Here is a 72089-nt window from a genome sequence, read left to right as displayed (position 1 = left end):
ACATTCTCAAGATCTGAAGTATTCTTGTCCTTATAGAGAACTCGCTCATTGAATATCACATCCTTACTTATGATGACCTTCTGGTTCTGCGCATCCCAGAACTTGTAACCAAAATCATCTGTACCGTATCCAATGAAGAAACATTTTATGGACTTTGCATCTAGCTTGTCCCTTTTCTCTGCATTGATGTGCACAAAGGAGACACACCCAAAGATCCTCAAGTGTGACAAATTTACTATTTTTCCTGTCCACTCTTCTTCAGGCAATTTGCAATCTAGGGGAACCGACGGGCCTCTGTTTATCAGATACGCTGCGGTGTTGACTGCCTCAGCCTTGGGCAAACCAGCATGGATCCTCATACTATTGGCTCTCTCGTTCAGGGTTCTGTTCATTCGCTCAGCCACCCCATTTTGCTGCGGTGTGCTCGGTATTGTCTTCTCCATTCGGATTCCATTCTCTGCGCAGAATTTCGAACTCGCTGCTGTCATACTCACCGCCATTATCAGACCTTAGTCGTTTTATCTTTACACCAGATTCATTCTCCACTAGACTTTTCCACTTCTTAAAGGTGACAAATACCTCTGATTTGTGCTTCATGAAATAAATCCAAACCTTTCTGGTAGAGTCGTCGATGAACGTGACATAATAGTGTGAGCCTCCAAGAGATGCAACCGGTGAAGGCCCCCACACATCTGTGTGTACAAGCTCTAGCTTTTTTGTCTTCGGTGTTCTTCCACCCTTTGAGAAACTAACTCTTTTCTGCTTCCCAAATATGCAGTCTTCACAGAGACCTACATCAACAGTTTTCAGATCTGCTAGCTTGTTCTTTTTCACCATCATCTTCATACCTTTCTCACTCATATGTCCGAGTCTGCGATGCCAAAGACAACTATCTGCACCTCTTTCTGCTAATGCCACCGTATCCTTGGTGTCATTGGTCATGTAGAGAGTTTCCAACTTGTTCCCACGTGCTATCACCATAGCTCCTTTGGTAATTTCCATGAACCACCTACGAAGGTAGTAACATACCCTTCGCTGTCAAGCTGCCCAACAGAAATCAAGTTTCTCTTCAAGCCTGGGACATGCCTCACATTCTTCAGTTTCCACACTGACTGATTCAGCATCTTGATATGAACTTCACCTTTCCCCACAATATCTAAAGGCTCATCATCAGCGAGATAAACCTTTCCGAAGTCTCCTGCAGTGTAATTCAGCATTACACTCCTTCCGTGAGGTAGAATGAAACGAAGCTCCAGAGTCTAGTATCCACGATTCCATAGGACTGTCCACGCTGAGAATCAAAGCATCGTTGGCTTCATCTGTGGTTGCATTCACGGACTCCTCATTCTGCCCCTTGCTTGGATTCTTCTTTCTGAGCCAACAATTCTTCCTCGTGTGGCCCATCTTGCCACAATGCCAGCAGCCATCGCCTTTCGATCTAGACTTGCTCCTCCTCTTAGTCTTCGATCTACCACGATTTTTACTGCGTTGCACAGTTCTTCCTCTGCCTTCAGATGTGTTTAGAATCGAACCAGATTTCACACCAGACTCCCTCCTTCTGATATCTTCACTGAGTATCAGATTTCGGACCTCCTCAAACTTCAGTTTGTTTGAGCCGCAGGAACTGCTTACAGCTGTCACCGTTGCACCCCAACTTTCTAGCAAGGAGGATAGGAGAATTAGAGCACGAACTTCATCCTCAAAGCTGATTTCCACCGAACTCAACTGGCTCGTAATCAGATTGAACTCATTGATGTGATCCGTAACTGAGGAACCTTCGCTCATCTTCAGATTGAATAAACGGCGCATCAGGTACACCTTGTTAGAGGCCGAGGGTTTTTCATACATATTCGACAGTGCTTTCAGCAAACCTGCTGTTGTCTTTTCTTCCAAAACATTGAACGCAACATTTCGAGCCAACGTCAAGCGAACAACTCCCAAAGCCTGACGATCCATTAAATCCCAGTCGGCCTGTGACATATCTGTCGGTTTCATACCTTCAAGAGGTAGATGAAGTTTCTTCTGATATAAATAATCTTCGATCTGCATCTTTCAGAAACCAAAGTCTTTGCCGTCAAATCTGTCAATCTTGACCTTGCCTTCTTCAGCCGCCATTGCTCCCATTTTTTTTTACTTCGAACCAGATTGCTCTGATACCAGTTGTTAGGGATCAACCCTACGAATGCGGAATATAAAAGATAGTAGGAGAAAGAATAACATGGCAAAAACAATAGCAAAACGCACAAGACACTCAAGTTTATGTGGTTCGGAGTCTCTTGCTCCTACGTCCACAGCCGCACAGATCAATATTTCACTATATGATCAAAGGAAGTTACAGAGATTCAAGAGAAGAGAAACAAAACTCTCTTTCTCACAGCAAACAATCTCTCTCAAGACGAGCAACACGTCGTCCTCCTGATGCACACAAAGGATCTACTTTTGGAACCTCTCGTTGATGAGTTCTAGGGTTTCTCTACCTAGAACTCATCAACGAGAGGTTCCAAAAGTAGATCCTTTGTGTGCATCAGGAGGACGACGTGTTGCTCGTCTTGAGAGAGATTGTTTGCTGTGAGAAAGAGAGTTTTGTTTCTCTTCTCTTGAATCTCTGTAACTTCCTTTGATCATATAGTGAAATATTGATCTGTGCGGCTGTGGACGTAGGAGCAAGAGACTCCGAACCACATAAACTTGAGTGTCTTGTGCATTTTGCTATTGTTTTTGCCGTGTTATTCTTTCTCCTACTATCTTTTATATTCCGCATTCGTATGGTTGATCCCTAACACATCTCTCATTCAACAACAGATTGCCACGAAATTTAAAGACCCTGGTTGCCCAACCATTGAAATAAAAATAGGAGAGACAATCATCCAGAGAGCTCTATTAGATTTAGGAGCCAGTGTGAACCTACTTTCCTACTATGTGTACCAAAAGTTAGGTTTGGAGAAATTAAAGCCTACAAATATTACCCTTTTCTTAGCAGATAGGACAGTGAAGTACCCCAAGGAGATTGTAGAGGATGTAATAGTGAAAGTAAACGAGTTTTACTATCCTGTGGACTTCGTTATTCTTAAGACTGAACCTGCAATACATCCAGACAATCACACACCTATAATTTTAGGTAGACCTTTCTTAGCCACAGCAAATGCTGTGATCAACTGTCGAAATGGGATGCTGAAGTTATTTTTTGGCAACATGAAAGTCGAGCTTAATGTCTTCAACATAAGTAAACAACCACTAGACGACAAAGAAATCAATGAAGTTGACATGATTGAAAGTCTGGTTCAGGAGACTTTCTTACAAACTTATAATAAGGACCCTTTAGAAGCTTACCTTGCCCATTTCGAGGAAGGGGTCAAGCATGCACCCCTTAGTTCTGTTCCCCTTATGAGCATAGATTGTCATCTGCCGTCTGTTCTTCATCGGACTCTTCCAAAACCATTCTGTTAGAACCCGCCCATGCCGCTGATATTTCAAAAAGAAAATCAGATGGCAGCGAAAGGGGCATGTGCGGGATCGACGTTCATCGCATGAACGTCGTTTGATAACCGTTCGTAGTTAGGTAAGGATTAAAAACTTTTAATAACTTTAGAAGATCAGATCTTCATCTTACGCGGGTAGATGATCACCGCAAACTGATGATCGTGGTTTTTGGATGAAGGTTCGCTTGAAGCCGTTTAAGTGCCCGGCCTCTACGGGTATCCGCACGAAGCAGAGATCCGATCAAAGCTCTCTTGTCTTCCCGGGTGCTAGCTCCCTTGCAAAGACTTCTTTTGATGGCTGATCTCCTCTCTTTCTTTCAACTCTTGAATGTGCTTGAAAGGAGGAAGAAGAAGGAGGGATAGAGGAAGAGGAACGAAGCCCCTGCAGCCTTTCTTTTCTTCACTGCGTTGGAACCAAGGAAGGAGGCCAAGGAGAGGTGCACGCCTCTTCTTCTTTTTCCCTTTGCTGATGGCGGCTGAACCAAGGAAGGGAGAGGGGTGGCCACGGCTTGGAGGAGGAGGAATTCTATTCCCATAGGGCGCCAGCCCTTGCTCCCCTTTTAAAGCCATCTAGGGCTCCTACAATCTAGGAGCCCTAGAGTTATTTCCTAAGAGGGGGCGCCGGCCCCCTCTCTTCATCCCTCACCACATGGAAAGGGGAGGGGCGTACGCCCCTCCTCATGGTAAAACCCTAATCCACATTAAGTAGGGTTTGGAATGCCCTAATGTGGTCAAGCCCTAATCCAATTAGGCTTAGCCCAAGGGTGAACCAATTTGGATCCAATCTAGGTAAGTCCTAATCCAATTAGAACTTCAATCAATTTTGACTCAATTGAATTCTTCAATCCTAATCCAATTAGGAGTCTTATTGATTCATTAGATTAATAATTAATTGTTACTTAAGAAACCCTAATCTAAATTAGGACATATTTAATTTTAGTCCTAATCCAATTAGGACTCTTATTTGAATTCGAAGTCCTAATCCAATTAGGACTTCTAGGAATCCTATTCCAAGTAGGAATCCAATTTTAATTCAAAACTCCTAACCTAATTAGGATTGTAGGAATCCTACTCCATGTAGGAATCCCAATCCTACTCCAAGTAGGAATCCCAGTCCTACTCCAATTAGGATTTCCAGTCCTAATCCAATTATAACTCTAGGAATTCTATTCCAAGTAGGATTCGTGTTTTAAGTCCAATTAATCAATTTCCATTCCTTCTTCAACTTATTATCAATCGAATTGATTACTCGTGATTCATAATCACTTTTCAACTATCGGATCGGTCAATACTTCTAGTGTGTGTGACCCCATTCTATTCTGACTGGTAGTGAGATATATTGCGATCTCTTATCACAACATCATTGAAACTCCTTTCAATGGGTTGGAACGATTCCAACTCTACTCATTAGGATTAATCGATCATCGAGATAATCCCTGTGAGTCCCACCATCCACCAGTGACACCTAGCAGCATGTAGTGGCTACCCAGCAGAATAGAATGATGAACCTCTAGGTGCAGTTAACGTGTGATACAGTCCTTCTATCGTGGATCCCTACAGGACGGAGGTCATGGACAACTCGTCAAACCCCATCGTCTGTCATATGTGAAGATTTATTCGACTTAAGTTCGAGAGCAGAGAACTCTTTCTTCACTGTGCAATCTGCCCCGGCCGAGGTCTTACGAACTTAGTCTTATAAATCACATAGGATCTCTCCTTATCTATCAAGGTCGATAGATTCCTTATAGGTGCATACCCTACTCCTACAGTGAACTTACTGCAAGCCAATCTACACTGCATGGACCCATATGGCTAGAGACCATGTATGTGTGCAGTCAAACTACAATAACCTCACTGTGAGTAGCCGAAGCACCGCAGGTCAAAGGACCAGTCACACTACTGCAACATCAAGCAAGTTACTGACGAGTGGATAGACATCCAAGTGACTTCTTGTATTGGTCACGATCAGTACCCTAGTTCTTAACAAGCACCTGCACTATTACTTCAGTGTCGCCACACTGTGGACTCGAGTCTCGTCCATCCATAAGGAAAGTAATCTGTGCACTGATCTCATCGGATCGATCACCGTCCTCGTGATGATCCATCGATCAGGAGTGTTCAGAAATTAATCACTAATGATACAAGGCTCAAATTCTCAACTCTTGAGAATATGCATCATCATCTTATTAATTTCTTGGACGATTCATAGACACAATAATAGTATGAATGAAAAAGATGCCTTTCATTTATTCAATAATAAAGTCAAGTACAAATTATGTCCTAGAATTAATAATGTGTCAGCCAAAATTGGCTTCTAGGGCATACATACAACAATCTCCCACTTGCACTAAAGCCAATCAGTCATATATCTTAGTCCCATCTTCTCAAGATGGACTTTAGTCTTTTGCTGACTTAGCTGTTTAGTAAACGGGTCTGCCACGTTGTCCGTGGAGTCTACTCTCTGCACTTCGACATACTTCTTCTCAACATAGTTGCGTATGAGATGGAAGTGCCGCTCTATGTGCTTGGACTTCTGATGAGACCTTGGTCCCTTAGCAAGAGCTATGGCGCCATTATTATCGCAGTAGAGTATTATAGCATATGATGTCATCACGTCCAACTCTGCAATGAATTTCTTGAACCAGAAGCCTTCCTTAGCAGCTTCAGAGGCGGCGATGTATTCAGCTTCCATAGTAGAATCAGCAATGATCGGTTGTTTAGAACTCTTCCAATTCACCGTACCACCATTGCACAAGAACACATACCCAGATGTTGACTTCCTATCATCGACATCAGTCATGAAGTCTGAATCTGTGTACCCTTCTACCTTTAACTCTGATGATCCTCCAAAAACCAAGAATAAATCTTTAGTTCTTCTCAAGTACTTAAGAATATTCTTCACAGCTGTCCAGTGTTCTTCACCTGGATTCGACTGATATCTGTTTGTGACACTCACAGCAAGGGCTATATCAGGTCGTGTACATAGCATGGCATACATGAGGCTCCCTATTGCCGATGCATAGGGTATCTTGCTCATGCGTTGAATCTCTTCAGATGTGTTGGGGCACATCTTCTTGGAGAGATGAATTCCATGCCTTAGGGGTAAGAGACCCCTCTTGGAGTTTTCCATGCTGAACCTCTTCAGCACCTCCTCTATGTACATCTTCTGTGAAAGGCCAAGCATCCTTTTAGATCTATCTCTATAGACCTTTATTCCCAAAATATAGGATGCTTCCCCAAGGTCTTTCATGGAGAATTCTTTTGACAACCAGATCTTGACCGAGGTTAGCATGGAAATATCATTCCTTATCGGTAGGATGTCGTCCACGTACAGTACGAGAAATACGATAGCGCTCCCACTAACCTTTTTGTAAACACACGGATCCTCTTTGTTTTTGATGAAATCAAACGTTTTGATTGCATCATCGAAACGAGTGTTCCAACTCCGAGATGCTTGCTTTAGTCCATAGATGGACCTTTGCAGCTTGCAGACCATGTAATCTCCATCACTGGAAGTGAAACCCAAAAACTGTTCCATATGGATATCTTCATCAAGATATCCATTCAGGAAAGCAGTTTTCACATCCATCTGCCAGATTTCATAATCATGAAATGCTGCAATGGCAAGCAATGTTCGGATGGATTTTAGCATGGCTACAGATGAAAAGGTCTCCTGATAGTCAATGCCTTCGTGCTGACTATACCCTTTCGCCACAAGCCTTGCCTTATAGGTCTCTACCTCTCCATCCGAACCTATTTTCCTTTTGTAGATCCATTTGCATCCAATAGGTACAATACCTTCTGGTGGTCTACTAAGGTCCAGACTTGGTTGGAATGCATGGAGTCTAACTCTGACTTCATGGCTTCCAGCCATTTCTCGGAATCGATATCAGATATCGCCTCGTCGTAGGTTTTGGGATCTTGTGTATGATCCCTATCTCCCACTAGGATCATTTTCTCGGTATCCTCTTCTAGTATACCTAAGTATCTATCGGGAGGATGGGAGACCCTACTAGATCTACGAGGTGGTCGAGGGACATCGTGTACTGGCTCTGTATGAATGGGTTCGATAGGATCCATGACTCGTTGCTTTTCAGAGACTTTCTCTTCAAGCTCAATTTTCCTCCCACTGCCTCTATCAAGGATAAACTAGTTTTCCAAGAAGATGGCATGACGGCTCACAAACACATTGTGATCCTCTGAGACGTAAAAATTGTATCCTAATGACTCTTTAGGATATCCTATAAAACGAGCACTTATGGTCCTAGCCTCTAGTTTGTCCGCCTGTAGTCTCTTGACGTGGGCCGGACATCCCCAAATCTTGAGATGACCAAGACTTGGTTTTTTACCATGCCATATCTCATACGGTGTGGTAGAAACGGATTTAGAGGAAACTCTATTAAGTAGATATACTGCGGTAAGTAAGGCATCTCCCCAAAGAAATATAGGTAAATCAGTGAAGCTCATCATGGACCTGACCATATCCAATAGGGTCTGATTCCTCCTCTCTGACACCCCGTTGAGTTGAGGTGTACCCGGAGGTGTCCACTGTGAGACTATGCCATTTTCCTTGAGATAGTCCCAGAATTCCCCACTAAGGTATTCTCCTCCTCGATCTGATCGAAGAGCCTTAAGAGGTTTTCCCGTTTGTTTTTCTACTTCATTTTTAAACTCTTTGAACTTTTCAAAAGATTTAGACTTGTGTCTCATAAGATACACATACCCATACCGTGAATAATCATCGGTAAAGGTAATGAAGTATGAATAACGTCCCCTGGCTAGCACATCGAATGGGCCACATACATCTGTATGTACTAGGGTAAGTATTTCAGTGGTCCTCTCCCCATGTCCTACAAAGGGCAATCTAGCCATTTTTCCTTGAAGACAGGATTTGCAAACTAGATATGACTCGGAAGTCAATGAGCCGAGAAGCCCATCTTTATCCATTTTGTTCATTCTGTCCTCTCCAATATGGCCAAGCCTGAGGTGCCACAAATATTTTTGGTTTATCTCATCTCTGGATCTTTTGGATCCTTTGGCACTCACTTCTTGCTCAGACACATTTATAGATACATCCATATGCAAATGATAGAGACTGTCAATCATAAAACCACGTGCGACTATTTTATTTCTTAAATAAATAGAACAACAGTCTTTGTCAAATGTAAAAACATGACCTTCCTGTGCTAGACATAAAACAGAAATCAAATTTCTGCTAGCAACAGGTACATAATAGCAGTCTCTAAGTAATAAACTAAAACCAGACGGTAGTTGCAGATGGTAGGTGCCTACAGCCACAGCAGCAACTTTTGCCCCGTTGCCAACCCGAAGGGTTACTGCACCTTCCGCCAGCCTTCTACTTTCCTTTAGACCCTGCATGGTAGTGCATAGATGAGCACTAGAACCAGAATCTATAACCCAACTAGAAGTAGAAGAAACCGTTAGATTAGTTTCAATTATGAGCAAGTCTATACCTTCTGAAGGTGTGTCACCTTTCTTGTTCTTCAGGCTCTCGAGGTATGAAGGACAATTCCTCTTTCAGTGGCCGTCGACATTGCAGTGGAAATATTTTCCTTTGTCATTGGCCCTTTTCTTTTGAACTTCCTTCTTTGGCTTCTTGCCTTTCTTCTGCTTCTTAGTAGGCTTCTTTTTCTTCCAAGTAGACTTTCTCTTGGAACCAGAAGTCAACTCAGCAGCAAGGACATTGCCCCTTGAACCTTTCAAGGCTCCCTCAGCAGTTACCAACATATTTATTAGTTCAGTCTTAGTGCATTCAATCTTATTCATGTGGTAGTTTACTATAAACTGACCAAATGAATCAGGAAGTGACTGTAGGATCAAATCCACTTGCAATTCCTTGTGCATGTTCATTCCGAGATTCTCAAGCTCCTCTAGGTCCTTGATCATAGTCAGACCATGATCATGGACAGACTGCCTTTCGCGCATCTTTATCTTGAAGAGCCTCTTGGACACTTCAAAACGAGCTGTGCGACTCTGCTCACCATACAACTCTTGCAGGTGTGCCAGTATGTCCCTAGCAGTCTTCATATTTTCATGCTGGCATTGGAGTTCATTGGACATGCATGCCATGATATAGCACTTGACCCTAGTGTCATCATCTGTCCACTTCTCATGCGTCGTACGCTGATCAGCGGTCGGACGTGCTGGTAATGCGGGGATGTCATTGTCGAGCACATAGCCTATTTTCTCGCAGTTCAAAACAATTTTGAGGTTTCTTAGCTAGTCCTTGTAATTTGTACCGGTCAATCGGTTGGTCTCAAGAATACGGGTCAAAGGGTTTGAGGCTGATATTATGATATGCAGAGAGTAAAGATTTTAGTTAGACTTTTGTACTTGATCCTAATCTGTTCTAAGGTCTTTTAGAATAAATATAACTCCCACTATTTTCTCGAATCCCTCACACTCCCCTGGTAGGAAAATGGAAATCCCACACGACTAGGATTTCTAGTGGGTACTGCGGTCCCACCGATTTACATGCCACCTCACCTAACAGTTATTGGTGACACATAGATTGATGAATGTACAACTCTTGTACAATGCTTCTCAAGCATGTTGCAGTATAACTTGGTCTCTAAGCCATGAAAACCTCACCTAACAGTTATTGGTCCCATTTCTTAGTTAAGTCAGACCCACCGTATAACCGTAGGAATAAAGTCGTCATTGGGTCCTCACCTAACAGTTATTGGTGCCCAACCCCACCTTTACCCTACAACATCTCATGTCTATAGAGAGGTCCAGCCCCCCGATGCAACTTGTCCACTGTGTCCAGCCGAGACAAATCAACATCAGAAAGACCTTAGCAGCTCTACTACAGTGGAAGACCTATTGACTTAATATTGGTTAATCAGGTCTTAGTGTTTGCAACTTGAGCTCTTCATAAGAGGTAATCGAACAATTGGCCAGGTAAGCAGGTGAGTGGCTGTCCTTACTCAGAGAGTAAGGTCCTAATTAAGTAACCACCTTTCATGCTTTCCTAGACACCAATTAGATCAATTAATCTAATATGACTTGCTCATGTCGGTTCACTCTCGACTTGATTGAGGAGGTTTTAATTTAGGTCTCAATTGGATTTGCTACATCACATGTAAACCTATCTACCGACTCTCATTCACATCACATGCAAACGGCACATTGCAGTCAGTTATAATCGCAGCAATAATTAAAGCTAAACTTTAAATAGGTGATGATCATAGATTCTAGTTAGGTCGTATTACAAGCACATGCATGTCAATCGATCAACTGGTCTTCAACTCTTGAATTGGTTCCAAGCCTCCTTGATTCGATCCATGACCAACTCTTGATCCAATCGCCATCAACCGCTTAGACCCCTGCTCATCTCATGCATCATCTTCGAGTTGATCGTTGACGTACATCACATCATAGAAATACAACCAGATATAAAATAAAAATAAAAATAAATTACATCTCCCTTTTAGGAGGCATGCAGGCCTCTCAAAACATTAAATAAGATGCATGCAAGCATCTGAAAAATTACATGACATTACAGATCACATCGCAGGTCATTACATTCGATACCAAAAGGGTTTGAATCCTATGATCATCACCATATGCAATAATTATAATTTTCAGATCTGAGAATTAATTGATTATGTTATGACATAGGTTGCTGATCATGCTAATCATGATTCTAAACTTTGTAATCTCATTAACAATGCAATTAGAATCATCATCTTATCACATAAAAATCAGCATGCAAAAATTCAGCAATCCTGAAAAATCTGCATGCAGAAATTTTCGGCATGCATGATCATTCAATTTTCAGATCTAATAAGCCTTTAGATAATTAATTCTTACCTTAATCTACGAAGCCTAAGCTCTGATACCACTGTTAGAACCCGCCCATGCCGCTGATATTTCAAAAACAAAATCAGATGGCAGCGGAAGGGGCATGTGCGGGATCGACGTTCATTGCATGAACGTCGTTTGATAACCATTCGTAGTTAGATAAGGATTAAAAACTTTTAATAACTTTAGAAGATCAGATCTTCACCTTGCGCGGGTAGATGATCACCGCAAACTGATGATCGTGGTTTTTGGATGAAGGTTCGCTTGAAGCCGTTCAAGTGCCCGGCCTCTACGGGTATCCACACGAAGCAGAGATCCGATCAAAGCTCTCTTGTCTTCCCGGGGTGCTAACTCCCTTGCAAAGACTTCTTTTGATGGCTGATCTCCTCTCTTTCTTTCAACTCTTGAATGTGCTTGAAAGGAGGAAGAAGAAGGAGGGATAGAGGAAGAGGAACGAAGCCCCTGCAGCCTTTCTTTTCTTCCTTGCGTTGGAACCAAGGAAGGAGGCCAAGGAGAGGTGCATGCCTCTTCTTCTTTTTCCCTTTGCTGATGGCGGCTGAACCAAGGAAGGGAGAGGGGTGGCCACGGCTTGGAGGAGGAGGAATTCTATTCCCATAGGGCGCCGGCCCTTGCTCCCCTTTTAAAGCCATCTAGGGCTCCTACAATCTAGGAGCCCTAGAGTTATTTCCTAAGAGGGGGCGCCGGCCCCCTCTCTTCATCCCTCACCACATGGAAAGGGGAGGGGCGTACGCCCCTCCTCATGGTAAACCCTAATCCACATTAAGTAGGGTTTGGAATGCCCTAATGTGGTCAAGCCCTAATCCAATTAGGCTTAGCCCAAGGGTGAACCAATTTGGATCCAATCTAGGTAAGTCCTAATCCAATTAGAACTTAAATCAATTTTGACTCAATTGAACTCTTCAATCCTAATCCAATTAGGAGTCTTATTGATTCATTAGATTAATAATTAATTGTGACTTAAGAAACCCTAATCCAAATTAGGACATATTTAATTTTAGTCCTAATCCAATTAGGACTCTTATTTGAATTCGAAGTCCTAATCCAATTAGGACTTCTAGGAATCCTATTCCAAGTAGGAATCCAATTTTAATTCAAAACTCCTAATCTAATTAGGATTGTAGGAATCCTACTCCAAGTAGGAATTTCGGTCCTACTCCAATTAGGATTCGTGTTTTAAGTCCAATTAATCAATTCCCATTCCTTCTTCAACTTATTATCAATCGAATTGATTACTCGTGATTCATAATCACTTTTCAACCATCGGATCGGTCAATACTTCTAGTGTGTGTGACCCCATAGGTTCTATTCTGACTGGTAGTGAGATATATTGCGATCTCTTATCACAACATCATTGAAAACTCCTTTCAATGGGTTGGAACGATTCCAACTCTACTCATTAGGGTTAATCGATCATCGAGATAATCCCTGTGAGTCCCACCATCCACCAGTGGCACCTAGCAGCATGTAGTGGCTACCTAGCAGAATAGAATGATGACCTTTAGGTGCAATTAACGTGTGATACAGTCCTTCTATCGTGGATCTCTACAGGACGGAGGTCATGGACAACTCGTCAAACCCCATCGTCTGTCATATGTGAAGATTTATTCGACTTAAGTTCGAGAGCGGAGAACTCTTTCTTCACTGTGCAATCTGCCCCGGCCGAGGTCTTACGAACTTAGTCTTATAAATCACATAGGATCTCTCCTTATCTATCAAGGTCGATAGATTCCTTATAGGTGCATACCCTACTCCTACAGTGAACTTACTGCAGCCAATCTACACTGCATGGACCCATATGGCTAGAGACCATGTATGTGTGCAGTCAAACTACAATAACCTCACTGTGAGTAGACGAAGCACCGCAGGTCAAAGGACCAGTCACACTACTGCAACATCAAGCAAGTCACTGACGAGTGGATAGACTTCCAAGTGACTTCTTGTATTGGTCACGCTCAGTACCTGTTGACCCCCTAATGGATTTTGATGAATACAAAATACTAGAGTATAATTTCCTGTGTATTAACAATTTATTTGAGGATTTCAGGTGTTTATCTAAAAATATTTGTAAGAAATGTCTAGGCATGTTTCCATATTTTTCAAGGATTTATTGAAGAATTTTTGAGATGAAGAAAACAGATCAGGGACAGCCGAGACGTCTCCGGTTTGTCTCAGAGATGTCTCTGGCACGAACAGGAAGAATTGGCACGTCTGGAGACGTCCCCGGCACCTGGCGAGGCGTCTCGCAGGGTCGGAGTCGACTCCTGACTCTGCGGAGTCGACTCTCTCAGAGGCGGCAGAAAGGCCGATTTCAAGGGATGCGCGCGAGTTGTCTCCGAAGGACGCGGAGTCGTCCCCACGAGTAAAAAGCGGACTTCCCGAGACGTCCCCAGAGAGCGCGGAGTCGACTCTCTCAGGGGATTCCAGAGGATGTGTTTTTCGATGATACAACTACGGAGTCGTCCCCATGCAAAAAGCGCAAACATCCCGAGACGTCCCCGTAAAGTGCCGAGCCGACTCTCTCAGAAAAATAGAAAAACAAGCATTCAAGTCGTTCTTCTTCAGAGTCGTCCCCGTAAAAGTGCCGAGTCGACTCCAAACAACGTCAAGAGAAATTTTATACAGCCGAGACGTCTCGCGTCGAAGCGGAGACGTCTCCGGAGCGCCTGGAACACGACTGACACACTTTTGCAGGTAAATTTGAATTTCAAACGGTGATATTTTTGTGTCTAACGGATCTATTGCTTTTTGGGCTATAAAAGGGAGCTTTTAAGTGCCTTCCAACAACTTCTCACCAACCCAACACAAGATCATTCAAGAGAGAAGAAAGAAAAAGAGGTTCAAGTGAGTTAGAGCTTTCAAGAGAAGAAATCAAGTGCATTCAAGCTTTTCCATCTGATTTCATGCTCAACTACTCACTCCCACTCGGCATTCAAAGCTCACATTCAAGCCAACGCGATCCACATCGGAAGAACCACCATTACCCACGCTTCCAACGGCTAAAAGGGTTCTTCCGGGTTTTATTATTTCTCATTGTTATATTCGCTTCATTAAGAGCTTTTAAATCTTTGTAAAACTTTTGTTTATTATGCTTGTTCCAGTCAAGGGACTTGGAACAAGGGATAGGCATCCCAAGCCTAGGTTAAATTGGGGGATTGTAGGGTTCGTTGTTAGCCCGGGGTAAAACAACGAGTTGGGTAGTGAACTCGCAAAACTACCGTACTGTAATCGCTGATTATAGTGGAAATTCCCAAAGGTGTTTGGGGAGTGGATGTAGGAGCAGTGGAAGCTCCGAACCACTATAAATCTTTGTGTGTTTGCATTTGACTGTGATTGCTACTTTAGTTTTACCTTTGCACATACACTTGTGTGTTTTGTTTTAATTAGTCAAAAAGTTTTAAAACACCCAATTCACCCCCCTCTTGGGTGACCATCTCTGGGCAACAAGTGGTATCAGAGCGGGTGCTCTGTGTATTTCTTGAAGACCTAACCGTCTTAGCCAAAGATCTAGATGGCAACACCCTTCAACAATGTTCCTGCTGAGGGGCAGGCAACCAATAGACCTCCACTCTTCAATGGGACAAATTATTCCTATTGGAAGACTAGAATGAGGATTTTTATTCAAGCACAAGATTATGCCTTGTGGAGGGTTATAATCAAGGGACCACACGAACCATCTCACATGGTTAATGGCATTCAAGTTCCCAAACCTGAGGAGGATTGGGATGAGAATGATAATAGGATGGTTCAACTCAATGCTAGAGCCATGAACTCATTATTTTGTGCTCTAGATGTGAATGAGTTTAATAGAGTCTCCACATGTAGTTCCGCCAAGGAAATATGGGATAGGCTTGAAGTTACCCATGAGGGTACCAATCAAGTCAAAGAATCTAAAGTGAACATTCTGGTTCACAAATATGAATTATTTAAGATGGAACCCAACGAAACCATTTCATGCATGTTCACACGTTTCACTGATATAATAAATGGTCTAAAGAATTTGGGTAAATCTTACACTAACCCAGAACTTGTGAGTAAAATTCTCAGGTCCTTGCCAAAAGCATGGGAAGCGAAGGTCACGGCGATCGTAGAAGCTAAAGACCTCAACACATTGGGACTTGAACAACTATTGGGCTCATTGATGACGCATGAGCTCACAATGAAGCAACATGAAGAAGATTTGCCAAAGAAGAAGACAATCGCACTCAAGGCTACTTCGAGTGTTTGTGAAGAAGAAAGTAGTGAGAGTGAAGAAGAAAGCGAAGATGAGGACTTGGGCTTAATAGTAAGGAAGTTCAAGAAATTCATGAGAAGAAAGAAACCCTTCCCAAGAAAGAACTTTGGAGAGAGAAATGATTGGAAAAAGAAAAAAGAAAAAGAAAGAGACCCAATCATATGTTATGATTGCAAGAGACCGGGACACATCCGTTCTGAATGCCCTCAATAGAAGAAGCACTTTGGAAAGAAGAAGAAGAAGGCGTTGAAAGCAACTTGGGATGATAGTGACACATCATCCTCCGAGGAAGAGAAGGAAGAGACCGCCAACTTGTGCTTCATGGCATTCGAAGACGATGAGGTATGTCAAAGCTCAACCACAAATTTTACTTTAGAAGAATTATATGAAGCTTTCCAAGAGCTCATGAGTGATTGTAGTATGTTAGGAGCAAAGAATAAAGAATTAAAGGTCTCCAATCAAAAACTAAAGGATGACATTAAAAACCTATTGATTGAGAAGGAGAGCGTTGAAAATGTTAACACCATTGACCTAGAAAATAAAAATTCAAAGCTTAGCATTGAAAACGAAACAGCAAAAACACTAATTAAGGAATTAAATCTAAAAGTTAAATCCCTACTCAATAGTAATACCTCACTTACGCAAAATGTCGAATCCCTTAAAAATGATAAGGAAGAATTGGCTAAAAAAAATTTGGTTCTTAAAAATGAGGTACATAAGTACAAACCAATTGTGGAGAAATTTACACTTAGTTCTGAAAAATTAAATCTTATTCTATCCAATCAAAGAGCTGTTTTTAATAAAGCCGGATTAGGATACAAAACTAGCAAACAACAAAAATATCTAAAGAACTTTTTTGTGAAAGCAAAAGATACCAAAACTGAAAAACCTACATGCTTTCATTATGGGAAAAGTGGACATAAAGCCTATTCTTGCATTCAAAGAAAGATTCAATCTAACAAGAATACATTTATAAAAGGTAAAAACACAACTAAAGTGTGGGTGCCTAAGGGGACCAACTACACTAACCAAGAAGGACCCAAGAAAACTTGGGTACCTAAGAGCTTCACATGATTATTTTGCAGGTATGCCTTGCAGCCGGGAGTAAAAAGAGAATGTGGTATCTTGATAGTGGTTGCTCAAGGCATATGACCGGTGACAAGAGCCTTTTCGTCACCTTGAAATCGAAAGAAGGAGGAGTAGTCACATTTGGAGACAATGCTAAAGGTCAAATCATTGGCGTTGGTAAAATCTCCATATCACCCTCCTCATTTATTGACAATGTATTGTTAGTTAATGGATTAAAACATAATTTATTAAGTATAAGTCAATTTTGTGACAAAGGCTTTAAAGTGTCTTTTGAATCTTCACTATGCATAATTAGTAGTCCAATTGACAATGAAATCATACTTACGGGACATAGGCGTGGAAATGTTTACATGGTAGATCTTGATGATCTCACCATGAAGGATGGCCAATGTCTTGTAGCCATGGATGCCAAAGACAATGAGACTAGCTGGTTATGGCATCGTAGGTTAGGGCATGCTAGCATGGATTTAATTTCTAAATTGATTACAAAAGATCTAGTCAAAGGATTGTTGGGAACCCGCCCATGCCGCTGATATTTCAAAACAAAAATCAGATGGCAGCGGAAAGGGGGCATGTGCGGGATCAACGTTCATCGCATGAACGTTGTTTCGAGACCTTTCGTAATTAGATAAGAATTAAAACTTTTAAATGCATTTAGAAGATCAGATCTTCACCTTGTGCGGGTAGATGATCACCGCAAACTGAAGTTCGTGGTCTAGGATGAAGGTTCGCTTGAAGCCGTTCAAGTGCCCGGCCTCTACGGGTATCCACACGAAGCAGTGATCCGATCAAAGCTCTCTTGTCTTTCCGGGGTGCTAGCTCCCTTGCAAAGACTTCTTTTGATGGCTGATTTCCTCTCTTTCAATCAACCATTGATTGTGCTTGAGAGGAGGAAGAAGAAGGATGAAGAAGAGGAAGAAGATCCAAGCCCCTGCAGCCTTCTTTCTATCTCCCTGCGTTGGATGGAGGAAGAGAGGGGAAGGAGGCCGCCACCCTTTCTTTTGCCTTCTCTCTTGCTTGCGGCTGAAACAAGGGAGGATGAGGGATGGCCACGGCTTGGATGAGGAAGAGGGAGAGCTCATCTAGGGCGCCGGCCCCCTTTGCCCCTTTTTATAACCATCTAGGGCTCCTACAATCTAGGAGCCCTAGAGTAATTACCTTTCTCTTCTCCCTTCTCCACATGGAAAAGGGAGGGGCATATTCCCCTCCTCATGGTTAACCCTAATCCACATTAAGTAGGGTTTGAAATGCCCTAATGTGGTCAAGCCCTAATCCAATTAGGCTTAGCCCAAGGGTGAACCAATTAGGATCCAATCTAGGTAAGTCCTAATCCAATTAGAACTTAAATCAATTTTGACTCAATTGAACTCTTCAATCCTAATCCAATTAGGAGTCTTATTGATTCATTAGATTAATAATTAATTGTGACTTAAGAAACCCTAATCCAAATTAGGACATATTTAATTTTAGTCCTAATCCAATTAGGACTCTATTTGAATCCAAAGTCCTAACCCGATTAGGACTCTAGGAATCCTACTCCAAGTAGGAATCCAATTTTGATTCAAAACTCCTAATCTCATTAGGATTGCAGGAATCCTATTCCAAGTAGGAATCCCAGTCCTACTCCAACTAGGATTCCCAGTCCTAATCCAATTAGGACTCTATGACGCAATCGGGGTGGGCTGCAGATTTTTTTTCTTCTTGAGGATGGCTGAATCTTTCTTCTCTTCTTTTTTTTTCAAGCAATGGCAATGGAGGCTAGGGTTCTTTGTGGTGGAAGGAAGGAGGAAGAAGATGGGTTGCTGGTTGGTGAGATTGGGTTCAAGGAGGGTCAGCCAATGGACCAAAACTAGGCACCAATTTTGTGGGGGCTGAAATTGGCTAGACCAATTTTTTTAGGCTGAATTGGGTTGTGTGGAGTCCTAATGGCAATAGGACTTAGAGGAGGACGTGGGAAAGGAGTCTTGGGCGTGAGGGAGGTGCTGAAATGCTGATGTGGCACTCAAGGAGGGTGCACACAAGGGGTGGAGGCATGAGAACAAAAGAAGGGATAAGGATAAACTTGAGTTTGTTAGGAAAATCTCATCCATAACCAACCCAATTTCAAATGGCGTGAAGGGGAGGCGTCCCACCTTCCCTCAGCCCCTTTGGCATCGCACCAGCAAGAGGAGTAGCCTCTCTTCACGCAAACAAACCATAATTTCGAAATCCAAAAGAAAACTAACTTCATTCATCATACCCTTCTTTATATAGAAAGAAAGGTTGGCACAGAATTTTAAATTGGACTCCTAATTACATAAGGACTCAATTCAAAATTTAAATTTTCTAATTGACCAATCAAAAGCCTTGACACCTAAGCCTAGACACCTAGGAATCCATTCCTTATGGCGTGTGGATTGAAACCCATCAAAAGAAATTCAGCCGCATGCCACGAGTTGGAATCTAGGTGGAACTCCTTCTCGGGTACCAACATCAGCATGAAGTTCGGAAGACTCTTCAAATTTCATCTGATCTCCAAATTTCATGTTCTTATAGTCATTGGAAAGCTACAGATGTCTACTTTCCAACAAAATTTGAATCAACTTAATCAGACTTCTGTAGCTTCCAAAATCTTCAAAATACCATATGGTGTTCAATCTGTCACGGATTTCAATTGCATTTGAACTCTGAATTTCTTCCACATGTGAGAGGTCTTCATGGTTGAACTTCTCTTTCTTTTGACATGTGACCACTTCTAATTAGTCATGGACCCATTCACGCCTTGGACTCAATTTAATTCATTGTGAAGAGGCTAACCCATTGTGAATCAAATCACTTATTGCATGGACTCAATCTAATTTCAGCTTGGACTCAAATTCTTTTCACCCCTCACCCAATGTCCCACGCCATTAGAATGAGGAAGGTGCTCCTGCATCAACTCTCCCCGGCTGGAAAAATACTCGACTCTGTCGAGTTCTGTGACTGATAGAGCTCGTAGAGATCCGGGTTCAGCCGTTGGACTTCTTCCGTCTTCAACCAAGAGCAATCTGAAATTGGTCTGCCCTTCCATTTAACCAAAAATTTCTGATATCCCCCTCGACGTGTGGACACAATCTGATCATCCAAGATGTCTTCAATGGTGTCTTTAGGGGCTGATCGACGTGGTAATGATGGGGGTACGGCTGGAGGGTCTTCATCTTCAGCAAAGTGACCTTCGTAGAGCTGCAGGTCTTCAACATTGAAAATTGGGCTAACCTGCAAGTCTTCAGGCAAATCAAGCACATATGCATTAGGTCCCATTCGTTTCACTACCTTGAAGGGGCCGGCGCGATGAGGATGTAGCTTCTGAAAATTTCTGCGAGGGAAGCGTTCAGCACTCAACCGCATCATCACAAGGTCTCCTTCTTTGAATTCCAGGGGACGTCGCTGTTGGGTTTCCCAGTGCCCTAGGGCGTAGCGGAAGATACAGGATTATAAAATTTTCTTATAAAACCTATTATATGAAACCCTAATAAGCCAAGATCGCCTTAATAGTATAACCAAATAATGTAGAAAATATAATCTTGGTATAGAAGAATACCTATCACGCTATATCCAATATGTCTGAAGATGTCCTAAGGTGCCCAAATGTTCACCCTCCGATGTTGATCCACACAGGAATGGGTTCAAGACTCTAGCTCCACCAAAACTTGATTCTAATTGTTCAATCCTTCCAAAGGATTTAATTGGCTGATTTTCCTTCACTTCCTTCTTCCTTTCTACCTCTAAAACATTCACTAGCCTTTTTGTCCTAAAGAAGATCCTCTTATCTTGGGTTAGGACAAAAGAGAGAGGCTTGTAAGAAAGAAGGGATAAGGGAGAGAGAAGGAGAGACTTTTTCTTTTATGATCTTTAGAACCCCAAGGTACCTCCTTATTTATAAGAGATGGAGGGATGCATCATAAAGGGATGCATCCCATCCACACACCTCATCATGATGAGGCATGTGCCAAGAGATGCATCCCATCATGATGGGGTGCTAAGGAGAAGGGTGTATCAACTTCTTTCTCACATCTCCCTCTTAAATCCTGATGATCCAAGGGCCCAAATGCAGTGAACCAAAGCCAATGGTCCAGATCTAGGTGCCATCTAATGGTCCAGATCAAGACATCATCATCCAGGGTGCCATCCAATGGTCCAGAAGTAAGATGCCATCACCGATGGTCCAGATTCAGGCGCTGAGCAACGGTCCGATCTTTCATCCAGAGAGCCATCCAGTGGTCCAGATTCAGGCGCTGAGCAACGATCCAGATCTTTCATCCAGAGAGCCATCTAGTGGTCCAGATTCAGGCGCTAACCAGTGGACCAGATCCTTCATCCAGGAAGCCATCCAATGGTCCAGATGAAGGCGCCAACCAGTTTACCAGATCCTTCATCCAGGAAGCGATCCAATGGTCCAGAAGTGAAGGCCCTATCAAACCCAATCCAATTGGGTTTAACCAACTTAAAGAAAACATTAAACCTAATCAAATCAGGTCTAATTAAAGCCAAATGGGTTTCAACTCTTGGCTAACCCATATTAGGTCATGATCTAATCATATTAGATCAACCAAATCTAAGAATCATATTCGAATTTAATTTGAATCAGGAGCTAGGGTTTGCAACACGTGCTAGCATGTTCATCTTGCAAACATGATCTAATCCAATTAGACCCTTGATCAATTCCCTTGTGTGTGACCCATTGGGTTCCTTATCTTAGCCAGCAGTAGGTGCAGGTGCAAGTTGACCTAACCTGATTAGAATACCTCTAATCCAATTTAGGTTCAATTTAGTGCTAAACCTGACTTAGCAATCAGAACCTTTCTGATGCTTTGATCTAATCAAACTCTTTGATCTGATCAACCCACAAGACATGATTGACGTCTAGCAACGTATCATGTCTACCCGGAAGATGAGGAATGTATTGGACAAATCCAAACATACCCTTCAGTGGAAAGTTACTGTGCAATTCAATCCCTCAGTCATACTACATCCTGAATAAGTGCTCGAGTATGGATCAATATCAAACTCAATCACTTATTCATGTCTCTCTCAATCTTTTATATGATAATTTAAACAATGAAACATTAGAAACTCTTTCTAATATTCATTTTGCTTTGATCAAAGGCTTCGTGAATCATCATAAGATTAGAGTAAGTAGGATGTTACCTTCTCTTACTAGAAGTGACTGATTCCTTGTTGACCTACTCACAACCTTCGTACAAAATCCACCATATCCAGAATATCCCGTACACAACGCAATATCGTGAATGAGGGTAAACCAAAACATAGCTTCAAGTGCACAAGGTACCATGGTGATCTCAGGTCTAAGGATCACTTGCACAACTCCCACTATGAGAACCATCTTTTGATAATTAAGAATCCATAAGATGTTCTCATGGCTGGTCATTTCAGTGAACTCATTCCTCTAATGAGCACCCACATCTTTGTATTAGTGTCTCACACAAGTGATTGTGAGATCAATCACCCTCTACATTGAGCATACATAAGATGTGCCAGTCTTTCCGGTAATATTGATCCCCGACTCAATATACCAATTTGACTGGGAATATTCTAAATTAGGATTTTAGGATTTTAGGTCTCACTGGTATGATCTCATCATAACCCTTAAAACCAATGTCCTAATTTATGGGGTTCATCATCCAATAATAAAATAGATAAGCAGCAAATGATGAAACACAATGCCTTTATTGATATATATCGAGTGTCAAAGTACATGATTTGGAGGATTACAAAGAAAAACCCATCAAATGATTGGCTTATAGGGCATCTACTCTTTCAATCTCCCACTTGCACTAAAGCCAATCGCCCTTATATTTTAACCCCATACAATCGAGGTGACGATTGAATTGCTGCTGTGGTAGAGCTTTAGTAAATGGGTCTGCTATATTGTTCTTTGTGTCTACTCGTTCAATCTTGACGTCTTGTCTTTCGATTATCTCTCGAACAAGGTGGAAGCGTCTCAAAATGTGCTTGGATCTATGATGAGACCTTGGTTCCTTAGCCTGTGCAACTGCTCCAGTGTTATCGTAATAAACTGGGACTGGTCCGGCAATCTCAGGAACTACACCCAGCTCTGTGATGAACTTCTTCATCCAGACTGCTTCCTTAGCAGCTTCACTAACAGCTATGTATTCTGCCTCAGTAGTTGAGTCAGCTACAGTTTGCTGTTTGGAATTCTTCCAACTCACAGCTCCACCATTCAAAATAAAGATATATCCAGAGATTGACTTGCTATCTTCTGGATTAGATTGAAAGCTAGAATCTGAATAGCCTTCTAGTTTCAATTCTGATCCTCCATAAATCAGAAAAACATCTCTAGTCCTTCTCAAGTATTTGAGAATGCTTTTCACAATTTTCCAATGATCCTCCCCGGAATCTGCCTGAAATCTACTTACCATACCCAAGGCATAAGCTACATCAGGCCTGGTACATAACATAGCATACATGACTGACCCTACTGCCGAAGCATAGGGAATAGAATTTATTCTATTCCTCTCTTCAGATGTCTTAGGAGACATCTTCCTAGAGAGTTTTATGCCATGTCCTATGGGTAAGAACCTTTCTTACTTCCATCCATGCTGAACCTCTTCAGCACATTATCGATGTACCTAGACTGGGACAAACCTAGCATCCTTTTAGATCTATGTCTATAGATCCTTATACCAAGTATATAGGATGCTTCACCCAAGTCTTTCATGGAAAATTTCTTTGATAACCAAGTCTTGACCGATTGCATCATTGGAACATCATTTCCAATGACCAATATATCATCCACATATAATATCAAGAAGACAATAGCACTCCCACTAGTCTTCTTGTACACACAAGGTTCATCTAAATTTTTAATGAAGCCAAACTCTTTGACTATCATGTCAAAATGGATGTTCCAACTCCTAGATGCCTGCTTTAATCCATAAATGGATTTCTTAAGCCTACATACTTGATTTTCTCTTCCTCTTGAGACAAATCCCTCTAGCTGTGTCATATAAACCTCTTCCTCAAGGTGACCATTAAGGAAGGCGGTTTTGACATCCATCTGCCAGATCTCATAATCATAGTATGCAGCTATAGCAAGCATAATCCGAATAGATTTGAGCATAGCTACTGGCGAAAAAGTTTCATCATAATCAATACCTTGTTTTTGCCTGAAACCTTTTGCCACTAGCCTGGCCTTGTGGTTTCTACTTGGCCATCAGCTCCTATCTTCTTCTTGTATACCTATTTGCACCCTATTGGAATCACTCCCTCAGGTGCATCAACCAAAGTCCACACTTAGTTTGTATACATAGAATCTATCTCGGATTTCATGGCGTCCAGCCATCTGTCAGAGTCCCTACTCTTGACAGGTTCCGAATAGGTCAGAGGGTCATCGTTATCAATGAAGTGGGCTTCATCATTCTCAATGATAAATCCATACCTCTCAGGTGCATTTCACACTCTTTCTGACCTTCGAAGAGGAGTAGTGTGTAGTGGCTGTACCTCTTCCATGGGTACATCTGGTTGAGGATTATTATGTGTCTCACCTTGTAGGTCTTGAACTTCATCAAGTTTAATTCTTCTATCCTTGCCCTTTTCTAAGAAAAACTCTTTTTCCAAGAAAGTGGCATGCCTAGCAACAAATACCTTTTGTTCGGTAGGATCATAGAAGATATATCCTAAACTGTCTTTAGGATAACCTACAAATATACATTTGTCCGATCTAGCACTTAGTTTATGTCCAAAATTTCTTTTGATATAAGCATGACAACCCCATATCTTAAGATACTTAAGATTAGGTTTCTTTCCTTTCCATATCTCATATGGAGTGCTAGATACAGACTTAGATGGTACTCTATTTAATACTAATGCAGCAGTTTCTAGGGCATGTCCCCAGAAGAAAATTGGAAGATTTGTGAAGCACATCATGGACTGTACCATATCTAATAAGGTACGATTCCTCCTTTCATCTACACCATTTAATTGTGGCGTATATGGAGGTGTCCATTCAGAGAGTATACACTTTAATTTAAGATAGTCTAAAAATTCACTAGAAAGGTATTCTCCTCCTCAATCAGATCGAAAAATTTTAATACACTTCCCAGTTTGTTTTTCGACCATACTTTGATACTCTTTAAATTTATCAAAGGCTTCGGATTTATGTTTCATTAGATACACAAAACCGAACCTTGATAAGTCATCAGTAAATGTGATGAAGTAAGAGTATCCACCTCTAGCTGGAGTTGATATAGGACCGCACACATCAGTATGTACAAGTTCTAACAACTCACTTGCCCTTTCTCCATGTCCCGAGAATGGAGACTTGGTCATTTTACCCATAAGACAAGATTCACAAGTTCCTAATGATTCAAAATCATAAAGGTCAAAGAATTTATCTTTATACAACTTGTGTAACCTTGTCTCACTAATATGACCTAATCGGTAATGCCAGAGGAGGGTATTATTAATATTCTCTCTTTTTCTTTTATTATCTTTGCCAATATGAAACATAACATTATTAAGACATAATACTAAAAGACCATTTTTCATAGTGCCATGACAATAATACTCATTAGATAAAGAAATAGAGCAACCATTGCTCTTTCCATTTATTTCGAATCCTTTCTTAAGCAACAAAGGAATTGAAATTACATTTCTAATGATTTTTGGCATAAAATAACAGTCTTCTAGCTTCAAGAACTTTCCGGAGGGTAGCTCCAGTATGTAGGTGCCAACAGCTTCAGCCTGGATGGATTCTCCTCCAGCGCCATATAGCTCGAAGTCACCTTTCTTCAGTCTTCTAATTTTCTGCAGTCCATGCAAAGATTTGCATATGTGAGAACCACAACCGGTATCCAATACCCATGCATTAGAATCAGAAGAACTTAATGTCATATTGGCATGTAATAAAAACATACCTTTCGATGCAACACTTGCATCAGGCTAAACACTTGCAAGAAAGCTCTTGCAGTTTCTTTTCCAATGCCCCGTCTTGCCACAGTGGAAACAGGTACCGGGTCCAGAGATTTTCTTTCCCTTCTTCTTTTTGATGCGACTCTTAGGGTTTAGTTTTTTTCTTTGAACCCTTATTGCCCGTTTTCTTCTTTGAGCTCTCACCAACAAGAAGGATCGGACCCTTGTCCTTCTTGATGTGAGACTCTGCTGTTTTCAACATATTTAGAAGCTCAGGCAGGGAGGAATTCAGTTTGTTCATGTGAAAATTCACAACAAACTGCGAGAATGAGTCGGGTAGTGATTGCAGGATCAAATCCTGACTGAGCTCACTGTCCATAGCAAAACCAAGTTGACTTAATCGAGTGATTAAGTCTATAACCTTTAAACAGTGGTCTTGCACAGATGATCCCTCGATCATTCTAGCACGGAACAACTGTTTAGATATCTCATATCTAGCAGTTCTGCTCTGCTCACCATATAACTCCTTTAAGTTAAGGAGTATGGAGTGAGTATCCATGCTATCATGCTGCCTCTGCAATTCATTATTCATAGAAGCAAGCATGATACATTTGACAGTCAAACTATCATTTTTTCACATACGATACGTGGCCAATTCCTCCTCAGTTGCATCTTCCCCTGCTGACCCTAGGTCAGGGGTTTCAAGAATGTAGGAAAGTTTTTCTTGTGTGAGAACAATCTTTAAATTTCTCAACCAATCCACATAGTTGGGACCAGTCAATTTGTTTGTATCTAAGATACCTCTAAGTGAGAGTGAAGATGCCATTTTTGCAGAATTAATCTATAATTACAAAGAACACTAATATAAGCAGACCAATCATGATGACATGTATTCAATCAGACAAGGACTTTTATCTAATTGTTACTCCCACTATTTTTGTCGAATATCATAACCCTCAAGTATGATGAACGAGAAAATACTAATTTTCTTAGTGGGGTTGAGATCCAAATTCCTTATAAAAGACCTTGTGGGAATCACAACAAGCCCTTATAAGTTCAAAGGTAGGAAACTCTTTCCAATTGCATCCAGGAAACTCTTTCCAATTGCATCCCATGCAATTCCCAACTTTATTCTGTCCTCTAGCACACATATAGTCTTGTGGGAATCACAACAAACTATTGTGTCTAGTTAAGTCAAACCCTTCATTTTTATACAGTCATATTTGAATAATGCTGCCCTTGTGGGAATCACAACAAGGCAACATATTAAAATATGCCATATGCATCATATGCACCAAGATATTACAATATCAATCCCTAATACTAGCCTTGTGGGAATCACAACAAGCTAGCGTAGATATTGACATAATAATATCTAAGCATGAAGGAAGGACCTTTATAGTGTTATATCAGCAATTAGCTTTTCCATGGAGGTCAATCAAATAGTTGGCCCGGTAAGCAGATGGGAGGCTCTCCTTACTTAGTAAGGTCCTAATTAAATAACCACCTGTAGCCTCTTTCCTAGACACCAACTTAGTCAATTGATTCAGAATGGCTCAGCTTAAAGCAATTAATACTACGACTTAATTATGAATTTAGTGAGGGCTTTCAAATAGTAGTATCTTACTAACATTAAGCTCAACCATAAAGGACAATCAAATAATTGGCCAGGAAAGCAGGTGGGAGGCACCCCTCACTCAGAGAGTGAGGTCCTAATTAAGTAACCACCTGTGGCTTCCTTCCTAGACACCAACTGAGTCGATTGTTCCAGAATGGGTCAGCCCAAAGTTTTCATACTACTATATTGGTCTCATTGCACATTCTATAATTTAGTACTAGCAATTATACTGTGCTACAACATGAATATAACACTATCTCATAGCATAAACTAATCATGCATACAAACAACCTAGCTATCTCATAGCATCAAGATAATAGCATGTATTATCATTTGGTTAAACTGATTAAGGGTGGCTCTGATACCACTGTTGGGTTTTCCAGTGCCCTAGGGCGTAGCGGAAGATACAGGATTATAAAATTTTCTTATAAAACCTATTATATGAAACCCTAATAAGCCAAGATCGCCTTAATAGTATAACCAAATAATGTAGAAAATATAATCTTGGTATAGAAGAATACCTATCACGCTATATCCAATATGTCTGAAGATGTCCTAAGGTGCCCAAATGTTCACCCTCCGATGTTGATCCACACAGGAATGGGTTCAAGACTCTAGCTCCACCAAAACTTGATTCTAATTGTTCAATCCTTCCAAAGGATTTAATTGGCTGATTTTCCTTCACTTCCTTCTTCCTTTCTACCTCTAAAACATTCACTAGCCTTTTTGTCCTAAAGAAGATCCTCTTGTCTTAGGTTAGGACAAAAGAGAGAGGCTTGTAAGAAAGAAGGGATAAGGGAGAGAGAAGGAGAGACTTTTTCTTTTATGATCTTTAGAACCCCAAGGCACCTCCTTATTTATAAGAGATGGAGGGATGCATCATAAAGGGATGCATCCCATCCACACACCTCATCATGATGAGGCATGTGCCAAGAGATGCATCCCATCATGATGGGGTGCTAAGGAGAAGGGTGTATCAACTTCTTTCTCACATCTCCCTCTTAAATCCTGATGATCCAAGGGCCCAAATGCAGTGAACCAAAGCCAATGGTCCAGATCTAGGTGCCATCTAATGGTCCAGATCAAGACATCATCATCCAGGGTGCCATCCAATGGTCCAGAAGTAAGATGCCATCACCGATGAAGGCGCTAACCAGTGGACCAGATCCTTCATCCAGAAAGCCATCCAATGGTCCAGATGAAGGCGCCAACCAGTGGACCAGATCCTTCATCCAGGAAGCGATCCAATGGTCCAGAAGTGAAGGCCCTATCAAACCCAATCCAATTGGGTTTAACCAACTTAAAGAAAATATTAAACCTAATCAAATCAGGTCTAATTAAAGCCAAATGGGTTTCAACTCTTGGCTAACCCATATTAGGTCATGATCTAATCATATTAGATCAACCAAATCTAAGAATCATATTCGAATTTAATTTGAATCAGGAGCTAGGGTTTGCAACACGTGCTAGCATGTTCATCTTGCAAACATGATCTAATCCAATTAGACCCTTGATCAATTTCCTTGTGTGTGACCCATTGGGTTCCTTATCTTAGCCAGCAGTAGGTGCAGGTGCAAGTTGACCTAACCTGATTAGAATACCTCTAATCCAATTTAGGTTCAATTTAGTGCTAAACCTGACTTAGCAATCAGAACCTTTCTGATGCTTTGATCTAATCAAACTCTTTGATCCGATCAACGCACAAGACATGATTGACGTCTAGCAACGTATCATGTCTACCCGAAAGATGAGGAATGTATTGGACAAATCCAAACATACCCTTCAGTGGAAAGTTACTGTGCAATTCAATCTCTCAGTCATACTACATCCTGAATAAGTGCTCGAGTATGGATCAATATCAAAACTCAATCACTTATTCATGTCTCTCTCAATCTTTTATATGATAATTCAAATAATGAAACATTAGAAACTCTTTCTAATATTCATTTTGCTTTGATCAAAGGCTTCGTGAATCATCATAAGATTAGAGTAAGTAGGATGTTACCTTCTCTTACTAGAAGTGACTGATTCCTTGTTGACCTACTCACAACCTTCGTACAAAATCCACCATATCCAGAATATCCCGTACACAATGCAATGTCGTGAATGAGGGTAAACCAAAACATAGCTTCAAGTGCACAAGGTACCATGGTGATCTCAGGTCTAAGGATCACTTGCACAACTCCCACTATGAGAACCATCTTTTGATAATTAAGTAAGAATCCATAAGATGTTCTCATGGCTGGTCATTTCAGTGAACTCATTCCTCTAATGAGCACCCACATCTTTGTATTAGTGTCTCACACAAGTGATTGTGAGATCAATCACCCTCTACATTGAGCATACATAAGATGTGCCAGTCTTTCCGGTAATATTGATCCCCGACTCAATATACCAATTTGACTGGGAATATTCTAAATTAGGATTTTAGGATTTTAGGTCTCACTGGTATGATCTCATCATAACCCTTAAAACCAATGTCCTAATTTATGGGGTTCATCATCCAATAATAAAATAGATAAGCAGCAAATGATGAAACACAATGCCTTTATTGATATATATCGAGTGTCAAAGTACATGATTTGGAGGATTACAAAGAAAAACCCATCAAATGATTGGCTTATAGGGCATCTACTCTTTCAGTCGCTTCAAGTCTGCTTGTTGCTTGTAAATCTCGGTGTTGGTGACCAAACGACGTCGAACTTCAGCATGGATATCTTGTATGTGCCTAGCGAAGTCTTCACCACCTTCGCTGGTCCTTGTGTTGATGGGAAGTGGTACAAGATCAATAGGCCGCCGCGGTTTCAACCCGAGAACAATCTCGAAGGTGACAATCCTGTGGTACGGTTGACACTGCTGTTGTAGGCAAACTCGGCATGGGGTAAAATCAGATCCCATGACTTCACATGATCCCGGACTAAGCATCGAAGAAGGTTCCCAAGACTGCGGTTGACCACCTCGGTCTGCCCATCGGTTTGGGGGTGATAGGCGCTGGAGAAGGAAAGACGGGTGCCAAGCTTCGCCCAAAGTGTCTTCCAAAAATAGCTAACGAACTTGACATCACGATCAGATACAATAGCCTTCGGGAGCCCATGTAGACGAACCACTTCTTTTAAGAACAAATCAGCAACTCGTGATGCATCATAAGTCTTCGCACAGGGCACAAAGTGCGACATCTTTGAAAACCTGTCAACAATGACAAAAATAGAATCATGTCCTCGTACCGTCTTGGGCAACCCAAGCACGAAGTCCATGCTGAGGTCCTCCCATGGTGAGCTCGGCAATGGCAGTGGAGAGTAGAGGCCGGTATTGGATTTTGTTCCCTTGGCTAGTTGACAAGTTCGGCAATGTTTGATGATTCGGTGGACATCCTTGCGCAAGGTCGGCCAATAGAACCTATCCTCCATCATAACGACGGTCTTGTCACGCCCGAAGTGACCAGCAAGACCTCCCCCATGAACCTCCCGGATGATGTGGTCGCGAAGAGAGGTTTCTGGAATACATAGGCGTGTGCCACGGAAGAGAAAGCCGTCATGGATTGAAAAATCAGAATGCTGCCGGTGACTCCCTGCTGAAATTTCGGTGTAGATAGACTGAAAATATGCATCAGTAGAATATAGATTTTTCAGATCATTGAAGCCCGTTACTTCTGCATTCAAGAGGGTGAGAATATGTGTCTTCCGGCTAAGGGCATCAGCGACTCTATTTTCTGCACCAGGCCTATGCTTCAATACAAAAGTAAATTGCTGCAGTACATCCACCCATCTCGCATGTCGCGCACTTAGCTTCTTTTGTGAATTGATGTACTTTAAAGAGTCATGGTCGGTATACATGACAAACTCTCGATGTAGAAGATAATGCTTCCAATGTTTAAGAGTTTGAACCACAGCATAAAACTCAATATCATAAGTGGAATACCTTCGCTTGGCGTCGTTGAGCTTTTCGCTGTAGAAGGCGACGGGATGACCTTCTTGGCTCAGAACTCCACCAATCCCAATATGAGAAGCATCACAAGCGACCTCGAAGAGCTGATCAAAGTCTGAAAGTCGAAGAATTGGGGCTTGGGTTAGACGTTCCTTGATGTCTTCAAAGGCTCTAGTGGCGGCCGGCGTCCAACGGAAATTTTCAGCCTTCATACAATTGGTGATTGGTGCTACTATGCTGCTGAAATTTCTTATGAACCGGCGGTAGAAGGAAGCCAAGCCATGGAAGCTCCTCACCTCATGAATGTTACTTGGCATCGGCCACTCCCGAATGGCACGAACTTTCTCCGGATCCGCTGCAACACCTTGATCTGAAATTATGAAACCAAGGAATGGTACTTGTGATTCAGCAAAGAAGCACTTCTTCAGGTTAACATAAAGTTTTTCTGATTGAAGTGTAAGAAGCACTCGGCGAAGATGTTGCTGATGCTCCACACGGCTACGACTGAAAATCAAAATGTCATCAAAATAAACAACCACAAAGCGCCCAATATACGGTTTCAGCACTTGATTCATAACCCGCATGAAAGTACTTGCCGCATTGGAGAGACCAAACGGCATAACCATCCATTCATAGAGGCCATCCTTGGTCTTAAATGCCGTCTTCCACTCATCCCCAAGTCTGATTCTGATCTGGTGGTAGCCACTTCGAAGGTCCAACTTGGAGAAGATGGTGGCTCCATGCAACAAATCCAGCATGTCGTCAAGCCGCGGGATCGGGAAGCGGTACTTCACTGTAATCTTGTTGATTGCTCTGCTGTCCACGCACATCCTCCATGAACCATCCTTCTTGGAAGTAAGTAGAGCCGGAATGGCACATGGACTGAGGCTCTCTCGGATGAATCCCTTGTCCAAAAGTTCTTGGACTTGGCGGTGAAGCTCCTCATGTTCTCTAGGATTCAGCCGGCATGCAGGAAGATTCGGTAAACTTGAACCCGGCACCAAATCTATGGCATGTTGGATGCCCCTCATCGGTGGAAGCTCCTTGGGAAGGTCCTCAGGGGTTACATCAGAGAAATCATCCAATATAGACTTGAAATCAGGAGGAACAACTTCTGAAATTTCAGCCCCAACTTCCCTAGCCATTAGTGCATACATGACCCCAATCTCTCGGCTACAAGCTTCAAACTTTCTCATGGTTAAAACCCGTTGGATTATCAGATTTTCAGAAGTAAAATCAGTGATCCTAAGGGGCTTTAACACAACTCTTTTGTTGGCACAATATAGAGAATAACAATTGGATCGACCATCATACTCGACACTATGATCATACAACCAAGGTCTTCCTAGAAGAAAATGGCACGCTTTCATGGGCAGAACATCGCACCATACTTCATCTCGGAGGTCCTTACCAAGTGAAAAACTGATCAAGCATCTTTGTTTAACAGGGATGGAGGAGTCTTCGATCCAACTTACCCGATACGGCTTTGGATGCGGTACCGGTTTCAGATTCAGCTTTTTCAGCACTTCTTCGGAAATGATATTCATGCAGCTTCCATTGTTAATGATGAGGTTTAGAGACTTGTTGGCATGCTCGACGCGAGTGTGGAAGATATTGGTGCGCCTCCAATCTTCCTCCACGTTCTCCTCCAGCTTGCAACCCGTAAGAATCCGCCGCACGACGCACACAGGTAGATCTGAAGCTTCTAGCTCCACCGTAGGGGCTTCTTCATCATGTTCTTCGTTTCCTTCATTTTCCTCTTCATCAGCGGGCTGAGAGGGAGGAGTGACTTCAGAGGGTCCTATGATCTCATCCTCCTCACATACCAATGCAAATCGTTGGTCTCGGGTAGGACAAACAACGGCGAAATGGCCTCGCCCGCCGCACTTGTAGCATTCAACAGGATTCTTCCCTTGCGGTGTGGATTGTGGCATAGGACCTTTACCCTTTTCATTAGCCCTTGGAGCACCCCTTTTCTGATATGTGCTTCTATTTACAGAGGTTTCAGATCTGAAAGCAGGGGCGTTACCTCGAGGAAATGGAACTCCTCGGTTGGTGCTGCGCTCGGGAAATCGTCGTACAACTGGTGCTTGTGCAGGGCGTCTTTGTCGTAGCTGCGATTCAACTCGAATGGCGAGTTGGTATGCCTCCTCTAGGCTGAAGATGCGCGTTGTCATTAGCTCCCTCTTGATGTCATCCCTCAGCCCGGATCGGTACCGAGTTAGGGACTGTCGATCCGTCTCCGTGAGGTTGCTGCGGATCATCAACTCATGGAATCGGGTCGTATACTCCTCTACGGAAGAGCTTCCTTGACGAAGTTTCAGAAGTTCTTCGAAGAGTGTCTCCTCATAATCAAGGGGAAGATACTTTTCCTTCAAACGAAGTTTCATCTCCTCCCAATCATTGATAGGGGGCTGTCGGAGTCGATGAAGCTTCTCTTCAACGCTATGCCACCATATGCGTGCTTGGCCCTTGAGCTTCATCTTCACGAATCGCACCTTGGTTTCATTGGGCATGCTGAACCATTCGAAGTAGTCTTCGAGAGACATCAACCAATCCTGGAAGTAGGTTGGGTCCATGCTTCCGCTGTAATCAGCAACTTCTACACGAACCCGCTTCATGACATCGTCGAGATCATGGCGCTCCCGCTGATTTTGATGAACATAGGGGTTCCTGAAATTATTCCCCATACGAGGAATGTTTGGAGGGGGCATCCGCTGATCCCTAAGTGGCCTTTGGGGTGATAGACCCCTGGGGGAGAATGCTTCAACATCGGGGTCTCCTCCAAATGGCACTTCTGAATTTTCAGGTTGCGCGGGGACAGCATGTTCATCTTCAAGATTGTTTGGCTCGGGGAAGAGACGATCCCAAACAACTTCCACCTTCTGATTCAAGGCCGCCACTTGCCGGATGAGCTCGGCCATCATCTCAGCACGTTGTCGTTCATTGTTGTAGGGGCGACCACTTCTGGTGCTCATGGCGACAAGGATTCGCTCTGATACCAATTGACGCAATCGGGGTGGGCTGCAGATTTTTTTTCTTCTTGAGGATGGCTGAATCTTTCTTCTCTTTTTTTTTTTCAAGCAATGGCAATGGAGGCTAGGGTTCTTTGTGGTGGAAGGAAGGAGGAAGAAGATGGGTTGCTGGTTGGTGAGATTGGGTTCAAGGAGGGTCAGCCAATGGACCAAAATTAGGCACCAATTTTGTGGGGGCTGAAATTGGCTAGACCAATTTTTTTAGGCTGAATTGGGTTGTGTGGAGTCCTAATGGCAATAGGACTTAGAGGAGGACGTGGGAAAGGAGTCTTGGGCGTGAGGGAGGTGCTGAAATGCTGATGTGGCACTCAAGGAGGGTGCACACAAGGGGTGGAGGCATGAGAACAAAAGAAGGGATAAGGATAAACTTGAGTTTGTTAGGGAAATCTCATCCATAACCAACCCAATTTCAAATGGCGTGAAGGGGAGGCGTCCCACCTTCCCTCAGCCCCTTTGGCATCGCACCAGCAAGAGGAGTAGCCTCTCTTCACGCAAACAAACCATAATTTCGAAATCCAAAAGAAAACTAACTTCATTCATCATACCCTTCTTTATATAGAAAGAAAGGTTGGCACAGAATTTTAAATTGGACTCCAACAAAATTTAAAGCTACGGATGTCTACTTTCCAACAAAATTTGAATCAACTTAATCAGACTTCTGTAGCTTCCAAAATCTTCAAAATACCATATGGTGTTCAATCTGTCACGGATTTCAACTGCATTTGAACTCTGAATTTCTTCCACATGTGAGAGGTCTTCATGGTTGAACTTCTCTTTCTTTTGACATGTGACCACTTCTAATTAGCCATGGACCCATTCACGCCTTGGACTCAATTTAATTCATTGTGAAGAGGCTAACCCATTGTGAATCAAATCACTTATTGCATGGACTCAATCTAATTTCAGCTTGGACTCAAATTCTTTTCACCCCTCACCCAATGTCCCACGCCATTAGAATGAGGAAGGTGCTCCTGCATCACTCTAGGAATCCTACCCGAAGTAGGACTCTTGTTTTAAGTCCAATTAATTAATTCCCTTTGTTCCTTCTTCAACTTCTTATCAATCAAATTGATTACTTGTGATTCATAATCACTTTTCAACCATCGGATCGGTCAAATACTTCTAGTGTGTGTGACCCCATAGGTTCTACTCTGACTGGTAGTGAGATATATTATGATCTCTATCACAATATCATTGAAAACTCCTTTCAATGGGTTGGAACGATTCCAACTCAACTCATTAGGGTTTATCGATCATCAAGATAATCCCTATGAGTCCCACCATCCACCAGTGACACCTAGGAGCATGTAGTGGCTACCCAGTAGAATAGAAAGATGAACCTCTAGGTGCAGTTAACGTGTGATACAGTCCTACTATCGTGGATCCCTACAGGACGGAGGTCATGGACAACTCGTCAAACCCCATCGTCTGTCATATGTCAAGATTTATTTGACTTGAGTTCGATAGTGGAAAACTCTTTTTCCACTTTATATTACTGCCCTGGCCAAGGTCTTAGAACTCAGTCTAACAAATCACATAGGATCACTCCTCTTCTATCAAGGTCGATAGATTCCTTATAGGTGCATACCCTACTCCTACAGTGAACTTACTGCAGCCAATCTACACTGCATGGACCCATATGGCTAGAGACCATGTATGTGTGCAGTCAAACTACAATAACCTCACTGTGAGTAGCCGAAGCACCGCAGGTCAAAGGACCAGTCACACTACTGCAACATCAAGCAAGTCACTGACGAGTGGATAGACATCCAAGTGACTTCTTGTCTTGGTCACGCTCAGTACCCTTGTTCTCTAACAAGCACCTGCACTATCACTTCAGTGTCCCTACACTGTGGACTCAAGTCTCGTCCATCCAGAAGGAAAGTGATCTGTGCACTGATCGGATCGATCACCGTCCTCGTGATGATCCATTGATCAGGAGCATTTAGAAATTAATCACCAATGATACATGGCTCAAATTCTCAACTCTTGAGAATATGTATCATCATCTTATTAATTTCTTGGATGATTCATAGACACATAAATAATATGAATGAAAAAGATGCCTTTTATTTATTCAATAATAAACAGTCAAGTACAAAATTATGTCCCTAGAATCAACAATGTGTCAGCCAAATTGGCTTCTAGGGCATACATCTAACAAGGATTACCAAAAATAGACTTTGAAAAGAACAAAATCTGTGCTGCATGTCAACTAGGAAAACAAACAAGAAGTTCCTTTAAGTCTAAGAACATAGTCTCGACATCAAAACCCTTAGAACTAATTCACATGGATTTATTTGGACCTACTAGAACTGCTAGTCTAGGGGGTAAGAAATTTGGTCTTGTGATTGTTGATGATTTTTCATGTTTTACATAGGTTTCATTTCTTGCACATAAAGATGAGTCCTTTCCCGCTTTTATCAAGTTTCATAATAGGATTTCGAATGAATTTAATCTTAAACTAAAAGCAATTAGGAGTGATCATGGTACCGAGTTTGAAAATCAGCACTTTGAAAAATTTTGTGAAGAAAACGGTATAAATCACAATTTCTCGGCCCCTAGGACACCCCAACAAAATGGGGTGGTAGAAAGAAAGAATCGCACACTAGTAGATATGGCTCGTACCATGTTGTGCGAATCGGATCTACCAAAATATTTTTGGGCTGAAGTAATAAATACTGCATGTCATATTTTAAACCGTGCATTAGTCAGATCTATTTTAAAGAAAACACCTTATGAGTTGCTGAAAAATAAGAAGCCAAATATATGTTATTTTCATGTTTTCGGTTGTCGTTGCTTTATTTTAAACAATGGAAAGGACAATCTAAGTAAATTTAGTGCTAAATCAGATGAGGGGATCTTCTTAGGTTATTCCTCATCTAGTAGAGCATACAGGGTCTTCAACAAGAGAACTCTCATTGTTGAAGAATCCATTCATGTTGTTTTTGATGAAGCTAATGGAGATTCTTCTAGAAAAGAAGAAGATAGTGATGCAGGTATACTTGAAGACCAAATGAAGGAGTTCTCCATACAAGACAAACAACTTGAGGATGAAGTCAAGGAAGATACAATTCAGCAAGATGAAGAAGATCAATCCCAAGCAAGAAATCAAGATCTTCCGAGGGAATGGAGGTATGCACATGGTCATCCAAGGGATCTAATCCTTGGTGATCCTTCACAAGGGGTAAGGACAAGATCCTCTCTAAGAAATACTAGTAATTATCTTGCATTCGTTTCACAAATAGAGCCCAAATCACTAGAGGAAGCTGAAAAGGATGAAAATTGGATAAATGCTATGCAAGAGGAATTAAATCAATTTGAAAGAAATCAAGTTTGGACTCTAATGAAAAGACTCCCTAATGTTTCAATTATAGGCACCAAGTGGGTATATAGAAATAAACTAGATGAAGATGGAATAGTAATAAGAAACAAAGTTAGACTAGTTGCCAAAGGCTATAATCAGGAGGAAGGAATAGATTTTGATGAAACTTTTGCTCCTGTTGCTAGGTTAGAGGCTATTAGACTACTTTTGGCATACGCATGCTTCATGGATTTCAAACTCTATCAAATGGATGTAAAAAGTGCCTTTTTAAATGGTTATATAATGGAGGAAGTTTATGTAGGACAACTTCCAGGTTTTGAAAACCACTTACATCCAGATTATGTTTATAAGTTGCATAAAGCATTGTATGGACTTAAGCAAGCCCCTAGGGCATGGTATGAAAGATTAAGTAATTTCCTAATTGAAAATAAATTTAAAAGAGGAAATGTAGACAAAACCCTCTTCATTAAAAGAAAAGGGAATGACTTATTGCTTGTGCAAATTTATGTGGATGATATAATTTTTGGTGCTACTAATAATAGTCTTTGTCAAGAGTTTGCCAAGCTTATGCAGGGAGAATTTGAAATGAGCATGATGGGTGAGCTCAACTTCTTCCTTGGGCTACAAATAAAATAATCAGAGGAAGGCATCTTCATCAGTCAGTCCAAATATATCAAGGAAATGTTGGAGAAATTCAAGATGAAGGATGCAAAGGAAATCAGCACACCCATAGGCTCAAGTTGCAAGCTTGACAAAGATGAAAAAGGTAAAAGTATAGACTGCAAATTGTACAGAGGTATGATAGGCTCTTTACTTTACCTTACCGCTAGTAGACCAGACATATTATTCAGTGTTTGCATGTGTGCTAGATACCAAGCATATCCCAAGGAATCACACTTGCAAGCTGTTAAAAGAATTTTCAGATACCTAGTAGGGACATCTAATGTAGGCTTATGGTATTCTAAACAATCTGACATAAATTTAATTGCTTATTCCGATGCTGATTTTGCCGGGTGCAAACTCGACAGAAAAAGCACAAGTGGCACATGTCAATTCTTGGGTGCTAATTTGGTTTCTTGGTTTAGCAAGAAACAGAATTCAGTTGCCTTATCCACAGCTGAGGCTGAGTACATTGCAGCTGAAAGCTGTTGTGCCCAAGTTCTTTGGATTAAGCAACAACTTGAAGACTTCGGTATCAAAATGGACAACATACCAATTAGATGTGATAATACAAGTGCAATTAATTTAACAAAAAATCCTGTCCAACACTCTAAATCAAAACATATAGAGATTAGGCATCACTTTATAAGGGATCATGTGCTGAAAAATGATGTGATGATTGAGTATGTATGTACTGAAAATCAATTGGCCGATATCTTTACAAAGCCCCTTAGTCAAGATAGGTTCAACTTTTTAAGGAATGCTTTGTGCTTGTATGATCCTAGCAAATAAATTGAACTTGTAATGCAATGCCTTGCTACTCAAACTAATAATCCACTTCAAGGTGACAAATAGCAAACCTAGTATCTAATAAGTGAAAACATGAATCTATCAAAGTTAGATGATGAATTGTTTGACTTTCCGGAGGATGGTTACCCTCCCTTGGACTCTTCATGGAGATATTTTCAGAGCCTATTTCATAGGCATTCGAAACTTGGTCAAACATTCCTCATTTCAATATTGATGAATTCAAAAATCATTATAAAAACTTTTGTAGGATGTATTATTGAAGGGAAGGATCACAAGCAAACTCACTCTATATTCACCAAAAGAAATCACACTGATTATTGTGGTTGAATAAAATAAATTGGAAAAAGATAGAAATCAGTCTGAAATTTTTCAGTGCCGGAGACATCTCTGGCAAATCACAGAGACGTCCCCCCGGCGAGACGTCTCGCATTAGTCGCGGAGACGTCTCGGGGACCGAACGAAAGTTTTTTTAAATTAGGTCGAAACAGCTCGAGCCGACCCGAGCTATCCTCTTTCGTCCCCAACGAAAACACAAAACCCTAGCCTCCATTTTCTCTCCACCACAAACCGAACCAAAATCTTCCCATTTCCCTAAGATTTCCAATTCATGGCACCTAAGAGAGCTAGGCGAATGGGTGGGAGGCGTCCTAGAGTAGCAAACGACGACGAGGAACGGAGGGAAGAGCCCTCCGCGCCGTCTCCTCCGGTTGCTCCGCCAACCGTGACTCTTTCCTGTGCAAATCGCACAGTAACCACGGGTAGGTACATTGATTTCCAATTTTTAGCTAGTGAGGGGTTCTCTATTGGAGAGAGACTCCAAGCCCAAGGTTGGGAATACCTATGTACCCTAAATATTTCAACCTATCCCGGCCTAGTTAGAGAAATGTTTAGCAATATGGCCTTAGGGGACTCGGGGTACACTGGATATGTCCGAGGGACATTGATAGAAATCAATGAGGATATTCTATCTAGCCTACTACAAATCCCTAAATACGGTGAGGCTCCGACCTCACATCCCCAAAGGGAGATTGCCCTAAACTTACTTCTAGGAAGAGAGGACTGCGGCCCTCTTGACGTAGTTAACTCCCAAGACCTCAATGTCGAGATGAGATTGCTTTTGAGCATTGTTAACCGGGTCTTGTTTCCAAAAACCGGTCGCTTCGATTTCATTTCGGAGCGAGATTTAGCCATCATGCACCACATCTTGCTAGGGATTCCCCTAAACCTCCCTAGACTTATGTTGAACTACATCTCCACATGTCATAGGTATTCTAGGTTTAGCATACCATATGGGATGATCTTTACCCTACTGTTCAAACATTTCAAGGTTCCAATTTCAGAAAATGAGCCGGCAAAACCTTTACGAAACACCGATTACTACAATGAGAGCACATTGCATAGAATGGAGTTTCACAAGAAAGATGGGTCTTGGGTTAAGGCCCCTAAAAGAAAATCCCAAACCTTAGAGCCCGAGATCCCACATCAGGAGCCTGACCACCACTCTCCTCCACATAGCCCTATAGCCTTCCCTGATGTACCTTCCAGCTCGGCTGGACCATCCACCTCTATGCCTCCTCCTCCTCCAGTCAGTGGATCTCTCTCCCTATCAGATGAACAGATGCACACTCTAGCATCTGTGATATGCCAGCAGATGAGGGAAGAGATGAGATCGATAGTCTCTGCTGAGTTGGCCCCCATCCGTACCTCACATGAAGCTCTCCTACAAGAATTGAAGGAAATCAAAGCTCAGGTAGAAGCTACAGCATCAGAATTGGTTCATGTGGGTACCATCCAAACTTTAAGATCAATTGAGCTACAGGAGAAATTGAAGATCATATCAGATAGTCTTCAAGAGTTGACGAGCCCTGGAGGCAATGTGGGCACCGTGGTTGCCCAACTTAGAGGAAAAATTGAAAGGGCAAGTCTTGAGTTTGAAGCACTAGTGGCAGCCTTCCATCAATCTCAGGGAGATCAGTTTAGAACTCTACTGGATTCAATAAATGGATTTATAGAGGCAGCGGCTAGGGCTATTGAGCAACGTCGCCGGTGAAGGACATTTTGTAAACATCTAGGGCTCATCTTTTTGTAAAACCCTAGGCTTATTTGAAACCTCTTTTGTATTAGGAATCAATACTTGTAATGATTTCCTTTATAACCTTGTAATGACTTCAAATGATTGCAATGATATATGAATGTCATACAATTCCTTTTGAAACTTTGTATGTTTCTAATTCTGTGGAATCAAACTTTGTGTATGTAATTCTGTGATGTGCCATAAAAATCTCATAACATACCTTAAGTGTTCAAATTTGACACAACTTATCAACGCATATGAAACAGGGGGAGCACAACTTGTGATAACTACTTTTAAAAGGTCTGAAATGAATTCCAAAACAAAGGGGGAGTGAAATGAATGCTGAATTCATTAATAAAAATAACTTGGACAGAGGGAGCATAACTTGAATATCCTTGAGTGATTCATGGTAATCTGCTGAATTCTACTAGAAATTGTGTTTTAGGTACCTAAGGAAAATTTATCCCCTTCATTGTTGATGACAAAAAGGGGGAGTAGAATCAATATATGGAGTAGTATATGGAGTAGAACCAATATATAGAGTATATGGAGTAGAACCTAGAACAAATATATGGAATGCAAAATACAAAATTTACACTCATACTTAAAAGTTGAATTAGAAAAGATAAAATTGAAGAATATTGGCTTTAAGACAATTGCCCTTCTGGAAAAGAAAGGGGGAGTCAAAATGTACTTAGCTTTCAATTGTTTTCAGCATCAATATTTCATCAATTTACATCTTAACTTGATTCAAATTCAGTTGATATGCTAAAATTGCTCAAGAGCTACTAAGATCAATACTTATGCATAAGGATAGAACTGAAAGTTGACTATTTTGAATTATGCACACTATATCTAGCTCTAACCAAAACACAATACTTGTACATCTGATCAAATACTGTGTATATGTTTAAATTTCGAATTTTGCATATACTCAGTGTTTTGTCATCATCAAAAAGGGGGAGATTGTTGACCCCCTAATGAATTTTGATGAATACAAAATACTAGAGTATAATTTCCTGTGTATTAACAATTTATTTGAGGATTTTAGGTGTTTATCTAAAAATATTGGTAAGAAATGTCTAGGCATGTTCCCATATTTTTCAAGGATTTATTGAAGAATTTTTGAGATGAAGAAAACAGATCAGGGACAACCGAGCATCTCCAGTTTGTCCCAGAGACGTCTCTGGCACGAACAGGAAGAATTGGCACGTCTGGAGACGTCCCCGGCACCTGACGAGGCGTCTCGCAGGGTCGGAGTCGATTCCTGACTCTGCGGAGTCGACTCTCTCAGAGGCGGCAGAAAGGCCGATTTCAAGGGATGCGCGCGAGTCATCTCCGAAGGACGCGGAGTCGTCCCCACGAGTAAAAAGCGGACTTCCCGAGACGTCCCCAGAGAGCGCGGAGTCGACTCTCTCAGGGGATTCCAGAGGACGTGTTTTTCGATGATACAACTACGGAGTCGTCCCCGACGTCGCGGAGTCGTCCCCATGCAAAAAGCGCAAACATCCCGAGACATCCCCGTAAAGTGCCGAGCCGACTCTCTCAGAAAAATAGAAGAACAAGCATTCAAGTCGTTCTTCTTCAGAGTCGTCCCCGTAAAAGTGCCGAGTCGACTCCAAACAACGTCAAGAGAAATTTTATACAGCCGAGACGTCTCGTGTCGAAGCGGAGACGTCTCCGGAGCGCCTGGAACGCGACTGACACACTTTTGCAGGTAAATTTGAATTTCAAACGGTCATATTTTTGTGTCTAACGGATCTATTGCTTTTTGGGCTATAAAAGAGAGCTTTTAAGTGCCTTCCAACAACTTCTCACCAACCCAACACAAGATCATTCAAGAGAGAAGAAAGAAAAAGAGGTTCAAGGGAGTTAGAGCTTTCAAGAGGAGAAATCAAGTGCATTCAAGCTTTCCCATCTGATTTCGTGCTCAACTACTCACTCCCACTCGGCATTCAAAGCTCACATTCAAGCCAACGCGATCCACATCGGAAGAACCACTATTACCCACGCTTCCAACGGCTAAAAGGGTTCTTCCGGGTTTTATTATTTCTCATTGTTATATTCGCTTCATTAAGAGCTTTTAAATCTTTGTAAAACTTTTGTTTATTGTGCTTGTTCCAGTCAAGGGACTTGAAACAAGGGATAGGCGTCCCAAGCCTAGGTTAAATTGGGGGATTGTAGGGTTCGTTGTTAGCCCGGGGTAAAACAACGAGTTGGGTAGTGAACTCGCAAAACTACCGTACTGTAATCGCTGATTATAGTGGAAATTTTCAAAGGTGTTTGGGGAGTGGATGTAGGAGCAGTGGAAGCTCCGAACCACTATAAATCTTTGTGTGTTTGCGTTTGACTGTGATTGCTACTTTAGTTTTACCTTTGCACATACACTTGTGTGTTTTGTTTTAATTAGTCAAAAAGTTTTAAAACACCCAATTCACCCCCCTCTTGGGTGACCATCTCTGGGCAACAGTACCCTTGTTCTTAACAAGCACCTGCACTATTACTTCAGTGTCGCCACACTGTGGACTCGAGTCTCGTCCATCCATAAGGAAAGTAATCTGTGCACTGATCTCATCGGATCGATCACCGTCCTCGTGATGATCCATCGATCAGGAGCGTTCAGAAATTAATCACTAATGATACATGGCTCAAATTCTCAACTCTTGAGAATATGCATCATCATCTTATTAATTCCTTGGACGATTCATAGACACAATAATAATATGAATGAAAAAGATGCCTTTCGTTTATTCAATAATAAAGTCAAGTACAAATTATGTCCTAGAATTAATAATGTGTCAGTCAAAATTGGCTTCTAGGGCATACATCTAACACATTCTTAGATAATGGTTGAAAAAAAAAGGGGATTTACATTTTGTCTGGCTGAAGACATAAAACTTAGCGCTTTTGGGAGGCAACCCAACATGTAAATATTATAAAAATAAAAAAAAAATTTACTAACATGCAGGTTTGGGGTTTTTCATCCCAATTGTCAATTTACTTACCCATATCAGGTAACCTCTCTTCTATCCTATTACTGCTTTAAATCTTCTTTAACATTAAGGACAATGTTAGATTTAGATATGGAGGTGAGAATATTTTTGATTTTTTATGCAATTAAAAAAAAATTAAAAAAAAAGGATTTCAAATTTTTAACTCAAACTCTAATCTTTTTGGCTGTACAAACTAGGAATTGCTTTGACAATAGCTTTGAGTTAAGGAATATGATAACAGTTCTAGCTTGAGTTTTCGTCCCACCTATCTTCTGCTAACATGATACAAGATGATTTAGCACCTACACGTAAGCACATGAATAGTGGGGTATGCAAACTTGCAACTAATATGAATACTTTTAATCTTCGGAATAATTTAAAGTTATATGTGTGATGAACACCCTAATCAAAAAAAAAAGAGATAAAATAAAATAAAATAATGAGTTTAATTTAAGTCTTCTCACTGAGTAACCGGGCCTCTTGCCTGGCAAGCAGCGAGTGTTCGCGTAAAAAGGTGAGGATGATTGAGATTAAACTCTGAGTGACTAATTTGGCCTTGAAGCCTAGTTAACTTGAGTTATTAAGCCTGTTAGGGTGTCTCTACACCTAGTGCCCTGAGCCATCTGGATCGGGAGTCATTGGCCTAACACTCGCTACATGGGTCAGCTAGAAAGCTTAATAAGGCCAGATATTGCACAAGTCATTCTTCTTAGCATTCAGTCTGATAAAAAATATATAAATAAATAAATAAATCCGGGGTGTTCATTATCATTTAACTCTAGAAAGTCTTCATGTTGGAAGTAAGTGAAAGCCACTCATTTATATGATACCATCTTGCACCTCACTACATTCTTGACTTGTTAGCAGATAGATGGGGTGTAATGAAACTTGAGTTAAAGTCTGCTTAAATATGATAGCAATAAGTCTTTATTGTCCTTGCAATTCTAAGTTCATACAATAATACTTGTTCAATTTTGAGTTAAACATTAGAAAATCCTGACTAATGAAGTTTGTGGGTAACTTCACTGCAAACCCTCACGAGACAACACTCGTCCACTAGGGTAACCTAGGGGTATAAAGGCTTGTTGCATATGCTAAGTGCAATCGTAACTCCCTACGAAAATGGGTACATATCTTAGTTTGTGTATTTAGTTTCAATTAAGAAAAAAAAATCATAAGTTAGACTACATCTTTTTGTGCCCTCATTTTATCGTTTGCTTATTAATTGATAGAGACTAGCAATAAGCTAGTTGGGGGGTGTGATGAGAGCACAAAAGTGCGACCTACATGTCACTAAAATTAGTGTTATTGCTAACCGATAATAATAAATTCGCTAGATTAATATTATCTTTGGGTTTGACACAGATTATCATAAATTAGAGATAAAATGCACATTGAGTACAAATTTGACTTCAGAAGGATCCCTTCTCAGATCCGACCCGGTTGAAGATCGGGTCGGGTCCAAATCGGGTCCAATTTTTCTGTGCTTTTGGGAAAGAATTTTGGGCAAATCTAATTTGGCCATATCATAACTATGAGGTGCTGGGTGACCCATGACTTGAAAGACTTGCAATTGACCTCCAGTCAGAACAGATGACCCTACAAGCCAAATTTCATATCACACTATTTTTTTATCTATATGACTAATTGGACGGAACTTGGTGTCTCCCAGCTCCCATCTCAGGAGGGCAAAGAAAGTCCCAGCACCCAGCCGAGTCCCTGCTTCGTCCGCATCACAACGCTCGCGTATCCATCCTCCTCCGTCGATCAAGCTCCCATTTCTTCTTCCAGCCGTTTCGAATGCAGACCGTGAATCCCCAGCTCCTTCCCAAATCAGCAAGCCGCATCCTCCAAGCTCCATTCCGCGATCAATGCCCCCAACGCTCCTCTTCCGGATTCAAGATCCCTAGGCGTCCGTCTGCAGCTCCTTCCCCACCTTCTCCACGTTCGCAGCGTGATCCCAGCAGCTTGTGATGCATTCCAAAGCTTCCGGATTAGCACCCCATTCCACTCCAGCCTCCTCCGCCTCAGCCCGCGCTTCCTTCCTCCCGTCGATCATGACCCCAGATCCATTCCTCTTCAGCCATCAAGGATCCCGCAGCTGATAAGTGCTAAACAATGCATAAATTAATATCTTATTCATAGTACTTATTATTATTTTAATTCACATATTTTGTAAATTCAACTAAAAAAATGTAATACCTTCACCATTGCATTTTAATAAATTATCAAAGGTAATTCAAGTTTGATTTGATTATTTATTAATTAAGTTTAATGCATGCAGGTCAAGTCAAGCTCAATTAGGTAAAGCCTAAACGGACACTACATCATTTCACAATTTTATATTCCAGAGTCGACTCCAAGAATTCTTTTTCAAAATTCAGTGCTTTTCAAGTTCACCTAAATTTCTTCCCACTCGTTCCAACTCTTTTTCCACATAACCCAATTTCCCTATGTTAATCTCAAAAACCAATAAAATCCTTTCAATTATTTATCTCTCAGATCTCAAAGCATACCATCCTAATTGCACGGATCCCAAAGCTCCATTCACTCATCACTCTCACCGTTCCAAAGATCCCCTATTCCCAGCTAATGGATAAAGCCCAGGCTTCCTCACGCTGCCGGGTCTTCCGAGCCGTGAGCGTTTCTTCTTCGACTTCCCTTCACGAAAACAAGGAGCAGTTCACTTTCATCCCGAGATCCCAACTTCCTCCCAACCTCCGAATCCAAACTCCACCCCATCCTGTTTCTTCCACGCCGTTCCATCCTTATCCGAATCTCCCAACGTCCCAGCTATTCTGCTCCATGAGTTCATGCGTGCAACCCGAGTCGGCCACGTCCTGCATCTTCCCCTGTTCCATCTTTATCTCACGGATCTTCCCAGCATCTTCCTAACCTTCCACGACATTCCTTCTCCGAAGCTTCTCCAGCTAGATCCCCTCCACGGATGAACATCTCCCAGCGTCCAGCTTCATCTTCCCGAGATCCCAACTCCAAGCGCCCACATCTTCGGCAGTCCAAAGAACAAATCCAAACCTCCACGAACAGAGTACGTCCGCATGGATCCAGGTTCCATCTCCTCCCGTGTCCGGATACTCCGTGATCCAACTCCAGCCTCTGAGATCCTCTCAAACCAATCCAGTCGTCCACCCTTCCTCTTGTTCCTGGATAAGCTCCAACCCCCACATCCACTCGCATTCAAGCTTCACGTGTTCTTCCCCTGTTTTGGAATCAAGTCCCAAAATCCCACGGAACAGCTCCTCCCGTGATGCTTGCCAAACAAATTTCTATCTTTATCCAACCAAATCCAAACACATCCTCCCCTGTTGCGGAAACAGAACAGAGCTCCCAACCTTCTCCAGGATCTTGACGTTCTTCCCGTTGTGATCCTGTTAGGAACCCGCCCATGCCGCAGAAAAATTTCAAAAATTTCAGATGCAGCGGAAGAAGCATGCGCGGGATCAACCGTTAATCGCATGAACGTTGTTTAAAACCGTTCGTAGATAGATAAGAATTAAAAACTTTTTAAAAACATTAGAAGATCAGATATTCACCTTGTGCGGATAGATGATCAACGCAAACTGATGATCGTGGTTTTTGGATGAAGGTTCGCTTGAAGCCGTACAAGTGCCCGACCTCTACGGGTATCCACACGAAGCAGGAACCGATCTAAGCTCTCTATCTCCCCGGGGTGCTAGCTCCCTTGCAGAGATAACTTTTGATGGCTGATGTCCTCCCTCTTAATCAACCCTTGATTGTGCTTGGGAGGAGGAAGAAGAAGGATGCAAGTGGATGAAGAAACCAAGCTTGCTTGCAGCCCCTTTACTTTCCCTAACGTTGGAAGAAGGAAGGGAATAGGAGGAGGCCGCCAAGCACTTCTTTCTACCTTCTTGCTGATGGCAGCTGAAACAAGGGAAAAGGAGGAGGCCACGGCTGGAGAGGAGAGGGATTCACTTGAATTAGGTTAGCCCCCAAGCCTCCTCTTAAATAGCATCTAGGGCTCCTACAAGTTAGGAGCCCTTGATCCATTACCAAGAGGGGTGCCGGCCCCTCTTGTGTTGCCGCACCAAAGAAGCAAAGGAGGAGGGGCGTGCCCTAATACTCATCTAATGAGGATTGGGAGGCCCTAATGTGGTTTAGCCCTAATCCAATTAGGATTTAACCAAATCATGAATCAATTGGGTTCAATCTATACTAGTCCTAATCCAATTAGAACTTGAATGAACCATGACTCAATTGAACTCTTCAATCCTAACCCAATTAGGAGTCATGTTGATTCATTAGATTAATAATTAATTAGGACTTAAGAAATCCTAATCCAATTAGGACTTATTTAATTTTAGTCCTAATCCAATTAGGACTCTAATTTGAATCCGAAGTCCTAATCCAATTAGGACTCTAGGAATCCTACTCCATGTAGGAATTCAAATCTAATTCAAAACTTCTAATCCAATTAGGATTGTAGGAATCCTACTCCAATTAGGATTCCCAGTCCTAATCCAATTAGGACTCTAGGAATCCTACTCGAAGTAGGATTTGTGTATAAGTCCAATTAATTAATTCCATTGTTCCTTCTTCAACTGAATATCAATCGAATTGATTACTTGCGATTCCTAATCACGATTCATCCATCGGATCGGTCAATAGTTCTAGTGTGTGTGACCCCATTGGTTCTATTTTGATTGGTAGTGAGATATATTATGATCTCTATCACAATATCATTGAAAACTTCTTTCAATGGATTGGAACGATTCCAACTCTACTCATTAGGATTAATCGATCATCGAGATAATCCCTGTGAGTCCCACTATCCACCAGTGACACCTAGCAGCATGTAGTGGCTACCCAGCAGAATAGAATGATGAACCTCTAGGTGCAGTTATCATGTGATACAGTCCTTCTATCGTGGATCCCTACAAGACGGAGGTCATGGATAACTCGTCAAACTCCTTCGTCTGTCATATGTCAAGATTTATTCGACTTAAGTTCAAAAGCGGAGAACTCTTTCTCCACTGTGCAATCTTCCCCGGCCGAGGTCTTACGAACTCAGTCTTATAAATCACATAGGATCTCTCCTTATCTATCAAGGTCGATAGATTCCTTATAGGTGCATACCTTACTCCTACAGTGAACCTACTGCAGCCAATCTACACTGCATGGACCCATATGGCTAGAGACCATGTATACGTGTAGTCAAACTACAATAACCTCACTGTGAGTAGCCGAAGCATCGCAGGTCAAAGGACCATTCACACTACTGCAACATCAAGCAAGTCACTGACGAGTAGATAGACATCCAAGTGACTTCTTGTCTTGGTCACACTCAGTACCCTTGTTCTTAACAAGCACCTGCACTATTACTTCAATGTCGCCACACTGTGGACTCGAGTCTCGTCCATCCATAAGGAAAGCAATGTGTGCACTGATCGGATCGATCACCGTCCTTGTGATGATCCATTGATCAGGAGCATTTAGAAATTAATCACCAATGATGCATGGCTCAAATTCTTAACTCTTAAGAATACGCATCATCATCTTATTAATTCTTGGATGATTCATAGACACATAAACAATATGAATAAAAAGATGCTTTTTATTTATTCAATAATAAATAGTCAAGTACAAAATTATGTTCCTAGAATTAACAATGTATCAGCAAGATTGGCTTCTAGGGCATACATCTAACAATCTCCCACTTACACTAAAGCCAATCAGTCATATATCTTAGTCCCATCTTCTCAAGGTGGGCTTCAGTCTTTTGTTGACTTAGCTGCTTAGTGAACGGGTCTGCCACGTTGTCCGCAGAGTCTACTCTCTGCACCTCGACATACTTCTTCTCAACATAGTCGCGTATGAGGTGGAAGCGCCGCTCTATGTGCTTGGACTTCTGATGAGACCTTGACTCCTTAGCAAGAGCTATGGTGCCATTATTATCGCAGTAGAGTGTTATGGCATCTGATGTCATCACATCCAACTCTGCAATGAATTTTTTGAACCAGAAGCCTTCTTTAGCAGCTTCAGAGGCGGCGATGTATTCAGCTTCCATTGTAGAATCAGCAATAATTGGTTGTTTAGAACTTTTCCAATTCACCGTACCATCATTGCACAAGAACACATATCCAGATGTTGACTTCCTATCATCGACATCAATCATGAAGTCTGAATCTGTGTACCCTTCTATCTTTAACTCTGATGATCCTCCAAAGACCAAGAATAAATCTTTAGTTCTTCTCAAGTACTTAAGAATATTCTTCACAGCTGTCCAGTGTTCTTCACCTGGATTCGACTGATATCTACTTGTGACACTCACAGCAAGGGCTATATCAGGTCATGTACATAGCATGGCATACATGAGGCTCCCTATTGCTGATGCATAGGGGATCTTGCTCATGCGTTGAATCTCTTCAGATGTGTTGGGGCACATCTTCTTGGAGAGATGAATTCCATGCCTTAGGGGTAAGAGACCCCTTTTAGAGTTTTCCATGCTGAACCTTTTGAGCACTTCCTCTATGTACATCTTCTGTGATTGGCCAAGCATCCTTTTAGATCTATCTCTATAGACCTTTATTCCCAAAATATAGGATGCTTCTCTAAGATCTTTCATGGAGAACTCTTTTGACAACCAGACCTTGACCGAGGTTAGCATGGGAATATCATTTTCTATCAGGAGGATATCGTCCACGTACAGTATGAGAAAAATGACAGCACTCCCACTAACCTTTTTGTAAACACACGGTTCCTCTTCGTTTTTGATGAAATCAAATATTTTGATTGCATCATCGAAATGAGTGTTCCAACTCCGAGATGCTTGCTTTAGTCCATAGATGGACCTTTGCAGCTTGCAGACCTTGTGATCTCCATCACTGGAAGTGAAACCTAAAGGCTGTTCCATATAGATATCTTCATCAAGATGTCCATTCAGGAAAGCTGTTTTCACATCCATCTGCCAAATTTCATAATCATGAAATACTGCAATGGTCTGCAAGTATGTGATCCCTATCTCCCACTAGGAACATTTTCTCGGTATCCTCTTCTAGTATACCTAAGTATCTATCGGGAGGATGGGAGACCCTACTAGATCTGCGAGGTGGTTGAGGGATATCGTGTACTGGCTCTGTATGAATGGGTTCGATAGGATCCATGACTCGTTGCTTTTCGGAGACTTTCTCTTCAAGCTCAATTTTTCTCCCACTGCCTCTATCAAGGATAAACTGGTTTTCCAAGAAGATGGCATGATGGCTCACAAACACATTGTGATCCTCTGAGACGTAAAAATTGTATCCTAATGACTCTTTAGGATATCCTATAAAACGAGCACTTATGGTCCTAGCCTCTAGTTTGTCCGCCTGTAGTCTTTTGACGTGGGCCGGACATCCCCAAATCTTGAGATGACCAAGACTTGGTTTCTTACCATGCCATATCTCATACGGTGTGGTAGGAATGGATTTAGAGGGAACTCTATTCAGTAGATATACTGCGGTAAGTAAGGCATCTCCCCAAAAAAATATTGGTAGATTAGTGAAGCTCATCATGGACCGGACCATATCCAATAGAGGCTGATTTCTCCTCTCTGACACCCTGTTGAGTTGAGGTGTACCCGGAGGAGTCCATTATGAGACTATGCCATTGTCCTTGAGATAGTTCCGGAATTCCCCACTAAGGTATTCTCCTCCTCGATTTGATCGAAGAGCCTTAAGAGATTTTCCAGTTTGTTTTTCTACTTCATTCTTGAACTCTTTGAACTTTTCAAAAGATTCAAACTTGTGTCTTATAAGATACACATACCCATACCGTGAATAATCATTGGTAAAGGTAATGAAGTACGAATAACGTCCCCTAGCTAGCACATCGAATGGGCCACATACATCTGTATATACTAGGGTAAGTATTTCAGTGGTCCTCTCCCCATATCCTACAAAGGGCAATCTAGCCATTTTTCCTTGAAGACAGGACTCGCAAACTGGATATGACTCGGAAGTCATTGAGCCGAGAAGCCCATCTTTATCCATTTTGTTCATTCTGTCCTCTCCAATATGGCCAAGCCTGAGGTGCCACAAATATTTTTGGTTTATCTCATCCCTGGATCTCTTGGATCCTTTGGCACTCACTTCTTGCTCAGACACATTTATAGATACATCCATATGCAAATGATAGAGACTGTCAATCATAAAACCACGTGCGACTATTTTATTTCTAAAATAAATAGAGCAGCAGTCTTTGTCAAATGTAAAAATATGACCTTCCTGTGCTAGACATGAAACAGAAATAAAATTTCTGCTAGCAGCAGGTACATAATAGCAGTCTCTAAGTAATAAACTAAAACCAGACGGTAGTCGCAGATGGTAGGTGCCCACAGCCACAGCAGCAACTTTTGCCCCGTTGCCAACCCGAAGGGTTACCGCACCTTCCGCCAGCCTTCTACTTTCCTTTAGACCCTGCATGGTAGTGCACAAATGAGCACTAGAACCAGAATCTATAACCCAACTAGAAGTAGAAGAAATCGTTAGATTAGTTTCAATTATGAGCAAGTCTATACCTTCTGAAGGTGTGTCACCTTTCTTGTTCTTCAGGCTCTCGAGGTATGAAGGACAGTTCCTCTTCCAGTGGCCGTCGACATTGCAGTGGAAACATTTTCCTTTGTTATTAGCCTTTTTCTTTTGAACTTCCTTCTTTGGCTTCTTGTCTTTCTTCTGCTTCTTAGCAGGCTTCTTTTTCTTCCAAGTAGACTTTCTCTTGGAGCCAGAAGTCAACTCAGCAGCAAGGACATTGCCCCTTGAACCTTTCAAGGCTCCCTCAGCAGTTACCAACATATTGATTAGTTCAGTCTTAGTGCATTCAATCTTATTCATGTGGTAGTTTACTATAAACTGACCAAATGAATTAGAAAAGGATTGAAGGATCAGATCTACTTCCAATTCCTTGTGCATGTTCATACCGAGCTTCTCAAGGTCCTCTAGGTCCTTGATCATAGTCAGACCGTGATCATGGACGGACTGCCCCTCGCGCATCTTTGCTTTGAAGAGCCTCTTGGACACTTCAAAACAAGTTGTGCGACTCTGCTCACCATACAACTCTTGCATGTGTGCCAGTATGTCACTAGCAGTCTTCATATTTTCATGCTGGCATTGTAGTTCATTGGACATGGATGCCATGATATAGCACTTGACCCTAATGTCATCGTCTGTCCACTTCTCATGCGTCGCACGCTGATCAGCGGTCGGACGTGCTGGTAATGTGGGGATGTCATTATCGAGCACATAGCCTATTTTCTCGCAACTCAGAATAATTTTGAGATTTCTAAGCCAGTCTCTGTAATTGGTACCGGTCAATCGGTTGGTCTCAAGAATACGGGTCAAAGGGTTTGAGGCTGACATTATGATCTGCAGAGAGTAAAGATTCTAGTTAGACTTTTGTACTTGATCCTTAATCTGTTCTAAGGTCTTTTAGAACAAATGTAGCTCCCACTATTTTCTCGAATTCCTCACACTTTCCTGGTAGGAAAATGGAAATCCTACACGACTAGGGTTTCTAGTAGGTACTGCGGTCTCACCAATCTACATGGCACCTCACCTAACAGTTATTGGTGACATATAGATGGATGAGTGTACAACTCTTGTACAATGCTTCTCAAGCATGTTGCAGTGCAACTTGGTCTCTAAGCCATGAAGACCTCACCTAACAGTTATTGGTCCCATTTCTTAGTTAAGTCAGACCCACCGTATAACCGTAGAAATAAAGTCGTTATTGGGTCCTCACCTAATAGTTATTGGCGCCCAACCCCACCTTTACCCTACAACATCTCATGTCTATCGAGAGGTCCAGCCCCCCGATGCAACTTGACCACTGTATCCAGCCGAGACAAATCAACATCAGAAAGACCTTAACAGCTCTACTACAGTGGAAGACCTATTGACTTAATATTAGTAAATCAGGTCTTAGTGTTTCCAACTTGAGCTCTTCATAAGAGGTAATCGAACAATTGGCCAGGTAAGCAGGTGGGAGGCTCCCCTTACTCAGAGAGTAAGGTCCTAATTAAGTAACCACCTTTCATGCTTTCCTAGACACCAATTAGATCAATTAATCTAATATGACTCGCTCATGTTGGTTCACTCTCGACTTGATTGAGGAGGTTTTAATTTATGTCTCAATTGGGTTTGCTACATCAAATGTAAACCTATCTACTCCGCTCTCATTCACATCACATGCAAACGGCACATCACAGGCAGTTATAATCGCAGCATCAAATAAAGCTAAACTTTAAATAGGTGATGATCATGGATTCTAATTAGGTCGTATTACAAGCACATGCACGTCAATCAATCAATTGGCCTTCAACTCTTGAATTGGTTCCAAGGCTCCTTGATTCGATCCTTGATCAACTCTTGATCCAATCGCCATCAACCGCTTAGATCGCTGTTCATCTCATGCCTTGTCTTCAACTTGATCGTTGACGTACATCACATCACAGAAATACAACCAGATGTAAAATAAAAATAATAATAAATTACATCCCCTTTTAGGGGGCACGCAGGCCTCTCAAAACATCAAATAAGATGCATGCAAGCATCTGAAAAATTACATGACATCACAGATCACATCGCAGGTCATTACATTTGATACCAAAAGGGTTTGAATCCTATGATCATCACCACATGCATGCTAATCATGATTCTAAACTTTGTAATCCCATTAACAATGCAATTAGAATCATCTTTTTATCACATAAAAATCAGCATGCAAAAATCAGCACCCTAGAAAAAATCTGCATGCAAAAAATTTTCAACATGCATAATCATTTAAATTTTAGATCTAATAAGCCTATTAATAATTAATCCTTACCTTAATCTACGATGCCTAGGCTCTGATACCACTGTTAGGAACCCGCCCATGCCGCAGAAAAATTTCAAAATTTCAGATGCAGCAGAAGAGGCATGCGCGGGATCAACCGTTCATCGCATGAACGTTGTTTAAAACCGTTCGTAGATAGATAAGGATTAAAAACTTTTTAAAAACATTAGAAGATCAGATATTCACCTTGTGCGGGTAGATGATCACCGCAAACTGATGATCGTGGTTTTTGGATGAAGGTTCGCTTGAAGCCGTTCAAGTGCTCGACCTCTACGGGTATCCACACGAAGCAGGAACCGATCCAAGCTCTCTATCTCCCCGGGGTGCTAGCTCCCTTGCAGAGATAACTTTTGATGGCTGATGTCCTCCCTCTTAATCAATCCTTGATTGTGCTTGGGAGGAGGAAGAAGAAGGATGCAAGTGGATGAAGAAACCAAGCTTGCTTTCAGCCCTTTACTTTCCCTAACGTTGGAAGAAGGAAGGGAATAGGAGGAGGCCGCCAAGCACTTCTTTCTCCCTTCTTGCTGATGGCGGCTGAAACAAGGGAAAAGGAGGAGGCCACGGCTGGAGAGGAGAGGGATTCACTTGAATTAGGTCAGCCCCCAAGACTCCTCTTAAATAGCATCTAGGGCTCCTACAAGTTAGGAGCCCTTGATCCATTACCAAGAGGGGCGCCGGCCCCTCTTGTGTTGCCACACCAAAGAAGCAAAGGAGGAAGGGCGTGAGCCCCTCCTTCTTGTGTTGCCCTAATCCTCATCTAATGAGGATTGGGAGGCCCTAATATGGTTTAGCCCTAATCCAATTAGGATTTAACCAAATCATGAATCAATTGGGTTCAATCTATACTAGTCCTAATCCAATTAGAACTTGAATGAACCATGACTCAATTGAACTCTTCAATCCTAACCCAATTAGGAGGCATGTTGATTCATTAGATTAATAATTAATTAGGACTTAAGAAATTCTAATCCAATTAGGACTTATTTAATTTTAGTCCTAATCTAATTAGGACTCTAATTTGAATCCGAAGTCCTAATCCGATTAGGACTCTAGGAATCCTACTCCAAGTAGGAATCCAAATTTAATTCAAAACTTCTAATCCAATTAGGATTGTAGGAATCCAACTCCAATTAGGATTTCCAGTCCTAATCCAATTAGGACTCTAGAAATCCTACTCGAAGTAGGATTTGTGTTTAAGTCCAATTAATTAATTCCATTGTTCCTTCTTCAACTGAATATCAATCGAATTGATTACTTGTGATTCCTAATCACGATTCATCCATCGGATCGGTCAATACTTCTAGTGTGTGTGACCCCATAGGTTCTATTCTGACTGGTAGTGAGATATATTGTGATCTCTATCACAATATCATTGAAAACTTCTTTCAATGGATTGGAACGATTCCAACTCTACTCATTAGGGTTAATCGATCATCGAGATAATTCCTGTGAGTCCCACCATCCACTAGTGACATCTAGCAGCATGTAGTGGCTACCCAGCAGAATAGAATGATGAACCTCTAGGTGCAGTTATCATGTGATACAGTCCTTCTATCGTGGATCCCTACAAGACGGAGGTCATGGATAACTCGTCAAACCCCTTCGTTTGTCATATGTCAAGATTTATTCGACTTAAGTTCGAGAGCGGAGAACTCTTTCTCCACTGTGCAATCTGCCCCGGCCGAGGTCTTACGAACTCAGTCTTATAACACATAGGATCTCTCCTTATCTATCAAGGTCGATAGATTCCTTATAGGTACATACCCTACTCCTACAGTGAACCTACTGCAACCAATCTACACTGCATGGACCCATATGGCTAGAGACCATGTATATGTGCAGTCAAACTACAATAACCTCACTGTGAGTAGCCGAAGCATCGCAGGTCAAAGGACCATTCACACTACTGCAACATCAAGCAAGTCACTGACGAGTGGATAGACATCCAAGTGACTTCTTGTCTTGGTCACGCTCAGTACCCTTGTTCTTAACAAGCACCTGCACTATTACTTCAGTGTCGCCACACTGTGGACTCGAGTCTCGTCCATCCATAAGGAAAGCAATGTGTGCACTGATCGGATCGATCACCATCCTTGTGATGATCCATTGATCAGGAGCATTCAGAAATTAATCACCAATGATGCATGGCTCAAATTCTTAACTCTTAAGAATACGCATCATCATCTTATTAATTCTTGGACGATTCATAGACACATAAACAATATGAATAAAAAGATGCCTTTTATTTATTCAATAATAAATAGTCAAGTACAAAATTATGTCCCTAGAATTAACAATGTATCAGCTAGATTGGCTTCTAGGGCATACATCTAACAGATCCATCCTCATCTAAGCTCATCCCCTGCATCCACGTCAACAGGAATCCCGACGATTGGGCTGCCAACGTCTTCCGAAGCCCCTGCCAAGTCCTCTCTGCAGCGTGAAGTTCAGCACCTCCCACGGAGTGCATCTCATCCTCCCGAGCTTCACGGCATCCAACCACATCCTCCCCTGTTTCAAACAGAGTTATCATCCCGTTAGCATCCCAAATCTCCCAACCATTTCCATTCAGCAACATCCCATGCATCCGAGATCTTCTCAGCTTGCACCTTCATCCCCTGCTTCAGAATAAAGAAATCCAACGCCAACCGTACGCATCTTCCTCCGCTAAGATCCCAGCCTTCCTGTTCTTATCCACGGACAAGTTCACAAGTGATCCTATCAACACCACCCGCATGAGATTCCTTCTTCTGGATAAGATCATCTCCCAGCTCTCATCTTGTTCCAAGATCCATCTTTATCCAAGCAACTCCTTCAGCTGTAAGCATCTCCTTCAACAGTCTCCGCGTTGGCCTCTTCTGGATTATCACCCTCTTCCCAACGACGGATCAGATCAATCTTCGACGACCTTATCCTCCCATGCATGTGAAGAAACGGAGGAGGAGGGAGGGTGAGCATGCAACCTATAAAAGGAGGAAGCATTCATTCTTGGGAACCCATCTCTCTCGCGGGCCAAGTTCTCACGGGAAGAAGAGAAAAGGGTGAGAGAGTAGTTTTGGATATTTTGGGAATGATTTCCCAAAGAAATAAAATAATAGAGTTCAAGAGGGAGAGGAAGCCGGCGGGAGAAACAAGGAAGAATCCAGTCGTGATGAAGGCCTTTTACATCACTGCTGCTGTCGCCCACGACTCCATGGAAGGCTGATCTCCTCACTAGGGCTGGATGCAGCCCTAACAAAGGGCTAAGGGTTTTATATTTTATTTTATATTCTTGGGTTGTATGAACTTATTGTTTTCAATGAATATCTTCTTTTGAATCATATTTAATTTCTGTGATTTTAAGTATGATGTTCGTACAACTGTTCTTCATGATCACTAAGTAAATATAAGATAGTCCATGCTTAGGAAAGATGCGATGTACTGCCACCTTAGATTAGGGTAGACATTTCATGCCAACTGAAGATGGATTATGCCCAAATTACTTTTGTGAATTTTTATTTAAATGCTTATTAGGCTTGTAGCCAATTTGCATGTTAATCCAAGAACGAAATAAAATATAAATAACCCTTGTTCCGATGTTAGTGGTGAATTCCTTGCCTTAGGTTCTCTAAACTGATATCCTTTTAATTGCATTTTCTTTTATTAAATTTCTTAGTTTAATTTTCTTCACAAACTCTTCCTTTTAAATATTTTTATTTTTAAGAAAAATAACTGTATCCCAATCCCTGTGGATCGATACCCGTAATCACTATCCTACCAGATACGTGCTATTGCGTGGTCTTTAAAGTTGACTATCAGCAGCCAGCCTCCCATCTCATCTTCTTCCGTTTCAAGTCAGCCTCTCAGCATCCCGTGATGCTTTCCCATTAATCCCGTGATCCCAGCAATCCCAGCCTGCATTATGTAGCCGTCTTCTGCATCATCACCGGCAGCTTCCGCGTCCGTGATTCCGCCACTATTTCGATTCTCAGCCGGCTTCAAGAGGTGGGGGCAAGCTATATAAGGAGGCCATCGGCTGGGAGCTCGAGGGAGGTGGTGGCCGGCGGGTCCAAAGAAAAGAGAAGGAAAATAGAGCATTGCTCTGTTCTTGGGGGGAAGAAAGGAATAAAAAAATTATATCTTATGTTCAGTTCTACCGTGGGAGAGAAGGGGAGAGAAAGGGAGAGAAAATGAAATTCTCTTTTCTTTTATTTTATTTTTATTTGCAGAAGAAATAAGCTTTAGGCTTTATCATCAATTTTTCTTTACTTTTTGTAATCATTTCTTTTTATGAAATCAATCAATTTTCTTTCATGCAATCGATAGTCTAGGTTCAGTTTAATTTCTATTTTTTTATGCAATCTTTTAATTTTTCCTTTATGCAATACATGTCTAAGTGTTAATTTAATATTTTACAATTTATTATATGAACTCTAGAATTCTTAATTTTAAGATAACCTTGGAATGAATCTTTGCAGTTCGATTGACGATTTTAATTTATATTCTGTCTTTAGAAATCGACTTCTACTCTGCATCAAATTTCAATTGCAATTTTTCTTTCTTTCGTTTGTTTATTTTCGAATAGAAAATATTCTCTAATAGATTGGAGAATCATTCCACATCACCGAAGTAATGTTTTTCCTTTATCATTCAAAAATCGGTTTCAAATCCGAGTGAACGTTCTAATTTTTATGCAACTCCAATCGCCTCCCTATAGATCGACCTCTTACAACCGCTATTCTTCGAGTAGAAAAGGTAAGAGTAAAATTAAATTAAACTTTGTTTGTCGGTTCTAACAACGATCTGTTTAGCATATTTTTAGGCAAACAGGAATTGGACAACAGTATATATCACGTATAAACAGATCCCTTTTTTTTTTAATTTTAGGAGGAATTATGAACATGAATAGTTTGTACATTAAAAACGATTTGCTCCATTACTTTTTTTTTCTTTTTTTTTCTTCTTCTTTTTTTTTTGATTACATCAACACTGGAACTCACAAATTGAGAATAAAAACATGTTCCATTTTACCAGTCATAGCCATACCACAAATCCAAACACCCCCACGCTTATTTCTTTCACACCCATACATATCATAATGATGAATAATGCTCCACTAGTTCTACAGCTTGGGTAAAGGCATTGTTTTTTTTATTTGGATTTAAAGCTTGTAATGTGGGTTCACAATAAATGAAAAAGGTCAACAAAGCTCAAAGGGGTTCAATAAAGGAAAAAATTAATTACAAGGTAGGCTATTTGGCTTATGTAGCTTATAACAGAGAAGGCCTTAATCATGTTCATGCATGCATGTGTCAATGTGACCTCGAAGAGAATCAAGGTAAGTTTTAGAGAAATAAATCCATGGAAGAATATCTCTTATTAAAGAAAATAGTGAGACTGATATAGATGTGTCAGTCTAAAGGCTCAAAATCTCACCGGCTTTTGTCTAGCAAATTTAGTCACTACCATTCTCAAGAAAAATAACCAGACTAATTAATTCTAAGTTGGAGAATTATGTTATGAGCTTTTTTTTCAAGCTTAATTGAATCTTGCTCATGACATATACAACCTAAATCCCTCCCTACACTTAAAACTTACGTTGTTCCCAATGTAAGGTTAAATGCAAAGGAAAGGCAAAAATAACGAAAATATAAATGTGAAAATAAGAAGAAGAAAAAGGAACGAACTTCCTTTGGGTTGCCTCCCAAGCAGCACCTTTGTTTATTGTCATTGGCTCGACTCAATGCTTCCTTCTTCAATTAGTATAAATCGGGTCCTCAAGGTCCAATTCTACCACATTCTCCACTTGGAAACCTTCATAGAAAGACTTAAGTCTATGGCCATTCACCTTAAACACTTTGGAAGTTGCTAAACTTTGAATTTCAACTGCACCATGAGAAAAAATATTAGTAACAACAAAAGGTCCAATCCAACGAGAATGCAACTTACCCAGAAACAAACGAAGCCATGAATAGTATAGAAGGACTTTTTGACCAACTTTAAACTCCTTCCTAGAGATCATCTTGTCATGAAAAGCCTTCGTCTTTGTTGCCCAGATAGACAACCCAATAGGGGGGGGGGGGTGAATTGGGTTTTAAAACAATTATTGCAATTTAAAAACTTTGTGAATAACTAATTAAAACTTTGGCAAGTGGATTAATTAGTTGCTATATGCAGTGAATGAAAGGAAAGTAAGAGACAATAAAGGAATCACAAACACAAGAAAATTTGTAGTGGTTCGGAGCTAACCCTTGCTCCTACGTCCACTCCCCAAGCCTCACTTGGGAATTCACTATAACCTCTCGAATTACAGCCGGTTGTTTTACAAGCTCACAACCTAACTTGTTGTTTTACGAGATCACAATGAACTCGGTCGGTTTTTCCAGGCTCACCGACTAGAACCACCCGATTGTTTTTCCGGGATCACAATCAAACCCTTACACCGTTGGTTTTAACCTAGGCTCACCAACAAACCTTACAACCCTTGATTCAATCCCCTGATTGAATCAAGTATGTGGAGTGATTGATTATAACCCTATTTGATTTTGATGAGCTCAAAGCATTTGAGTATATCTTATGTTTACTAATGAATTCAATCTAGTGTTTCAGTGAAATTCTTGTAAATTTATGGTTAAGTGTCTCTAGATTTGGTTCAAGACATTTTGGATAAGTTAAGAAGTCAATTTGAACCAAAGTCCGAGACTCGAGTCGACTCCGGGAGATTACGAGTCGACTCCAAGCGTATCAGAAGCACTGGCGTAGGCTCGAGTCGACTCCTGTACATTACGAGTCGACTTCGACTGAGAACAGACAGACGAACAGAAAGATCCAATTCAAAACCTGTCAACGAGTCGACTCCTGAAGAGCGCGAGTCGACTCCGATACTGCCGAGTCGACTCCAGGGTAGTACGAGTCGACTCCAAGGAGTTACAGACAGAAAGACAAAAAAGTTATTTTGGACCCTGAGAGCCGAGTCGACTCCTAAGGAACGCGAGTTGACTCCGATGGTTGGCAGGTCGACTCCAAAGGAAGCGAGAGTTGACTCCCAGTGTGATACAAGGAAAAAGTCAGAGAGCAACTTTCGGACACTGAGAGCCGAGTCGACTCCTGCAAAGTTCGAGTCGACTCCAAGACAGCGCGACCCCAAAAAGACAGAAGACAGCATTTTCGTCTCTGAGAGGCGAGTCGACTCCAAGATAGTTCGAGTCGACTCCAAGACAGCGCTACCCCAAAAAGACAAAAGACTGTTTTTCAGATACTGAGAGCCGAGTCGACTCCGAAACAGTTCGAGTCAACTCCAGGACGGCACGAGTCAAAAGACAGAAGATCGGGAGTTCGAACTCTGAGCGCCGAGTCGACTCCCAGAATTTCCGAGTCGACTCGAGTGAGCAAAGTTGAAGAATACATCTATGGATTCCTTGGAATGAGTCGACTCCAAAAGTGCCAGGTCAGCTCCGGACATTGGGGAGCCGACTCCGGGTTAAGTCGAGTCGACTTCCAGTCGAGAAGAGCACTTTAATTCAAATCCGGAACAGTTGCTGAGCCGACTCTAGAAAAGCATGAGTCGACTCCCGCTGCAGCCGAGTCGACTCCAGATCGCGCGAGTCGACTCCGATCCCAACGGAAACATTGTCAGGATGTGCAGAATGTGCAGAACAGCTAGAAGATTGTGTCTAACGGCTAGTTTCCGTGGAGAATGGCTTAAATAGCCACAGAGAACTGTAGCAAGGTAGAGAAGCGACATTCCATTCAAAGAAAACAAGAAATCTCTAGCTACCATTTGATTTCAAAGAGCATACACGGAAAAGAAGGAAGAGGGCCATTAACTCCATCCAACCAACTCTTCCCAGCATTAAAGAAGTCTCCTTCAGTCTTCAAGTCTTCAAGACATTCAAGAGGAGACCCTGAGTTCGAGAAGCTCTCCTCTACATCTTCATAAATTCATTTGAGGGCTCTTAACTTTCCTCTTATTTATATCGCTGAATATCTGCTTGTTTAGAAGCTGTATTTTTCTGTTTGTTTTTCAATCCATTTGTTCCTTACTTGATTCAATCAGGGGATTGAATCAAGGGTGTAAAGGTTTGTTGGTGAGCCTAGGTTGAAACCAACGTGTAAGGGTTTGATTGTGATCCCGGAAAAACAATCGGGTGGTTCTAGTCGGTGAGCCTGGGAAAACCGACCGAGTTCGTTGTGATCTCGTAAAACAACAAGTTAGGTTGTGAGCTTGTAAAACAACTGGCTGTAATCCGAGGGGTTATAGTGAATTCCTAAGTGAGGCTTGGGGAGTGGACGTTGGAGCAAGGGTTAGCTCCGAACTACTATAAATTTCCTTGTGTTTGTGATTGTCTTGTTGTCTCTTACTTTCATTCCATACACTGCACATAGCATCTAATTAATCCACTTGCAAAACGCATTAATTAGTTATTCACAAACCTTTTAATTGCTATAATTATTTTAAGACCCAATTCACCCCTCCCTCTTGGGTTGTCTATCTGGGCAACAAGTGGTATCAGAACCGAAACTCTATTACCCAAAGAGTAAAAGATCAAAATGACAACCCCATTTGGATCTTCTCACATTGAGGGCCAGTCCACCCATAGACATCCATTTTTTAATGGATCCGACTATTCATATTGGAAGGCTAGGATGAGAATATTTATCCAAGCCCAAGACTATGAGATGTGGACCACCATACTAAATGGACCATACATTCCATCCATTTATGTAGAGGGTGTCACTGTACCCAAGCTTGAAAAGGATTAGGATGACAATGACATAAGGAAGGCACAACTAAATGCCAAAGCCATGAATGTGCTTTATTGTGCTTTAGATAGAAATGAATTCAATAGAGTCTCTACTTACATTTCTGCAAAAGAGATTTGGGATAGACTTAAAGTGACCCACGAGGGCACAAATCAAGTAAAAGAATCCAAAATAAATATATTAGTTCATAAGTATGAATTATTTAAGATGGATTCTAATGAAACAATCACTTGCATGTTCACTAGATTTACTGACATTGTCAATGGCCTAAAAAGCCTTGGCAAAAATTATACTAACAGTGAGCTTGTCCGGAAGATTCTTCGTTGTCTACCAAGGTCATGGGAAGCCAAGGTGACGGCAATCCAAGAAGCCAAGAATTTATACAAGCTGCCACTAGAGGAGCTACTTGGATCCCTCATGACGCATGAGCTAACGATGAAACAACACAATGAAGAAGAGTCCTCTCACAAGAAAAAGGTAATAGCACTTAAATCTGTTTCTACTAACAAAGATTTGTCTTGCAGCAGTAGCAGTGAAGAGGAAGACAATGAGGGAGATGATGATGAGGCTCTCCTTGTAAGAAAATTCTGTAGATTCATCAACCGGAAGAAGTCCTCACATCAAAGGAGAGGCCCCTCAAGTTCCTATCACAAGGATAAAGGTAAGAAAAGGAAAAATGAGGGGATCGAATGTTATGAGTGTAAGAAGCCGGGACATTTCAGAGCTGAGTGTCCTTTGCTGAAGAAGGGGAGCAAGTACAAGAAAAAGAAAGTCCTCGTCTCCACCCTATCGGACTCTGATACATCATCATCATCGGATGAGGAACAAGAAGAAAAGGCCAACCTATGTTTTATGGCTAACGACAATGAGGTAACATCCGGAACACATTTAGACTTTACTTTCGATGAATTATATGATGCTTTTAATGAATTAATGGACGAGTATAAGACAATAAACCTTAAAAACAAAGAATTGAAACTAACTAACCAAACTCACCTCCGTAAGTATGAAACATTAGTTAAGGATAAAGATGTTATCATTAAAGAAAATTCAGAACTTAAGACAAGCAACCAAATCTTAATTCAAAAGACTAATACCTTAATTAAAGATAACGAAAGGCTGACTAAAGAAATATTAGAACTTAAAAACAATAAACAAATCTTAAAAGAGAGTCTCACAAAAGATCTAAATGGACTAATGTTGCCCAGATAGACAACCCAAGAGGGGGGGGGGTGAATTGGGTTTTAAAATAATTTAGATATTTAAAACGTTGTGGATGACTAATTAAAACTATTGCAAGTTGTTTAATTAAATGCTATGTGCTGTGAGTGATAAGAGAGGAAGAAGAAGAGAGACAATCAAACACAAACACCAAGTTTTATAGTGGTTCGGAGCTAACCCTTGCTCCTACGTCCACTCCCCAAGTCTCACTTGGAAATTCACTATAACCCCCTTGGATTACAGCCGGTTGTTTTCCAAGCTCACAACCAAACTTGTTGTTTTACGAGCTCACAACGAACTCGGTCGGTTTTCCCAGGCTCACCGACTAGAACCACCCCGATTGTTTTCCCGGGATCACAATCAAACCCTTACACACGTTGGTTTTAATAACTAGGCTCACCAACTAACCTCTATACCCTTGATTCAATCCCCCGATTGAATCAAGCAAATACAAGTTGTGAATAGAATAGACAAACAGAAAAACAAGCTTCTCAAAAGCAAATGAAAGACAATATAATCTAAAAAGAGTTTAGAAGCCCTCAAACGCTTTTAAGTTGGAGAAGAGGAATGGCTTCTTAAACTTCGGTCTCCTCTTGAATGTGTAGTCGACTTGAATGCAGGAGGAGCTTCTTTAATTGCTGGGAAGATGTAGGTGGATGCAGTAAATGCAGATCTTCCCTTTTTCTCGTTGAAGAACAAGTTGCAGAGTTGAATGCTTGAATACTTGGAGTGGAATGGTTGTTCTCTTCCTTGCTACAGTCCTCTGTGGCTATTTAAACCAACCCCCACGGAAACTAGCCGTTAGAGAGCTTTTTCTGCCCGTTCTGCACACTCTGTACAGTCTGACAATGTGTCCGTTGGTGGGTTGGAGTCGACTCGCGCGATCAGGAGTCGACTCGTCTGTAGCGGGAGTCGACTCATACTTTTTCGGAGTCGACTCTGCAACTGTTCCAGATTTGAATTAAAGTTGCCTTCGCGACTGGGAGTCGACTCGTCTTGACCCAGAGTCGACTCGCCAACTTCTGGAGCTGACTTGGCTTTCTCGGAGTCGGCTCATCCCATGAAGTCCGTGGACGTATTTTTGAATTTGGTCCACTCGAGTCGACTCGACTGTCCTGGGAGTCGACTCGGCGCTCAGAGCCCGAACTCCCTATCTTCTGTCTTTTGGCTCGTCCAGTCTTGGAGTCGACTCGAGCTTCCTCGGAGTCGACTCGGCTCTCAGTTTCCGAAACTTGGTCTTCTGCCCTTTTGATGTGAAGCTGCCTTGGAGTCGACTCTAGCTGTCTGGGAGTCGACTCGAATCTCAGAGACAGTAAATTGGTCTTCTGTCTTTTTGATGGTCGCGGAGTCTCGGAGTCGACTCGCGTAATGCGGGAGTCGACTCGAATCTCAGAGTCCAGAATCTGCCCTCTGACTTTTTCTTTGTGTACTGCTGAGAGTCGACTCTTACTGTCTTTGGAGTCGACCTGCCAACCATCGGAGTCGACTCGCGTTCCACTGGAGTCGACTCGAATCTCAGACCCGAAAACTGCTCTCTGACTTTTTCTTTGTATTCCTCTTGGAGTCGACTCTTACTACCCTGGAGTCGACTCGGTGAACATCGGAGTCGACTCGCACACTTCGGGAGTCGACTCGTTGATAGGTTCTGAGTTGAAGCTTTCTGTTCGTCTGTCCGTTCTCAGTCGGAGTCGACTCGTACTGATCCAGAGTCGACTCGAGCTCGTGCCAGTGAACTTGATACGCTTGGAGTCGACTCGTGATACTCTGGAGTCGACTCGAGTCTCAGACTTTGGTTCAAGCTGACTTCTTAACTTATCCAAAAATTATGAACCAAGTCTTGAGACACTTAGACAAGATTTTCACTGAAACACTTAATTGAATTCATTAGTAAACAAGAAATATACTCAAATGCTTTGAGCTCATCAAAATCAAATAGGGTTTTAATCAATCACTCCACAATCTCCCCCTTTTTGATGATGACAAAACATTGAGTATATGTAAAGTGAATTGCACAATAAACAATCAAATAAAATCCATAAATGAATTCAAATGTCTGGTAATTCAATTTATCCAAGCTTGAAAGGAGTGAAACAATAAATTTCGGAGTTAAAGCTCCCCCTTTCATTTGGAATTATATAAGCCTTCATATCATGCATTCAATTGTTTGGCTTATATATAATTAATGATTTAGCTTTCTTAAAATTTCAGATTCTCCCCCTCAACATATGCATTCTACTTTGTTTTGATTCTTTGAATTTCCTTTTAATGCTTTGAAGTTTTTGAACTGAAATTTTGGTTTTTAGAGGAAAAATCTGTCAATTTGTTCTTGAGTAGGATTCAGCTAATCTCCGAATATCCCTTGAATAGATTCTGGAGATTACTCCATTAGGAGCCCCAAAAGAGAGATAATGAGCCTCGAGGTACCGAATCCACTTAGAACAAATTTGTGTGTTTTAAGAGTTTATCTTTTTATTGATTTCCATTGATTCCTTTTACATATTTTATACATATTTTTCCCCTTTTACATATTTTATACATATTTCTCCCCCTTTTTGTCATCATATCAAAAAGGAGGTAAACAGAACACACAATCAAACATAGATCAAAAGGCACATTATTGAAGAAGAATGCGGCTACTCATTGTATTAATTTGTATGTAAGTATATTTCAGAATACAATAAGTAACGTAAAGCAATACATGTCAAAGCAAAATACAAAAAGTAGCTACGGTCTCCTCGAGGATGTAGGTCCTCCTCTCGAGGATGTGACTCCTCCTCTCGAGGATGTGGCTCCTCCTCTCGAGGATGTATCTCCTCGAGGCATGCGCTCCACGAGTGATTGGACCGCATTGGTCACGTTCTCTAGCTGGCGAATGATGGCCTGGATGGCCCTGCTCTGTGTCGTATCCAGCTCGAGTACTGACTTCTGCAGTCCGTCCAGCTTGTCGATGAGCACATTCGACAAGCGCTCGGCCCCTGCGGTGGTGGTGGACATGTCACGGCCGATGTCATCCCGCATCCGTCGAGTGGTGCTCGTGACCTCACTCATGCTGTGGAACTGGGCCTGTATCAAGGTCCTCATGTTGTATATCTCTTGCCGCACCTCAGCCGTCATGTCTGTCACGGCTGTCAGAGAAGGGACGAATGCGGAAGATGTGGGCGCAGGAGAGGGAGTAGGCACCAAACCTCGGAGCTCCCGAAGCAACTCATCCCTCAGATCTCGGACTATCTCCTGCCGCAGCTCCCGGAGCTGCTCAGAATCAATGCGGACCTCCATGGATGGTGGAGCCGAGGAGGAAGGTCCAGCGGAGGTGGTAGGAGCAGGAGTAGATGGAAGATCTGGTAAGTCTGGAAAGTCAGAGTCTGGCTCAGGACTGGGGGAAGGTCTGGTGGTCTGTGTGGTGAGGGAAGACTTCCTAACCCAGATCCCCTCTCTCTTCCGAAACCCCATCCTGTGTAGGGTCCCTGCACGCGTGCGATCAGTCCATCGCAATGCGCGAAAGGGTTCCCCCTCAGGAATGGGAATCTCGTACTCCCTAAACAGAAGAGTGAATAGCATGCCGTATGGGAGGGTGAGCCTAGGTCTATCTAGGGGCTCACACAGATACCTATAGATGAGTTTGGGGAAGTTGATTGGAGTGTCCTGAAGAATATAAAACATCAGAGCTAGGTCTCTCTCATTTACAAAATCAAATCTTCCTGTCTTAGGGAAGATGGACCTAGACAATATACTCAAGAGGATCCGCACCTCAATCGGTAGTGAGCTAGCGGATACCTCGTCTAGAGGTGACTGGGGTGGATGCCCTAGAACGGCCGTAAGGGCCTCAACCCTATCCTCAGGGTGTGTGGGAGCCACCCCTACTTGTGGAAGGTGGAGGATGTGGGCAATGAGATCCTCCGTAACGAACAGAGGGACACCGGCTACTGTGCCCTCGATACCCCCATCTCCCCGATGGACGGTACCGTAAAACTCTCTAACAAGGCCAGGGTAAGTGGAGAGGTCTAATGTAAGGAAAAACTCTAAGCCCTGGACCCTAAGCCTATCACCTATGGTGAACCCTTCCCGGGAGAGATAGTCGAAGTCGACATATCTCCCGGTGGTGACGGCCTTCCCGGCCAATGGCCTGACGGGAACCGCCCGAGGCGGGGAACGAGCCGGAGGTGGTGGCCTCGTGGGATCGTGCCGCGCCTTGGAGCGCCGCTCGGGACCGGCCTCGGGTCGGGACCTCTTCCGGACTACGGTCTTACGCGGCATAATGACCTAGACGGGATAAAAAAAAACTAAAGGACGGAGAAAGGTCGACGGAGAAGGCTTGGGACCGACCGGGGACGACCTAGGAAGGGATGAAAACCCAAAGACTGGTGAAGAATCGATTGGAAAAAGCCTTGGGAAGGATTGGGGACGACCTAGAAGTCGGCTCTAGGGCTTGTGAACAGTGGTGGCTTGAGAAAGAAGTGTTTTCGAAACGACAAATCTAGGGTTAAAAAGTCGGATCCCGACTGCGAGTCGACTCCACTGAGTCGCGAGTCGACTCGACCTCGAGTCGACTCCAGAATATGCGCGAGTCGACTCTCCTTATGCGCCTGTAGACCTCGAGTCGACTCCCGACTATATGTGAGTCGACTCCCCCTCTGCTGCCATCTATGCGAGTCGACTCCCGCAAATGCGCGAGTCGACTCCCCCTTAGGAGCCGACTCTGAAACTTACTCGAGTCATCTCTAACTTTGGCACGCACCTAAAAATCATGCTTCGTTTGTGCCAAACGAGGAAAAATCACTAAATTAAGATCTGATTTGATGATCATTGAAGAGAAACTCTATTTTAACCACAAACTAATCATCAAAATCAATGAATCTAGTGGAAACTACCACTAGGATGGATCAATCACTCCTAATCCCCTCCTAAGCACACTAAACCTCTCTTCACTTAGGGGTTTTGTAAAAATATCTGCTAATTGATCATCAGTACAAACAAATTGGAGTGTCACATCACCATTCAATACATGATCTCTTATGAAGTGATGTCGTATCTCAATATGTTTAGTTCTTGAATGCTGAATTGGATTTTTAGTTAGATTAATGGCACTTGTATTATCACAATTAATGGAAATTTTATCTTGTTTAATGCCATAATCTTCTAGTTGTTGTTTAATCCACAAGATTTGAGCACAACAACTCCCGGCTGCAACATATTCAGCTTCAGCAGTAGATAATGCAACCGAGTTTTGTTTCTTGCTAAACCATGAGATAAGGCTTTCTCCTAGAAATTGACACGACCCGCTGGTACTTTTTCTATCAAGCTTACATCCAGCGAAGTCTGAATCTGTGTATCCTATTAAGTTTAGGCTAGATTCTTTAGAGTACCATAGCCCTATATTCTTAGTTCCTATTAAATATTTAAAAATTCTCTTAACTGCAACTAGATGTGATTCTTTAGGATTAGCCTGATATCTAGCACACATGCAAACACTAAACATAATATCAGGTCTACTTGCAGTAAGATACAATAAGGATCCTATCATACCTCGATACAGTTTCTGATCTACAGATTTACCTGATTCATCTTGGTCTAATTTGCATGATGAACTCATGGGGGTGCTGATTGATTTGTTTCCCTCCATATCAAACTTCTTGAGCATCTCCTTGATATATTTGGCTTGATTGATGAAGATGCCTCCTTCAGATTGTTTGATTTGGAGTCCAAGGAAGTAAGTCAGCTCTCCCATCATGCTCATCTCAAATTCACTCTGCATCAAGCTAGCAAATTCTTCGCAGAGACGATTGTTAGTAGCACCGAAAATAATATCATCAACATAAATCTGTACTAACAGCATATCTTGGTTTTTCTTTTTCAGAAATAGAGTTGTATCTACATTACCCCTAGAGAACTCATGTTCTAATAGGAATTTGCTAAGCCTCTCATACCATGCTCTAGGTGCTTGTTTCAAACCATAAAGTGCTTTGTTCAATTTATAAACATGATTAGGGTATTGATGATTTTCAAAACCAGGAGGTTGTTCTACATATACCTCCTCATTAATATACCCATTTAAAAATGCACTTTTTACATCCATTTGAAATAGTTTGAAGTCCTTAGAGCATGCATATGCTAATAATAGTCTAATAGCCTCAAGTCTAGCTACTGGAGCAAAGGTTTCATCAAAATCTATACCTTCTTCTTGATTATAACCCTTTGCTACTAGTCTAGCCTTATTCCTTATAACAGTTCCATTTTCATCAAGTTTATTTTTATAAATCCATTTAGTACCTATAATTGGATATTCAGAAGGTCTCTCAACTAGATTCCACACTTTGTTTCTAGTAAATTGGTTTAGTTCTTCTTGCATTGCATTTATCCAATTTACATCATTTTCGGCTTCTTCTATATGTTTGGGCTCAAAGTGTGAGACAAAAGCTAGATGGTTATTCAAATTCCTAAGGGATGCTCTAGTCCTAACCGGTTGAGATGGATCATCTAGAATTAGTTCCTTAGGATGCCCGTGAGCATACCTCCAAGCTTTAGTTAGCCCATGATCCACAATAGCCTCTTGGCTTGATGATGCTCCTTCACTCAACTTTTGATTATCATCTTGTAATGCCATCTCATCTATCTTTTCTTCAAGAATTTCAACATCATCATCAAAATTATCTTTCTTACTAGAGGAGATGTCACTAGAATCATCAAATACAACATGTATAGATTCTTCTATAACTAAGGTTCTTTTGTTAAAGACTCTATAGGCTTTGCTAGTTGTAGAGTAGCCTAAGAAAATTCCCTCATCAGATTTAGAGTCAAATTTACCTAGATTATCTTTCCCATTATTATGAACAAAACACCTACATCCAAAAACATGAAAGTAATTAACTTTTGGTTTTCTATTTTTCTAAAGTTCATAAGGTGTTTTCTTTATGATGGGTCTCAATAGAACTCTATTTAATATATGACAAGAAGTATTAATGGCTTCTCCCCAAAAGTACTTAGGGAGGTTACTTTCACATAACATAGTTCTAGCCATTTCCTCTAGAGTTCTATTTTTCCTCTCCACAACTCCATTTTGTTGTGGTGTCCTAGGTGCAGAAAAATCATGGGTTATCCCCTTTTTACTACAAAATTCCTCAAATGACTGATTTTCGAATTCGGTACTGTTGCTGGTGGTCCAAACCGAGAACGATTGGCACAGCGGTGTGAACGGGATTCCGTCTGAGCTGCCTTGGTTGATGTTGATTGTGCTCCACCTTCCACCGGGAAACCTGCAAGCAAGCCTCGCACCACCACTGGGGTA

This window comes from Phoenix dactylifera, unplaced genomic scaffold, assembly GCF_009389715.1.
Source record: "Phoenix dactylifera cultivar Barhee BC4 unplaced genomic scaffold, palm_55x_up_171113_PBpolish2nd_filt_p 000242F, whole genome shotgun sequence".
In the NCBI taxonomy this organism is placed as follows: Eukaryota; Viridiplantae; Streptophyta; class Magnoliopsida; order Arecales; family Arecaceae; genus Phoenix; species Phoenix dactylifera.
This window is presented reverse-complemented; position numbering follows the sequence as displayed.